General features: G+C 38.2%; 2 pseudogenes; both read right to left on the reverse strand.

Annotated features, from left to right (window-relative positions):
• Nucleotides 1-11,000: 11,000 nt before the first annotated feature.
• LOC127193563 (phosphatidylinositol transfer protein beta isoform-like) lies at nt 11,001-20,137 on the reverse strand (annotated as a pseudogene).
• A 15,843-nt stretch (nt 20,138-35,980) lies between these two features.
• Nucleotides 35,981-37,652, reverse strand: LOC127193564 (T-complex protein 1 subunit gamma-like; annotated as a pseudogene).
• Nucleotides 37,653-72,089: the final 34,437 nt, after the last annotated feature.

The raw sequence follows: 72,089 nt of genomic DNA on the forward strand, positions 1-72,089 counted from the left end.
CTTGGTGTGCATTTTGGGACCAAAGACCCCAGCTGAGCTTGGTGCGTAGTCCCGGCCCTTAGTCTCTGGCTGGACTCGGCACATGGTTTGGGCCCAGAATCCGTAGCTGAACTTGGTGGGCAATTTGGGCCCAGAGAACCTAGCTGAACTCGGCAGAAGGTCCTGACCCTGAGACCCTAGCTGGATTCGGCATGCGGTCCGAGTCCTGAGACTCTAGCTGAACTTGGCAAGCTCAGCATGTGATCTGGGCCCGTGACCCTGGTTGGACTCAGTGCTAACTGGATTATGTGCGATTAGGCCCTGAGACCTGTTTGAGTCCAGAGACGTGAACTGGACTCAGTGGGTATGTGGTTTGGGCCACATAACACTAACCTGGACTCTGTGAGTGGTCTGAGTCCTGAAATGCTACCAGGAACCACAGATCAGTGGAGCATCAAAGCTCTGGGACTAAGGAAATCTCAGGGAGACACGGAGTAGAGTGACCATCAGACACCCTCCACCCGACCTGCTTCAGTCCCTGGAGAGCTCTGGTGCTACAAGGGGACCAAAAAGGCTGTGGACACTTCAGCCTGATGCAACGAACATTCACAGACCCAGGAAAATTACAGGACCCATAGTACAGGGGAGCTGGGGATCACTGGCTGTGAGAGACCAAAACTACAAGGCTAGCCTCCTGCCATCCAGACCAGTGAAGCATCAGGGCTTCTGGCCTAGGGAATTTGTGAGAAAACTGGTGAATCTATCCTCATATTTCATCCTCCCAACTCTGGAAGCTACCTGCCAAAAACAGAGATGGCAAAATCACTAATGGACAGTGTAAAATCATATGCAAAAAACAAAAACAAAAACAAAAACATAAAACTCCAAAACAATATGGTGTCTCTAGATCCCATCTATTCCAAAGAAAACAACCCAGAGAACTCAAACACAATGGAAATATCAAATGAGGATGATAATGGAGGAAAGAAATAGAATTCGTAAACAAATGCAGGAAGACACAGCCAAACAGGTGGAAGACATAAAAGAAGCCTATAGAGAGGCACTGGAAAAAATACAGGAAAATAAAAACAAACATATGAAGGAAATCAATAAAACTGTTCAATCTCTGAAGGCCTATGAAGAGGCAATGGAAGAAACTCAGGAATATACAAACAATCAAATGAAAGAAATCAATAAAACAGTTCAAGATCTGATGCTGAAAATGGATTCAATGATAAACACACACACAGAAGAAAAATGGGAACGTGAGAGCTCAGAAAGGAAGGCGAGCGACACAGAGGTGAGCCTGTCTAACAGATTCAAGGCGATGGAGAAACGAAGCTCAGGTCTAGAAGATACAATTGTGTATCTTGAAGCAATCATTAAAGGAAATGCTAAATCTGAAAAAATCCTGATTCAAAACTTCGAAGAAATCAAGGACAACATAAAGAGAAGACATGTGAGGATAACAGGCATTGAAGAAAGAGAAGATGCCAGACTCCAAGGCCCAGAAACTATTCTCAACAAAATCATAGAAGAAAATTTCCCCAATCTAAAGAAAGAGATGCCTATAAACATACAAGAGGCCTACAGAAAACCAAATAGAATTGACCAGAAAAGAAAAACTGCCCGTCACATAATAATCAAAACACAAAATATACAGAACAAAGAAAAAATGTTAAAAGCTGCAAGGGAAGAGGGTCAAATAACATTTAATGGCAAACCTATCAGAATTACACCTGACTTCTCAGCAGAGACCATCAAAGCCAGAAGGGCCTGGACAGAGATCCTGCAAACCCTAAGAGACCACAGATGCCAGGCCATACTACTTTACCCAGTAAAACTATCAATAACCACTGATGGAGAAAACAAAATATTCCATGACAAAAACAAATTCAAACAGTACCTATACAAAAATCCAGCTTTACAGAAGGTATTAGAAGGAAAGCTCCACCCCAAAGGGACAACTTACAACCAAAACCACACAGGAAATAGATAACTACACCATCACAAAAACACAATCACACAAACACTCTACTAGAACTAATACAAAAATTAAGACTCTTAACAGTCACTGCTCATTACTATCTCTGAACATCAATGGTCTCAATTCTCCAATAAAAAGACACAGAATAACTGAATGGGTGCATAAACAAGACCCAACATTCTTCTGCATTCAAGAAACACATCTCACCCATAATGATAGGCATTATCTCAGGGTAAAAGGTTGGAAAAAAATATTCCAAGCAAATGGTCACAAGAAGCAAGCAGGCGTAGCCATTTTAATATCGAACAAAATAGACTTTCAACCAAAATTAATCAAAAGGGATGAGGAAGGACACTTCATACTCATCAAAGGTAAAGTCAACCAAGATGACATCACAATTCTGAACATCTATGCTCCCAATACAAGGGCACCCACATTTGTAAAACCAAGAGCTGGTACTTTTAGAAAATAACAAGATAGGCAGACCATTAGCCAAACTAACTAAGGCAGAGAGACAGTATCTAGATCAACAAAATCATCAATGAAAAGGGAGACAAAACAACAAACACTGAAGAAATACAAAAAATCATAAGATTTAACTTCGAGCGCATATATGCCACAAAATTTCAAAATCTAAGGGAAATGGACAATTTTCATGGTCAATTCCTCTTGCCAAAATTGAGTGAAGAACATCTAAAGAAGCTAAATAGTCCCAGTTCCCCTATAGAAAGAGAAGCAATCATTGATAGTCTCCCAACCAAAAAAAAAAAAAAAAAAAAAAAAAAAAAAAAAAAAAAAAAGCCCAGGGCCAGATAGATGGTTTCAGTGCAGAATTCTACCAGACCTGCAAGGATGTGCTAATAACAATACCCCTCAAGCTACTCGAAAAGATAGAAATGCATGGAACATTACCACATTCATTTATGAGGCCATAGTCACATTGATACCTGAAACTCACAGTGACCCAACAAAGAAAGAGTATTTCAGACCAATTTCTCTTATGAACATTGATGCAAAAATATTCTATAAAATACTTGCAAAACAAATACAAGGATACATCAAAGATATCATTCACCAGGACGAGGTAGGCTTCATTGCTGGCATGCAGGGATGGTTTAACATACCGAAATCCATCAATGTAATCTACCATATAAACAAACTAAAAATAAAAAAGCACATAATCATCTCCTTAGATGCAGAGAAAGCATTTGATAAAATCTAACATTCATTCATGTTTAAAGTTTTGGAGAGATCAGTGATACAAGGCACATACCTCAACATAATAAAGGATATATACAGCAAGCCAATAGGCAAAATCAAATTTAATGATGAGATACTCAAGGAAATTCCTCTAAAATTGGGACCAAGCAAGGCTGCCCACTCTTTCCATATCTCTTCAACATATTACTGAAAGTTCTAGCCAGATCTATAAGACAACAAAAGGAGATCAAGGGTATCCAAATGGGACAGGACGAAGTTAAATTATCCCTATTTGCAGATGGTATGACAGTGTACATAAAGGACCTCCTAAATTCCACTAGAGAACTCCTACAGCTGATAAAACCTTCAGCAAATTGGATGGATACAAAATTAACTAAAAAAATCAGCAGCCTTCCTATATACAAATGACAATCATGCAAAGGAAGAAATTAGGAAAAGTACACCCTTCTATATTCTATATTTCAAAACTCTGAAGAAAGACATTAAAGATGACCTGAGAAGATGGAATGATCTTCCTTGATCATAGATTGGGAGAATTAACATAGTAGAAATGGCCATCTTACAAAAAGCAATCTACAGATTCAATGCAATCCCTATCAAAATACCTACACAATTTTTTAAAGACATTGAAAGTTCAATTCTCAACTTCATATGAAAAAACAAAAAACCCAGACTAGCTAAAACAATCTTGTACAATAAAAGATCCTCTTGAGGAATGTCCATACCTGATCTTAAGCTGTACTATAAAGCAATAGTAATTAAAACAGCATGGTACTGGCACAGCAATAGCAGGTTGATTAGTGGAATAGAATCAATGACCCAGATATGAATCCACACACATATGGTCTCTTGATTTTTTACACAGAAGCTAAATCTATTCAATGAAAAAACAATAGATTCTCCAACAAATGGTGCTGCTCTAACTGGATGTCTATGTGTAAAAAAATTCAACTGGACCCATATTTGTCACCATGCACAAAACTCAAGTCCAAGTGGATCAAAGATCTCAACAATAAACCAGAGACACTAAATCAATTAGAAGAAAATGTGGGGAAGAGCCTGGAACACATTGGCACAGGAGACAACTTCCTGAACAAAACACCAACAGCACAGGCCTTAAGGTCAACAATTAATAAATGGGACCTCATGAGGCTGAGAAGCTTCTGTAAGGTAGGAGACACTGCCAACAGAACAAAGTTAATGCCTACAGACTGGGAAAAGATCTTCACCAATCCTACATTTGACAAAGGTCTAATATCCAAAATATATAAAGAACTCAAGAAATTAAACACCACCAAAGCAAATAACCCAATTGAGAAATGGGGCTTGGAATTAAACAGAGAATTCTCAACAGAGGAATATCAAATGGCTGAGACACATTTAAAGAAATGCTCAATGTCCTTAGTCATCAGGGAAATGCAAATCAAAACAACTCTGAGAATCCATCTTGCACCCATCAGAATGGCTAAGATCAAAAATTCAAGTGACACCACATGCTGGCGAGGATGTGGGGAGAGAGGAACACTCCTTCATTGCTGGTGGGAATGTAAACTAGTACAGCCACTTTGAAGATCTATTTGGCCCTATCTCAGAAAACTGGGAATAGGGCTTCCTTAAGACCCAGCTCTTCCACTCTTTGGAATATACCCAGAAGATGCTCCAGCACACAACAAGAACATTTGCTCAACCATGTTCACAGCAGCCTTATTCATAATAGCCAGAACATGGAAATAGCCTAAGTGTCTCTCAGTAGAAGAATGGATAAAGAAACTGTGGTACATTTACACTATGGAATACTACTCAGCTATTAAAAACAAGGAATTCCTGAAAGTTGTGGACAAATGGATTGAACTAGAAATGATCATAATGAGTGAGTTAACCCAGAAGCAGAAAGACTCAAATGGTATATACTCACTTATATCTGGACAGTAGCCCAAGGGGCATGTCCCATGAAAGTCTTCACTTACCAGGAAAGGGGGACAGAGGAGAGGACATTCTACTGGGACTCTAGGTGATAGAATCATGGGAGAATGGGGAAATAGAAGGATCCAGAGTGTCCTAGAAATCTACAAGAAGAAAATTATGATGGACAGATCTGGGCTCAGGGGTCCTGCTCAAATTATGACACTGGCCAAAGACAATACCTGCAGTAAACTTCGCACCCCTACTCAGATCTAGCCAATGGACAGGAAATTCTCCACAGTTGAGTGGAGAATGGACACTGACTTTTACATGAACTCTGGTGCCCCATATTTGACCACGTCCCCTGCATGGGGAGGCCTAGTGGCACTCAGAGGAAGGATAGCAGGCTACCAAAAGAGACTTGATACCTTATGAGCATATACAGGTGGAAAAGATCCCCCTCATTCACAGTCATAGGGGAGGGGAGTAAGAAGGAAAATGGGAGGGAGGGAGGAATGGGAGAATACAAGGATGGAATAACTATTGAGATGTAATATGAATACATTAATAAAATATATTAAAGAAAAAAAAAGAAAAAGATTTATGCCTCTGAGCAGGTGGCAGAACCTACACAAATGAAACAATGGTAATGATCACTGTGAATTCTCCTCAAAAGTTGATGTCTTACACACTGCTCTCTTTTGAATGTTTGTGTCCCTTATATTCATAAATTTAAATCTTGTTTTTGGGTTTTATTTTTGAAATTTTTATTTTTTAACATATACATTTTTATTATTACACATGGTTAAAATAAACTACATATTGCAGGAAGAACCAGGAGACAATCAGGAATTATATAACTGTTACGTTCATAGTTACTTGGCCATTTGTATTTGGCCAACTTGAAGTAAATGTCTTTACTATCTTGTTGGGTCTAAATTTCGGAATGGAGATTAATATCTATTATATCTCATCTCTATTAACTTAAAACATCTGTCTTGATCTAAAAACATCTTAACCCTTAATCCCTAACCTACTAAGCTTAATTGAAAGTCTAAACTATATGGTCTTCAAATCCATCAGAGATTTGAGAAGGGATAAAAACTAAATACCTGAGTGAACCCATAGTGAGGGTTAGCAGCTTCCAAAATGAAAAAAGTAACAAACAGGGTTCCTCTGTGTAATAGCTCTGCTGTCCTGGAACTTGCTGTGTACACCATGCTGGCCTTGAACTCACAGAGATCACCTGCCTCTGCCTCCCAAGTGCTGGGATTATGGTGGGACCCAAGAAGCACAAGTCTCTTTTGCCATGTAAAATCACAGAAAGATGATATAGTCTATAAACAAAATGGAGGGCCTTCCCCAGACACAAGCTCTCAACATCATGATCTCTGACATTTTGGGCCAGAAAATTATAAGAAGCACAATTCTACTGTTTGTAAGCCAAATGGTTTATGACATTTTGTACTACCAACTCACAAAATGAACTGAAACAACCCTGTCGCTGACAGAGCAGCTGAATGTAGCAGAAACATAAAAATTAAGCATTGAGAACTGGGGCTTGGAGTTATGGCTGGCACTACAACTGTTGCCTCCACATCCCTTTATGAATTTAGTGTACCTCAAAGATAATAATTATACTTCATCAAAGCTGCTCTTGGACTCAAGGGAAGGACCTGCTCTGAAATAGGTGTATATAGGGCTGGATGTATATTTTCCTGCCAAAAATAACTAAAGAGATGAGGTTTTTGTTTGTTTACTGTTTTTTCTTTATTTTTAAAAATTGTGACATAAAGAAGAAATATAGATTGAAATTTCTCCTCCTCCTGGAAGAAGGAAATAAAATATTTTGAATGGATGTCCTATTACTTAATTTAAATATTTTTATACTTATAAAATAAAATGAGCATATTTGGTTTAATTAGTAGTTGACAAATTGTAAAAAGTAGTCATAAGAAACAAAAGGAAAGATACTGCTGTTTTCAACAACTTATATGGCTATATACTTAACCAGATAATTTGTATATTGTATTATGAATGAATTGTCTTTAATGTCCTGGCCCCTCTATTGACTAAAACATAAGGGTCGTCAATGGTTAGATAATTGATTTTAGGAATCACTTTTTAAACCTCAGAATTTAGTAGATTGAACTTCAATCTGCAGAAAATATTTTAAAACTCATTTACCTTTTCTGTTCTTTATCTTGACTTTGAGTCTAAATTGTATTAAAAAGGTTGAGATTTGATAGTAAGATGATATTCTTTTCATGGAAGAACTTTTTGTCTTACTAGAAACCAGAAGCTATTCACAAGAACTTGGCTTGATGTTGACTGAGTATCCCCATATTTGTGACAAGTTACAATTTAAGAGAAGTTTTGTTCCCTTGTTTGCACTCCTGCAGATCCACGTGTCTGGGCTTAATGTTCAGAAAACATAGGCGTTACACAGATAGTAAAGGCTTTATAGATTTTACCAATTTTTCAATTTTCACTTGGAAAGCTTAGGGCAAATTGGTTGAGATGAGAAAATTGTCAAACAGTGAAAAGTTACTTAAAGAACAAGGGACACATCAAGAATTCTGCTTATTAGGATGCAGACTGGGCTAAAGAGAAACGATTGCAAAAGATAGTTCTCTGTGGGTGGGGAAACTCATGAATCAGTAACCCTGAAGAAGACATGGGCTGACAGGTAATTTAAGATCTCCATGAGTATGCTGAAGATGCAGAACACTTAAGTTAGACTCAGAAATGGCTGTTAATAGGCAACAAGAAGGCCACTTGTTTGAGCTGTATCTGAGAGAGTAACTCTCTCAGGGCTGACAGAGGACAACAGCTGGTGAGATCTACCAGTTTTGATACAAAGCTGTCTCAGGGGATAAGCAGAACAACACCCTAGCAAGGTACAAATGGCTTTCATCCTCTCTGGACATCATCTTCGCTTGGTTTCACTTTTTAAAGGGCACAGGCATAGTGTCTCCCATCACCATATTTCATGTCCAGCAAGAATCTCAGAACATTATCTTACTTAGTAATAGCATCTTGACAGATTTAAGGAAAGTCTTTGAAATGAAAATATCTTTAATTTACAGTGGGTTCCAAATGAAATGCCTGGCATTCTTATTAATTAGGCAATAACATATCATACAGAAAGGATGCATACATAAAATAGAGGCACGGATTGGAGTTAAACTGCCAGAAACCAGTCCTAGAAGCCACTAGAAGCAAGAAGAGGCAAAGGCAGACTCTTCCATAGAGCCTTCAAAGCAAGTCTCATCCTTTCAATATATTGTGCATGACTGCAAAAGGCAACTCTCTCTGTGTGGGAAAACACACAGATCAGTAATCTTAAAGGAGACTTGGGCTGAAAGGCTTCTCGTCTCCAGATTGGAATGTTGTCAGTAAGATCTTCAGTAATTTGCTATTGCAGATCTAGAAAATTGAATCCAAGTGTCAGAAATTCTGTGAAATTGCCCATGACAGTGGCAAGTTCCTGCTAGCCATAGCATCTGACTGTATGTAGAAAGGTTTCCTCAGATTCATTGACAACAGCTTATTTGTCAGTAGAGCAAGATCCAGAGTAGACAGTCTCTGCATGAGAGACATGAAATTGCTCAAGTGAGAACCTTAGTATACACTGTCTCATTTGTAGAAATTGTATGTATGTGGAGAACAGCACGTGGAGAAACATTCAAATAGAAATTGAGTGTCAACTCACCAGCATATAACTGGCTCCCAAAGGGATTTGGCATATAGTTATAAAAATGAAAGTTATTCCTGATTTCCCAAGTACTAAATAAGATGATAAATATAAACATAGGTGTGTTATTTTTGCCACCTAAAGTGATACAGCAGGAAGAGTTCATAGCACCAGAGGCTCCCAAGAGATGTTATTGTGAAAGTAAAGTGCAAAAATGCCAATTGGTTTTTTAAAAAATAATCAATTATGTCTAACAAATGAATGAAACACGCCACACATGATAGATATTTAATGATGTCAATCACAAGCTCGTTCTGCTGCCATATTGCTAAAGATAAGTTGACTCTTCAGATTTATATGTTTTATGTATGAAATGCTTTTGGGGCAGTATCTAAACAAGTCAAATTCAATCCAAATTCTGACCATTACTTTTCTTTCTTTATATAAAGAAGATTCAACTATATATATTTCAATTAAATATATATTTGAATCATATACATATATATATGATTCCTTTTTGTGATAAAATTTATTTTTGCTTCAATTTCACTTACTTTGTTTTACTGTAATTTACTCAAGAGACTGCCAAGTAAACTGGGTATTTTACATTCACCACACATCCCCTCAGTCTCCACAGTTGAGTCCACACAGGGCTTTCTTTTCCTCGTGTGCCTCAGCTCCTCATGCGACCACAGCTGTATATGAGTTAGTTCCACTGGGGAAGAGACTGGGCTCTCCAGTGCCCAGGGTTGGCAATAGCACATCTGGTGAAGACTTTTCCATTGATGTGACCAAACCCATCTCCCAGCAGTGCCCAGAGACTAGACACCAGCCTTTATCTTGGCTGAGAGGACACATGGAGCCCAGGGTTTGTTGCTGAGGATAACAGGACATTGCAATGCAGTAGGGATCTCTGCCATGGCTCATGGGGGACACAAGACATGGGAGGAGGGGCATGGAGGGAGACTGCCAGCAGAGGGGCTACTGATGTGCTCTGACTGCAGGAGTGGTACGTGTTTGGCAGATGGAGGTTAAAAGGACAATGTGCGACCTGAAGGGTTCAACAGTGTGATTCTAGTCAGGCTTCCAGGACTGACAAGAGGAAAACAGCATCAGACAGAAATCTGATGAAACATAAAAAAAAATATATATATATATTTCCTAGCTATTGGTCCTTCTTTAAAAAAAAAAAGAAAAAAGAAAAAGGGGAGAAAGGGGAGAAGGAGGGTAGAGAAGGAGGAAGCAGTGTTGGTAATGATGCTTATGGTCTTGCTGGGCTTCAGGATGGTGACAGTCCTGTGCCATAGTCAAATTGTTCCCAGCTCACTGTCAACACTTGCCCTGGCTTGGACTGCAACAGGAACAGAGCTCAATGTGACTGCTGTCCAACCCCTTAACCAGAGTCTGAGTATTGTCTAGTGTTCACTATAAATCACAAACCATCATCACTGTTTTTTGCTAGACTTGATGTAGGAAAATACTTGAAATTCAAAATACAAAAATCCAATAAAGAGTGGCAATTTTTAAAAAAGGATTTCCCCAACCCTTGGGCAATCAGTAAAGAGCTTTAATTTTACTCCTTGAGAGATATTGTGGATTTGGCTGGATGGCAGTGGCCACCCAGAAATAAATAGTTATAAATATATCCAGAGTTTACATTTCAGGTTCACTGGTGAATCTAGAATTTGAAGGAATCGTTCTGTGGGAGAGTCAGCTGCTGATGGGATGAAATAAGTGTGTGTGTGGCAACTTGAGACAGAAACATTTCAAGTTTCTGTCTTGAAAAGGCTACACACTGGTCCTCACCTGGTCTTCGTGAAGCACGCTAGTAGATGATTATTAAAATCTGTTCCAGGTATATATGTTGAAAATATTTTCCTTAGTATTTTTGCTGAGGATAGGTTCAGTACTTTGGAGAAATTGTACTGATCCCATCTATGTTTGCATGTACATATATACATAACCATACAGCTACAGACACACACACACTCACACACATACATACATACAAGTGTGTGTGTGTGTGTGTGTGTGTGTGTGTGTGTGTGTGTGTGTGTGTATACATGTATGCTAGTCATCACAGGCACACACTGGAAACGTCAACACTGAGAGACACTGGCCACATCTTCACTTGTCACTGGCTGCACTTGTTCCTCTCACTTGGCTTTGACTCCTTAGACAGTTTGATATGTCTCTGACCTACAGGGGACTCATTTAGACATCAGCAGCCAACGTGCCTTGGACAGAACCCTTCTTAATACATTGTTTCTAGCTCTTTCTGAGTCTCATCTTCCATTCTCATAATGTCTTTCATTGTCAGGTCAATCCACTTGTTGATCCAACAAAAGAGGTGGCAATGTAAGTTTGTAAATATCCATTTTTCTTGCTTCTGAATGCAGTTCCTGACTTTGCTCTGCAGCCCCCACCACTTGAACTTGATGGTCATCAGCTTGTAGGCACACATCTTAGGACAGCAGGGGTGTCTGCCAGTTCTTTCTTCCAGTTAGGTCACAGAGGGCATCTCTTGGTCTTGACTGACTGGAATAATGCAGGGTTTTCATCAGCTTCGTAGTATGCTGGTTCTGGTTCAACCTGACTTCAATGGGCAATGTCTATGTGGATGATTTCAACAGTTTTCCATGTGTTCGAATCCAAACTGTGAACCTTTTCTAAGGTTCCCAAGTCAGGTTTGTGCCATGTTTCAATCTTGATGAAGAATTCATATTTCATATATTCATTCATTACAATTGTTCTGCAGTAGGGGCAGGCATTCCAGGCTTTCTTGTGGAACACCGAGGAGTGTTGGGAGCAATCATCCTCACAAACGCAGAGACTTTACTCTTCAGGTCTTAAATTTTGGGTGTGTACTGTCCCTTCTCTCCATCCTTTTCATAAGGACTTCGATTCCTTCTCCACCACCAGTTTCATTCTTACTCGCTCTACAACAGAGTAAAGCTGCCCAACCTGATACTCCTGAACAGAACACTGAAACCACACTGAATTCCTTTTTCTTTCTTTCTTTTTTAAATTAACTTATTCATATTACATATCGATTGTTAGCCCTTCCCCTGTTTCCTCCTGTTCCTCCCTCCCTCCCACTTTCCCCCTTCTCCCCTCCCCTATGTCTGTGATTGAGGGAGACCTCCTCCCCCTATATATGCTCATAGGGTATCAAGTCTCTTCTTGGTAACTTGCTATCCTTCTTCTGAGTGCCACCAGGCCTCCCCATCCAGGGGACATGGTCAGAAAAGGGGCACCAGAGTTCATGTGAGAGTCAGATCTCACTCGCCACTCACCGGTGGAGAATATCCTGTTCGTCGGCTAGGTCTTGGTAGGGGTTCGAAGTTTACTGCCTATATTCTCCTTGGCTCATGCCTTAGTTTGAGGAGGACCCCAGGACCCATATCCGCCTGTCATAAAGTTCCTCTTGTAGGTTTCCCGGACCCTCTGAATCCTTCTATTTCCTCATTCTCCCATGCTACTCTCACCTAAAGTCTCAATAGGATGTCCTCTCCTCTGACCCACTTTCCTGGTAAGTAAAGTTTTTCATGGGACATATCCTTTGGACTAGTGTCTCAATATCAGTGAATATATACCATTTCTCTCTCTTGCTTCTGGGTGAACTCAGTCATTATGATAATTTCTAGATCAAGCCATTTGTCCACAAATTTTGGGAATTCCTTGTTTTTAATAGCTGAGTAGTATTCCATAGTGTAAATGTACCACAGTTTCTTAGTCCATTCTTCTACTGAGGGACACTTAGGCTGTTTCCATGTTCTGGCTATTATGTATAAAGCAGCTATGACTATGGTTGAGCATATGTCCCTGTTGTGTGGTATGGCATTTTCTGGGTATATTCCAAGGAGTAGGATAGCTGGGTCTTGAGAAAGCCCTATTCCCATTTTTCCAAGAAAGCACCAGATAGCTTTCCAAAGTGGTTGTACTAGTTTGCATTCCCACCAGCAATGAAGGAGTGTTCCTCTCTCTCCACATCCTTGCCAACATGTTGTGTCACTTGAGTTTTTTTATCTTAGCTATTCTGATGATGTAAGGCGGAATCTCAGTGTCATTTTGATTTGCAGTTCTCTGATGACTCACGAGGATGAGCATTTCTTTAAGTGTTTCTCAGCCATTTGATATTCCTCTGTTGAGAATTCTCTCTTAAGTTCCAAGCCCCATTTCACAATTGGGTTGTTTGGTTTTGTGGTATTTAATTTTTTGAGTTCTTTATGTAATTTGAATATTAGACCTTTGTCAGATGAAGGGTTGGTGAAGATATTTTCCCAGTCTGTAGGCTGTCGCTTTGTTCTCTTGACTGTGTCTCCTGCCTTACAGAAGCTTCTCAGCCTCATGAGGTCCCATTTATTAATTGCTGACATTAAGGCCTGGGCTGTTGGTGTTCTCTTCAGGAAGTTGTCTCCTGTGCCTATGTGTCCCAGACTCTTCCTCACTTTTTCCTTTAATTGAATTAATTTCTCTGGTTTTAAGTTGAGGTCTTTAGTCCACTTGGACTTGAGTTTTGTGCATGGTGACAAATAGAGGTCTAATTGCATCTTTCTACATGTAGACATCCAGTTAGACCAGCACCATTTGTTGAAGATGCTATCCTTTTTCCATTGAATAGATTTGGCTTCTTTGTCAAAAATCAAGTGAGCAAATGTGTGTGGATTCATCTCTGGGTCTTCAATTTAATTCTATTGATCCACCAGCCTATTGCTTTGCCAGTACCATGCTGTTTTAATTACTGTTGCTCTGTAGTACAGCTTGAGATCAGGTATGGAGATTCTTCCAGAGGATCTTTTATTGTATAGGATTGTTTTAGCTATTCTGGGCTTTTTATTTCTCCATATGAATTTGAGAATGGATCTTTCAATATCTTCAAAATATTTTGTATATATTTTGATAGGGATTGCATTGAATCTGTAAATTACTTTTGGTAAAGTGGCCATTTTTACTATGTGAATTCTCCTGATCCATGAACAAGGTAAATCCCTCCATCTTCTGATGTCATCTTCAATCATTTTCTTCAGAGGTTTAAAGTTTTTTTCAAATAAGTCCTTCACTTGCTTGGTTAGAGTTACTCCTAGACATTTTATATTGTTTGTGGCTATCGTGAAAGGAATAGTTTTTCTAATTTCTTCCTCTGCCTGTTTGTCATTTGTATATAGGGAAACTGCTGACTTTTTTGAGTTAATTTTGTATCCTGCCAATTTGCTGAAGGTGTTTATCAGCTGTAGGAGTTCTCTGGTGGAATTTTGGGGGTCACTTATATACACTGTCATATCATCTGCAAATAGGGATAATTTGACTTCTTCCTTTCCCATTTGGATCCCCTTGATCTCCTTTTGATGTCTTATTGCTCTGGCTAGAACTTCAAGAACTAAATTGAAGAGATATAGGGACAGTGGGCAGCCTTGTCTAGTCCCCAATTTTAGAGGGATTTCCTTGAGTATCTCTCCATTTAATTTAATGTTGGCTATTGGTTTGCTGTGTATAGCCTTTATTATGTTTAGATAAGTGCCTTGTATTCCTGTTCTCTCCAGAACTTTAAATAAGAATGGGTATTGGATTTTGTCAAATGCTTTTGCTGCATCTAAGGAGATGATCATGTGGTTTTTCTTTTTCAGTTTGTTTATATGGTAGATTACATTGATGGATTTCCATATATTAAACCATCCCTGCATGCCTGGAATGAAGCCTACCTGGTCATGGTCAATGATGTCTTTGATATGCTGTTGTATTCATTTTGCGAGTATTTTATTGAGTATTTTTGCATCAATGTTCATAAGAGAAATTGGTCTGAGATTCTCTTTTTTGGGGGGGTCTTTGTGGGGTCTAAGTATCAACACGACTGTGGCCTCATAGAAGGAATTTGGTAATGTTCCGTCCATTTCTATCTTTTGGAATAGCTTGAATAGTATTGGTATTAGCTCCTCTTTGAAGGACTGGTAGAATTCTGTGCTGAAGCCATCTGGCCCTGGGCTTTTTTTAGTTGGGAGACTATCAATGGTTGCTTCTATTTCTATAGGCAAAATAGGGCTATTTAATTGGTTTATCTGGTCTTGATTCAATTTGGGCAAATGGAATCGGTCGAGAAAATTGTCCATTTCTCTTAGATTTTCAAATTTTGTGGCATAAATGCCTTTAAAGTAGGTTCTTATGATTCTTTGTATTTCTTCGGTGTCTGTTGTTATGTCCCCCTTTTTATTTCTGATTTTGTTTATTTGGATAGTGTTTCTCTGTCTTTTAGTTAGATTGGCTAACGGTTTGTCTATCTTGTTAATTTTCTCAAAGAACCAGCTCTTGGTTTTGTTGATTCATTGGACTGGTCTCTTTGTTTCTAATTTATTGATTTCAGCCCTGAGTTTGATTATTTCTAGGCATCTACTTCTCTTGGGTGTTTCTGCTATTTTTTTCTAGAGCCTCCAGATGTGTTGTTAAGTTGTTTATGTGGGATGTTTCCATTTTCTTTTTAAAGGCACTTAGTGCTATGAATTTTCCTCTTAGCACTGCCTTCAATGTGTCCCACAAATTTGGGTATGTTGTTCCATCATTTTCATTGAATTTCAGGAAGACTTTTATTTCTTCCCTTATTTCTTCCATGAACCATGTGTCATTAAGTAGAAAGTTGTTTTGTTTCCACGTGTTAGTATGCTTTTTGTTATTTCGGTTGTTGTTGAAGTCCAGCTTCAAACTGTGGTGATCTGATAAGATACAAGGTATCATTTCAATCTTCTTGTATCTGTTGATATTTGCTTCGTGACCAACTATGTGATCAATTTTAGAGAACATCCCATGGGGTGCTGAGAAAAAGGTATAATTCTTTGCATGTGGGTGGAAAGTTCTGTAGACATCTGTTAGATCCATTTGATTCATGACATTGGTTAATGAAGTTATTTCCAGGCTTAGTTTTTTTATTCAAAGCCCTATCCTTGAATGAAAGTGGGGTGTTGAAGTCTCCCGCTATTAATATGTGGGTATTGATGAGTGATTCAAGCTTTGGTAATAACTCTTTTACAAACTTGGGAGCCCTTGTATTAGGAGCATAAATGTTCAAAATCATGATGTCTTCTTGATTGATTTTAACTTTGATGAGTACGACGTGTCCATCCTCATCCCAATTGATTAATTTTGATTGAAAGTCTATTTTATTAGATATTAGAATGGCTACCCCAGCTAGTTTCTTGTGACCATTTGCTTGGACTATTTTTCCCCAACATTTTACTCTGAGGCAATGACTGTCCTTGTGGTTGAGGTGTGTTTCTTGAATGCAGAATGTTAAGTCATGTTTATGCATCCACTCAGTTAGTCTGTGTCTTTTTATTGGAGAATTGAGACCATTAATGATGAGAGATATTAATGACCAGTGATTGCTAAGTCCCTTCACTTTTGGTATTTATAACAGTCTAGATTTTGTGAAGTTGTGATTTTGTGATGGTATAGTTATCTATTTCCTATGTAGTTTTGGTTGTAGTTTGACCCTTCTAGTAACTTCTGTAAAGCCGGATTTGTGGATAAGTACTGTTTGAATTTGTTTTTGTCATGGAATATCTTGTTTTCTCCATCAATGGTTATTGATAATTTTGCTGGATAAAGTAATATTGCCTGGTATCTGTGTTTCCTGAGGGTTTGCAGAACCTCTGTCCAGGCCCTCCTGGCTTTCATGGTCTCTGCTGAGAAGTCAGGAGTAATTCTGATAGGTTTGCCTTCATATGTTACTTGGCCTTTTTCTCTTGCAGCTTTTAATATTTTTCTTTGTTCTGTGTATTTTGTGTTGTTGTTATTATGTGGCAGGAAGATTTTCTTTTCAGGTCTATTCTATTTGGTGTTCTGTAGGCCTCTTGTATGCTCATATGCATCTCCTTCCTCAAATTGGTGAAATTTTCTTCTATTATTCTATTAAAGATATTTTCTGGGCTGTGGAGTCAGTTGCCTTCTCTTTCCTCAATCCCTGTTATTCTCAAGTTTCATCTTTTCAGGGTGTCTTTTATTTCTTGAATGTTCTGTCAGGAATTTTTTCAGATTTAGCATTTCCCTTGATGGTTGTTTCCAGTTCTGCGATTGTATATTCAAGTCCTGATAGTCTTTTTTCCATTTCTTGCAATCTGTTAGATAAGACCACCTCTGAGATGCTTGCTTTCTTCTCTGATGCCTCTCGATCTCATTTTTCTTCTGTGTGTCCCTTTATCATAGCTTCCAATTTTATCTTCAGGTCTTGATCTGTTTTAATGATTTCTTTCATCTGGTGATTTATATTTTTCTGAAATTCTTCAAGTGACTCTTTATATGACTTTTAAATCTTCAACCTTCTTGTTTGGCTCCTCCTGCATTTGTTTGCAGATTTTATTTGTTTCTTCCATTATCATCCTCTTTACTAAGGACTTGAGGTCATTTTCTTGACTCTCAATTGCTGTTAGGTTCTCCATGTTGTTTTCATTGGGATTGCTGGGATCTGGAGATGCCAAATTGTTTTCATTTTTGTTAGCGTTCTTTCACTGTCCTCTTGTCTTTTTGGTGACTCTGATATTGGACGGTAGTTTGTTGTGACCTTCGCTGGTTGAGGGTGGATAGTTGATGACTGATTATAGGTCGGGTGCTCTTGCCTGTGGGGATCAGGGAGTATTTCCCTGGAACAGGCAGGTGATCCGGTTTCCACTCCTGGAGATTTTTCTCTATACCTTAGGCTCCAGGCTGAGTCAGCCAAAGTAGGTTTATGTTTGGACTCTTTCATCTTACTGCTGTAATTCAGATCAGCAGTTTTGGGACCTAGAATAAGGTCAGCACACAAGCGCTTTGGTTGTGTAGGTTGATCCTAGCTGCCTTTCCTTCCTATAGCTATGTAGCCAGGACCCCAGGTGGATCAGATCTTTTGGGCTGTAGCTGTCTTTTAGCTCTGTCTCTATACCCTGTAGAAGTGTCCAGCCTCTCCCAGAACTATACGCCTGGAGGGCCCAAGATCACTCTAGGTCAGTAATTAGACACTGCAAGCATGACCCATGGTGGGTCTTGGCTCCCAATACCATGAGAGTTCCTGCCTTGCCTGGGCCAGTGGACCCAGCTAGGATCTCTCCTTTGGGGAGTGCAGGGTCAGTGCCCTGTGGCCGGGCAGCCAGAGACAATAAAGTTTCTGAGCTCTGGTGGTCGCCAGAGGTGCCTGCGCTTCCCACAGGTCCTGGAGACTCCAATAACGCTCTAGGTCAGCAATTAGACACTGCACACATGACCCACAACCCACGTCCAGTCTCCCAATAACATGAGAGTTCCTGTCTTGTCTGGCCCATGGGCCCAGGTAGGATCTCTCTTTTGGGGAGTGCAGGGTCAGTGCCCTGCAGCCCGGAAGCCAGAGACAATAGAGTTTCCGAGCTCTTGTGGTCGCGGGAGGTGCCTGCTCTTCCCGCAGGTCTGGGAGGCTCTGATAACACTCTAGGTTAGCAATTAGGCACTGGAGGCACGGCCCATGTCTCCTGATAGGCCTGTGGAAGCAGTCCAAGCTGGTTTCTAATTGCCCTATTTGCAGGCTCAATCCATTGTGTCCCACATTAGGTTTGGCCCAGGATGCCCCGCTAGCTGCAGGCCCACTTTAGCTGTCTTTGGTGGGTCCTGCCGTCTGTGTTTCCACTTGGCCTGGGTGGGTGACCTCCAAGTTTGGGGTGGTGTGGATTGAGGGATCCAAGGGCAGATTCACCCTATTCCCTGAAGCTCCTCTGGCTGGGGGCTCCGGAAAGTCCCCTCCCCAGACAGCGAGTTTGTGTTTTATATGCCACCTGCAGTTTGCAGGTGGATTCCGTTCCAGAGTTTGGGGAGTGCGTTTAGAGCCTCCGGGATGTTGCTTGTCCCGGGGGTAGGCCCACTGGTGGTCTGCGGAGTTTGGGGTCCCACTCACCTACGGTTCTCAAGGTCAAACTGTCTGTGGCTCCATTCATGTCTCTGGTTTCCTCAGAGTAGATCAGATACGGTGCATACTGGTTGACACCATCTTGGAATCCCCCCCCACACACTGAATTCCTTAATCAGCACTATCTTCTGGGAACCCCCTCACAGTTGCCGCCACCAGCCACCGCCACCAAGCCTCTCAACTATTTATGATTCATAAACACACACACACACACACACACACACACACACACACACACACACACATACACACACACATTTCATGACAACTCTGAGAAATCTCCCAATTCTATTCCTGTGCTCTCTATCATTCACCCACTTCAAGGACCTTTGCCATCCACGCAATCTGGTCACTGCTTCCTTAGTTCTAAGACCAACTCTTTTTGTCACTGCTATCTAGCTTCATGACACACGTTCAATATTTCAAGTTTCCTAATGTTGGTCAGACCTCTGGGAACTGTAACATTTCCTTTTTTATTTTGTCAAGAAACATTGAGCAAATAATTTTTTTAATACTTGAAGAAGAGGAAATGAGATTTAAAAAAAAACAGATAAAAAGGATCGAGAAAGGTACAAATGTTTTCACATTAAATATTGTTGTACAATTGCATGTTATCCAATAAATTAATATATCATTTAAAGGAAGTGAGATTTCTTGTGTAGCTAATTAGACAAATTACTCAAGTAAATAGTATCTGGAAAATGCAGGGGATGGGGAAACAAACTAAGATGAAAAACATTCTGGAAAAGTATCACAAAAAGAAAATGGAAATATTGGCACATTTCCATATGTCCTGAAATATGTTCTTTATATTTTTATTCAGGTCTATTACTTACTCAAGCCTCCTTCTCCATCATATGCTTTTTTTCTACATCCTGTGGGGATCACTCTGCCATTGTGTCACCAGATCACTTACTACACAGTTAAATCTGTATCAATACTTTGTAAATTGTGTGTCTGTGTGCTGGTCCTTAGTGAGTGAGATCAAGTAGATGCCTACAAAGTAGTCTCTAAATGTTGAATGCAGATTGACCACTACAATGAACTATTTATACTTTCCAAGATAGTTATACATTTCCAGATAGTTAAAATAAAACATTTGTGCCAATTTGTTTCCAGTGAGGGTACTGACAATTCAGTGATCCATAGTTTTAACTTCAATGAGGGTTAACATGGTCCCTTTGAGTAAAAATATGATTGAGGAGATGTCCTTTGTGTGACTATTTGATGTCATGGCCAAGACCACCCTTATCTACTGAATTGTCCTACTAACTGAGTGGATCCCTATAAATGAGTGGCTGATTTTCAGAAGGTGGGCTCAGTAAGAGAAAAGCAGAATGGAAACAGTGATGTCTGTGAGACCAGAAGAATAAATCTGAATGTGGCTCACAGAGAATGACACCTACCACTGGGTCCTATCTGGCAAACCCTTACCTTCTTGTTTTCTTAAGGACATGCTCATCTAGGCTTAGAACTGTCATCTGTGGACCAACAACTTCTTTTGTTTGGCTTCTAGGGTTTTCTCTCATATATATACTTTGTTTTCATGAAGTCTGTGACTAAATTGGATGAGACTGCACTAGAAAATGAGGCACAGTGAAGCTCTGAAATAGAGAAGTGATAGGAATTTAATGTGAGAGAATGGAAAGCTAAAATAATCTTTGGGGTGCATTAGAAGGTTCTGTGTGGTTGCAGAATAAATGGCTCATTAATATTTATACCATGGGTGTGACTAAATATTTTAATGGAAACTTTTTTCCTAAGTAACCTGCCACTCTCCTACTGACTTAATGATGGCCACCCATCCAGTAGCTCAAAGTATAGCATCTGACGCACAGATCTTGTCTGTCCTTGGGACAGCTCAGCTGTGTTCTTTCACCAGAAAAGATACTAATGAGTTATGAAAATATGTGTTCTCTGGAGGACAGGATGAAAATACAGCTGCTATGTAACAGTCATAATGATAATAGTAATTACTGTTATTGTTTATGGGAACAACAGAAATCTAAGAGACTAAGGCTGATTTTATCTTTAAAAAATAAAAACTAGTGAGACCTAAAATTACTGGAAGAAAAATTAAGCATGTTATTATTTGTTTGGTCTTTAGACACAAAGGTTCAGAAACTTCATGGAAAACTTCTTATCATGATGATTCAAATTACTTCCCTATGTTTTCCTTGAGCCAGAAACCATGGTGAAGCTTTTATGGATATTTTATTCTTTCAAAAAAGCAGACATTCTATTGCCCACTAAGAACTTTCAGGATCCACAGCTTTGCAGAAAGGATTAACTTAAAAGAAAACACTATTATCGAGCTTTGTAGAGACTTTCTGCTTTGCCTCGAGTCATGTGGTTTTTTTCACCCTGAAAGTAAACACAAAAGGCATAAAAGCAGATAGTTAGAAGGTCAAACACATTATTAGAAGTTGGATAGAGCATCTTTCTCCATTAGCTTGTGATATAGTTAGGTGATTAGTCAGTGAATGGGAGTCCAAGCAGAGATGAAAATCAGCAATGTGGGATGCAACAAGACATGTTATGGAGGAAGCTGCTCTGGTTCCAAATAAAATTTTCCTGATGAGGTAGAATAAGATAGAGAAGAAGGAAGAAGGAGGAGATAGAGAATGAGAAGGAAAAAGAAAAGAGAAGGAGAAAGGCAATATAAAGAGCTCTAAAAGAGAGAGAGAGAGAGAGAGAGAGAGAGAGAGAGAGAGAGAGAGAGAGAGAGAGAGAGAGAATGTGTAATTTAGTGTAATTTATGTAGGCAAATTAAACAAGGAAAACCTGATTGGAGAGAAGTGAGGAAAACGTTGAGAGGTCAGTTGACCTTAAAGGGTTCTTGAAAACATTCTAAGCATCTTTTTCTTAAGTTTTATTTTATTAATTTATTCATATTACATCTCAATGGTTATCCACTCCCTTGCATCCTCCCACTCCTCCCTCCCTCCCTCCTATTTTCCTCTAACTCCCCTCCCCTATGACTGTGCCTGAGGGGGACTTCCTCCCCCTGTATATGCTCATTGGGTATCAAGTCTCTTCTTGGTAGCCTGCTATCATTCCTATGAATGCCACTACGCTTCCCCATTCAGGGGACGTGGTAAAATATGAGGCACCAGAGTACCTGTGGAGAATGTCCTGTCCATTGGCTAGATCTGGGTAGGGGTTTTGTGTTTACGGTCTGTATTGTCCTTGGCTGGTGCCATAGTGTGAGCGGGACCCCTGGGCCCAAATCTGCCTATCATAATGTTCTTCTTATTGGTTTCTAGGATCCTCTGGATCATTCAACTTTGCCATTCTCCCATGCTTCTCTCATCTAGAGTCCCAATAGAATGTCCTCCCCTCTGTCCCAGTTTTCTGGTAAGTGAAGACGTTCATGGGACATGCCCCTTGGGCTAGTACACAGATATAAATGAGTATATACCATTGACCTCTTCCTGCTTCTGAGTTAATTCACTCATTATGATCATTTCTAGCTCAATCCATTTCTCAACAACTTTTGGGAATTCCTTGTTTTTAATAGATGAGTAGTATTCCATAGTGTAAATATACCACAGTTTCTTTATCCATTCTTCTACTGAGGAACACTTAAGCTGTTTCCATATTCTGGCTATTATGAATAAGGTTGCTATGAACATGGTTGAGCAAATGTTCTTGTTGTGTGCTGGAGCATCTTCTGGGTATATTCCAAAAAGTGGAATAACTGGGTCTTGAGGAAACCCTATTCCCAGTTTTCTGAGATAGGGCTAGATAGATTTCCAAAGTGGCTGTACTAGTTTGCATTCCCACCAGCAATGAAGGAGTGTTCCTCTCTCTCCACATCCTCGCCAGCATGTGGTGTCACTTGAATTTTTTATCTCAGCCATTCTGATGGATGTAAGATGGAATCTCAGAGTTGTTTTGATTTGCATTTCCCTGATTTCTTGAGTTCCTTATATATTTTGGATATTAGACCTTTGTCAGATGTAGGATTAGTGAAGATCTTTTCCCAGTCTGTAGGCTGTCGCTTTGTTCTTTTGACAGTGTTCCTGCCTTACAGAAGCTTCTCAGCCTCATGAAGTCCCATTTATTAATTGTTGACATTAAGGCCTGGACTGTTGGTGTTCTGTTCAGGAAGTAGTTTCATGTGCCAATATGTTCCAGGCTCTTCCCCACTTTTTCTTCTAAGTGACTTAGTGTCTCTGGTTTTATGTTGAGGTCTTTAATCCACTGGGATTTGAGTTTGGTGCAAGGTGACAAATATGGGTCCAGTTGCATTTCTTTTACACATAGACATCCAGTTAGACCAGCACCATGTGACCATATGTGTGTGGATTCATATCTGGGTCTTCGATTTGATTCCACTGATCAACCAGCCTGTTGCTGTACCAGTACCAAGCTGTTTTAATTGCTGTTGCTTTATAGTACAGTTTGAGATCAGGTATGGAGATTCCTCCGGAGCACCTTTTATTGTACAAGATTGTTTTAGCTATTCTGGTTTTTTTGTTTTTCATATGAAGTTCAGAATTGAACTTTCAATGTCTTTAAAAAATTCTGTAGGCATTTTGATAGGGATTGCATTGAATCTGTAGATTGCTTTTGGTAGGATGACCATTTTTACTATGTTAATTTTCCAATCCATGAGCAAGGAAGATCATTCCATCTTCTCAGGTCATCTTCAATCTCTTTCTTCAGAGTTTTGAAATTTTTTTCAAACAATTCCTTCACTTTCTTAGTTAGAGTGACTCCTAAATATTTTATACTGCTTGTGGCTAATGTGAAGGGTGTGGCTTTCCTAGTTTCTTCCTCTGCAAGCTTGTCATTTGTGTATAGGAAGGCTACAGACTTTTTTGAGTTAATTTTGTATCCAGCCAATAAGCTGAAGGTGTTTATCAGCTGTAGGAGTTCTCTGGTGGAATTTTGAGGGTCACTTATTTACACTATCATATTATCTGCAAATAGGGATAATTTGACTACCTCCTTTCCCATTTGGATACCCTTGATCTCCTTTTGTTGTCTTATTGCTCTGGCTAGTACTTCGAGTACTATATTGAAGAGATATGGAGAGAGTGGGCAGCCTTGCCTTGTTCCCGATTTTAGAGGAATTTCCTTGAGTATCTCACCATTTACTTTGATTTTGGCTATTGGCTTGCTGTATATAGCCTTTATTATGTTGAAGAAAGTTCCTTGTATCCCTGATCTCTATAAAACTTTAAATATGAATGGGTGTTGGATTTTATCAAATGCTTTCTTTGCATCTAAAGAGATGATCATGTGGTTTTTTTATTTTCAGTTTGTTTATATGGTGGATTACATTGATGGATTTCTGTATGTTAAGCCATCCCTGCATGCCTAGTATAAAACCTACTTGGTCATGGTAAATGATATCTTTGATGTGTTCTTGTATTCGTTTTGCAAGTATTTTATTTAGTGTTTTTGCATCAGTGTTCATAAGAGAAATTGGTCTGAAATTCTCTTTCTTTTTTGCGTCTTTGTGAGGTTTAGGTATCAATGAGACTATGGCCCCATACAATGAATTTGGTAATATTCCATCCATTTCTATCTTTTGGAGTAGCTTGAAGAGTATCGGTATTAGCTCGCCCTTGAAGGTCTGGTAGAATTCTGCACTGAAACCATCTGGCCCTGGGCTTTTTTTGGTTGGGAGACTATCAATGATTGCTTCTATTTCTGTAGGGGAAATGGGACTTTTTAGCTTGTTTATCTGTTCTTTCCTCAACTTTGGCAAATGAAATTGATCAAGAAAACTGTCCATTTCCCTTAGATTTTCAAATTTTGTGGCATATATGCCTTCAAAGTTGGATCTTATGATTTTTTGTATTTCTTCAGTGTCTGTTGTTATGTCTCCCTTTTCATTTCTAATTTGTTAATTTCAGCCCTACCTTTGATTATTTCCAGATGTCTACTCCTTTTGCGTGTTTCTGCTTCTTTTTTTCTAGGGCTTCCAGTTGTGTGGTTAAGATGCTTATGTTTAATGTTTCCAATTTCTTTTTAAAAGCACTTAGTGCTATGAATTTTCCTCTTAGCACTGCTTTCAATGTATCCCAGAAATTTGGGTATGTTGTTCCTTCATTTTCATTGAATTTCAGAAACTCCTTGATTTCTTTCTTTATTTCTTCCCTGACCCAGGTGTCATTTAGCAGTGAGTGTTTAGTTTCCACGTACGTGTAGGCTTTTTGTTATTTCTGTTGTTGTTGAATTGCAGCCTAAGAGCATGGTAATCTGATAGGATACAAGGTATTATTTCAGTCCTCTTGTATCTGTTGAGGCTTGCTTTGTGACCTACGATGTGATCAATTTTGGAGAAAGTTCCATTGGGTTCAGAGAAGAAGGTATATTCTTTCTTGTTTGGTTGAGACGTTCTATAGATATCTGTTAGATTCATTTGTTTTATGGCATTGGTTAATGATGTTATTTCTCGGTTTAGTTTCTGTTTCAATGACTTATCCTTCAGTGAGAGTGGCGTGTTGAAATCCCCCACTATTATTGTGTGGGGATCGATGTGTGGTTTAAGCTTTTTTTTAGCAGATCTTTTACAAATGTGGGTGCCCTTGTATTGGGAGCATAGATGTTCAGAATTGTGATATCATCTTGGTTGACTTTACCTTTGATGAGTATGAAATGTTCTTCCTGATCCCTTTTGATTAATTTTGGTTGAAAGTCTATTTTGTTCGATATTAAAATGGCTACACCTGCTTGCTTCTTATCGCCGTTTGCTTGGAATATTTTTTCCACCCTTTTACCCTGAAGTAATGCCTATCATTATGGGTAAGATGTGTTTCTTGAATGCAGAAGAATGTTGGATCTTGTTTATGCATCCATTCAGTTAGTCTGTGTCTTTTTATTGGCGAATTGAAACCATTGATGTTGCGAGATATTAATGGGCAGTGACTATTAAGCGTCTTAATTTTGATGTTCGTTCCAGTCGAGCGTTGGTGTAGTTGTGTTTTTGCCATGGTATAGTTTTTATTTCCTGTGTAGTTTTGGTTGTATGTTGTCCCTTTGGGGTGGAGCTTTCCTTCTAGTACCTTCTGTAAAGCTGTATTTGTGGATAGGTACTGTTTGAATTTGGTTTTGTCATGGAATATTTTGTTTTCTCCATCAATGGTTATTGATAGTTTTGCTGGATAAAATAGTCTGGCCTGGCATCTGTGGTCTCTTAGGGTTTGCAGGATCTCTGTTTAGGCCCTTCTGCTTTAATGGTCTCTGCTGAGAAGTTGGGTGTAATTCTGATAGGTTTGCCTTCAAATGTCGTTTGGCCCTTTTCCCTTGCAGCTTTTAATATTTTTTCTTTGTTCTGTATGTTTTGTGTTTTGATTATTATGTGTCGGGCAGTTTTTCTTTTCTGGTCAATTCTATTTGGTGTTCTGTAGACCTCGTGTATGTTTATAGGCATCTCTTTCTTTAGATTGGGTAAGTTTTCTTCTATGATTTTGTTGAGAATAGTTTCTGGGCCTTGGAATCTGATATCTGCTCTTTCTTCAATGCCTATTATCCTCAGATTTTCTTTTTTCATGGTGTCCTTAATTTCTTGGATGTTTTGTGTCAGGATTTTTCCAGATTTAGCATTTTCTTTAATGGTTGCTTCAAGATCTATGATTGTATCTCTTGTCCTGAGCTTCATTCCTCCATCTCTTGGATTCTGTTAGAAAAACTTGCCTCTGTGTTGCTCGCCTTCTTCTCTGAGGTCTCACGTTTGCTTCTTTCTTCTGTGTGTTCATCATTGAATCCATTTTCATCTTCAGATCTTGAACTGAATTTTTGATTTCTTTCATCTGATTGTATATTTCTGAGTTTCTTCCATTGCCTCTTCATAGACCCTCAGAGCTTGAACCGTCTTATTGATTTCTTTCATCTGGTTGTTTGTATTTTCTTGAAAATTTTCCAGTTTCATTCTTTGGGCTTCTTTTATGTCTCTCACCTGTTTGGCTGCATCTTCCTGTATTTGATTACTAATTTAATTGTTTCCTCCTTTATCATCCTCATTACTAAAAATTTGAGGTAATTTTCTTGTATTTCCCTTGCGTTTGAGTTCTGTGGGTTGTTTTCTTTGGGATAGCTTGGATCTGGCGATGCCATATTGTTTTGGTTTTGTGTGTGTGTGTGTGTGTGTGTGTGTGTGTGTGTGTGTGTGTGTGTGTGTATGCTTTTACGCTGTTCTTTAGATATTTTGCTGTCTCTGTTTTTGTTGGTTAGCTCCCAGAGTTGGGTGGAGGGAGTCTGATGATAGATTCACCTGTTTTCTCATGACTTCCCTAGGCCAGAGGCTCTGATGCTTCATTGGTGTGGATGGCAGGAGGCTAGCCCTGTCATTTTAGACTCTCACAGCCAGTGATCCTCAACTCCCCTGTATGTGGGTCATGCAATATTTCTGGGTCTCTGAATGTGTGTTGGGTCAGGTCAAAGTGTCCACAGCCTTCTGGGTCCCCTGCCAAGACCAGCCAGGAACACTGGGCCCAAACCATGTCCCAAGCTTCGCTAGATTCTCAGGGCCCGAAATGTCTGCTGAGCTCAGTTAGGGACTCTGGGCCCAACCTGTGCACTGAGCTCAGGTAGGGACTCTGGGCCCAAAATGCACCCAGCGTCCAGCCAGAGTTTCTGGGCTGGTACTGCGTGCCAAGCTCAGCTATGTTCTTTGGGCTCAAAGCACGTGTATTGGTCAGTTATAGTCTCAGGGCCCACACCGCTCACCAAGCTCAGCCAGGAATTCTGGACCCAAACTGCACACAGGGTCCAACCAGAGTCTCAGGGCGAGGACTAGGCAAAAAGCTCAGCTAGAGTCTCTGGTCCCAAACTGCCCGCCAAGCACAGTTAGAGACTCTGGCCCCAAATCACATGCTGAGCTCAGCCAGAATCTCAGGGGTAGAATTGTGCATCAAGCTCAGCCAGGGACTCTGGACCCAAACTGCACGCTGAATTCAGCCAGAGACTCTGGGCCTAAACTGCGTGGAGAGGCCAGCCAGAGTCTTAGTGCCACAATTGCATGCAATGTTCAGCTAGAGTCTCTGGGCCCAACCTGCTCGGCAAGTCCTGCTAGGGACTCTGGGCCAAAAGTGCACGCTGAGCTCAGCCTGTGTCACAGCAGCGGAACTGCGCACTCAGCTGAGCTTGGGTCTAAGGGGCTGAAATGCATGCTGAGCTCAGCTAGTGTCTCAGCAGTGGAACTGCGCTCTGAGCTGAGCTTGGATCACAGAGGCTGAACTGCGCTCAAGTCCAGTTTTGGTCTCAGGTCACGAGCTGTGAGCCAAGTTGAGCTTGGGTCACGGAGCCCAATCCTCTCCGCATGGCCCAAATCCTGCCCATAGTCCCCTCTCCTGCAGGAACTCCCACTGGCCACCACGCCAATCACCTCTGCCAGAGGGCTCCGAGCTGCAAACCTCAGCCACCACTGTCGCCGCCGCTGCCGCTCCATTCTAAGCATCTTAAACCTTGTTTGATTGTAATGGAAAATAGCAGAAGAATTTTGCATGTGAAAATTTTCATCAAATTTGCCTATTGGAAAGATCATTCAGATTTAGTAATTGGAGCCACTGATGATCAGAAGTTGATGCTATGATGGTTTTATGTTTTTACTCAGCTAGATTAGAATAATGTGCTCAAACATGAGTCCAAAAATTGAAAAAAATTAAGGTATTACACTTGAAATAATATGATTTACAAGATCAAGTTGCTTTGTTTGTTTGTTAGCTCTTTGTCAATTTGATACAAGGTAGGGTCATTTGGGAAGAAGAAACCTCAGCTGTGAAAATGCTTCTATCCTTCAGGCTGGGAGAAATTCTCTTGATTAATAGGTGATGTAGAAGGACTCAGTCAGAAAAGCAGGTTGAGCAAGCCATGGTGAGCAAGACAGTAAACAGTGATCCTCTAAGGCCTGTTTCAATTTCTATCTCCAGGCTGTTGGCCTGCTTGAGTTCCTGTCTTGGCTTCCTTCATGTTGGGCCTGTAAGCTGTAAAATGAAATTAAGTCTTTCCTCTCCTGCTCTCCCCCCAGAAATAAATGGTACAGTTCAGGTAAATTATCTTCCACAGTGTTAATTGGTCTCATTCAATACATTAAAGCTTTAGGCGCAAAGATCAATGTATCTCAAGAAGGAATTTTCAAGATTGCAAAAGAAAAAATATTTCCTTCTTAGTTTAATGCCTTGCTGAAATTGAAGCCAATACCACAATATTACCTAAATTTTAAACTGTTGGGTAGTCCTACAGCTTTCAAATTGGCCATCTTTTATGGACATGTCAACTATTTTCTTTTAAAAATTCCCCTCTCCCATTATTCCCTTTAGATACCAAAATCTGTAGAAGCATAAGTCTCTTATTTAAAATAGTTTTCTATTTGCATATATACCACACAATTCTTCTACATATTTTAATTGTCCCTAGATAATTGCTCATACGTGCCATGTAAATGGCTGCCATATTGTTTAAAGAACAAGAAAAATCTAGACAAATTCAACTTCTCTAAACACACTTTACTTGAAATTAGTTAAATACATAGTTTCAGAATCAAATCTATAGATAGAGAATATTGACTTTCTACTTATAATTTACTTTTAAATAGAACATGTAAAAATATGAGTATGGAGTATATATACGTATACATGTGACATAGTAAATAAAACGGCATAATTGTAGGTTCTGAGTGGAAAGTAAATGCATGTATATCACAAAACAGTTTTGATGATTTTCATAATTGAAAGTAATAGAGAAAATTATATGAAATAAAGAGGAATTAATAAAGCAATTAAGACAATAAAGTAATATTGCATTGATCAGATAAGACCCAATGATGTACAGACTCTGTTAGTCAGAAGTTTTGGGGAATCTCGGTTGTCTTGAAGAATAACAGTGTCAGTAGGTAACCCAAGATTAAAGAAGAGCAAAAATGTTTTCAAGAATCCAACTTTTGCAGTTAGAATTGTAGTAGGAACATTGATTAAAGCAATGTAGGATGATGGTATTTAAAATAAAACTTGTCTGAATAGGATGGAGTGGAGGTGCCTTACAGATCATCAAGTTAGAAGCATCATATTGGCAGTTAGGTAGAGAACTCAGGAAGATATTACATCAGAAATGGTTCAGAGTAAAGCCCTGCAACACTAGTACTTTTAGTGCATAAACAGAACAAAGGAATTACTCAAGAAGACTTCAGGGAAAGTTAGAGAATGGAGAGAATAGCAATGAGGAGGTTGGGAGGAGGACATTTTAGAAAAGAGCCACTTATAAAGAATGTCACATGCAGTTGAACGCTCAGGCATGGTAGAAATGAACAAAGACATAATGCACTTTGGTAGATTGTGATAAGATCTCCACACATGGTTAGGTAATGAGGCTCTGGTGTAAGGAGTGGACTAGTCCACAGTATGATGGCAGCACTAGAGGGAGGCTGAATTGCAGAGAGTGGGTCACTGAAAATTAGTTCCCAGGGACTATATTTTGCTCTGGCCTCTTTTCCTTGTTGTCTGATTTGTGTTCACTAAGAAAAAATATGCTTCTTTAATGCATGTTCATCCCAACATGATGATCTATTTGAGCTCATGGGAACAAGTACCCATGTAAGGAACACTCTAAAACAATGATTCAAAATAAAACTTTTTAAAATGAATGTAGCTGAAGTGATATAAAATTAACTGAGTAGATGCCAGATGCTAAGCGGCTAAGTGTAGATGCCAGAGACTAAGAAAATATGAGGAAACTGGAAAAACTAATCTAACTGCTTTGAAGAATAACACCATGAGAAAAGAGATAGGCTGAGATTGGGAGGAAATTATAGACAGAGAAATAGATTTATTCTTTAATGAATGACAAATAGCCATTTTGATTATATCTATGCAAATTATAAGGAGGAAAAGTTTCAGAGGGGGATAGTGTAAGATCTCTTGGAGACTGTGAGATGCAGAGCAGAGACATGGGAAAGAGGCCTTCCTGTGGCCACAAGAGAGGTGGAAAGCACTTGCAGAGACATGTTTGTTATGTGTGTTCTACATACACAACACACAGTGGCTATTGTAAGAAATAGGAGGCATGGTGACAGTGACTCCAGCTTTGATGGCAAGAACATAAGGTAGATGGTCATACAGCATCTGCAGTCAGGAGAGGAAGGGAGATTGGTGATTGGTTTTCTATTTTCCTTTTTTCCAGGCCAGGACTGTGTATGGTCTTCCTACCTCAGATAACCCTTTCTGGAAATGTTTTTGTAGACACATTCAGATCTGTGTGATGCCCCTAGGTGATTCCAAATATCATGTACTTGGCAATCAAGACCAATCATCACAAATATCTTTATTGTCTGCAACCTAGTGTAGGAGGCAAGGACATTTCTTAAGAAGAGAAAGGAAGTTCAAAAGTCAGAGTTTATGCTGAAGATAAGAAGGTTAAGATAATCAGTGAGAAGGGAGAATGAGATGATTATAAGAACAGAGTGATTTTTGAGCCATGATACAAGCTAATGAGATTGGAGACCGCAAGTCCCATCATCATTTTGCTCTTGAATGTCTTTATTCTACTTATGCGGGTGAGTGCAATGACAGCAGATATTTGGGGTCATCTATCTTGAGTTTTTCACAGCAGGATACATGGTATAGGAGTTGAGGGCCTTGAAAAAGGAGGGGAGGTCTGGAATTCTAAGGCTGAAAGGGACCGGTTTGATGACAGAAGGAAGCTATTAAGTAGCGAGAAAATGGAAGCAGATGGTAAAGTGAGATGCTGAATAATTGTAAAAAGAGAAAATTGGAGCTAAAGAGAGTGCCTATGGAGAGTTCACTATGTAGTGCTTCATGCTTTTATTAGTGAAATGGCATTATGTAGGGTTTCCAAGGTTCCTATAGTTCTAGACATTTACATTTCTGAGTAGAAATGGGGCTGGAAGAATTCTGTTAGTTGTCAAGAGTGTACAAAGGCCACAGAGTACAATACAGTTCAAAGCCAGGAATGATATCTTGAACTGACAGTGCTTCTGGGACATCACCTACACAGGAGTGAAATGAATGACAGAACCCCATGAAGGCTAGCTTAAACCTTCAAGTGTTGAGTGGTACCAAGTCTGCCTGAGCAAGACAGGAAAAATACAGAAATCACACAGTTTTGGCATTTTACTAATGGCTGATCTTTTCAACTATCAAAGATTGGGTCACTTTATACATTTTTTCTAGTTGGTGGAATTTAAAATATTTTTCATTTAGAATTCTACTTATATGAAACTTTAAAATTATAACTATAACATATTACACACACACACACACACACAGAGAGAGAGAGAGAGAGAGAGAGAGAGAGAGAGAGAGAGAGAGAGAGAGAGAGAGAGAGAGAGAGAGAGCTTACAATTTTAATAATTTTATGTGCCTTAAAATACACTGCTATGGCTAGCTTTGTAAAATTGAACATAGACTCTCCTAAGTGTCTTGCATAGAGATAACATTGGTCTGTTAATATGACCATAGTGAATTGCTTTGATTGTTAATTGGTGTAGGAAAGCACAGCCCATTTGAGGCGACACCATTCCTTAGGCAGAAGGTCCTGAACAGTTAAAAGAGAAGAAAGGTAGTTGAGAACATCCAAACAGGCAAGCAATGGTGCATTTATTATGGATTTGACATGACTATCTGCTTGAGTTACTGCCTATGCTTCCTACAAATGAAGGGCCGTAATTTTTAATTGTAGCCCAAATAAGCCCTTTTCCCTCCTCTTGTTTTATGTCAGCTTATTTTATCAGTGCCACTTGAAAAGCATAGGAAACTTTGCTGAATTACATTTGACCTAGAAGTTCTCTACAGGATAATCTATTAATGTGTATCAAATAGCCCTAACTATAACTACTCCAATTAATTATCACTACATGACTTCATTCTCATTCTCATTATCTTCAAGAGCTTAATTATCTTTTTATTTCAGATTGACCAGAGAAAACTTATGTGGAAAATTAGTCTCTCTTTGTGATTTTATTTTACTTTTGCCTTTTAAGCTTTCCTATGTTCCTTCTCTTAATGTCCTTCTGTAAAGTCAAGCTTACCTGCAGACTAAACATGCAACACTTGACAGCACACTTTAATGTGTTGCTTGGATACAGATGTTAGGAACTATAGGAGCACAATTTATACCTCATTCGGTTGCTAAGGAGACTGGGGAAGCTTTAGGATTTTCCTTTAAGGATCATAATCAAAAACTGAAAAAATGTATTGAGGGTTTTAGAAGAAAAACATGTTAAGATGTGAACTAATTGTATTTCTGCAGTGAGATGTGAATATTTATAAGCATCTGTAGATGCCTGCTTGTGGGATAAATATTGCTCTATGAATCACTTCCAGTAAGTTGATTACCTTACAGGGCATGTGGGGGTGGTCAGCATTTTGAAATGTAAACACAAGCTACACTTGTAAATTATTTCATAAGGCAAGCTATAAGTACATTTTTTGGTTTTTAAAGGAATAACACTTGAATGCATTTAATTGTACAAATCTTCCTTTCATAATTGGAGCCTGGGACTTGCAGAAGGAAAAAAAAACCTTTGTTCATGTGAACTCTACTGGAAAATCATCTCTAGAAAAACACAATAAGTTAATTCATAGGATCTATTTTGTTTCTCCAGCTACAAAAAAACATTATACCTGTCTGAAATTTCCTTAATTCTAAACCATGACAGGCAAGCTTAACATTATGAAGGCTGACAGAGTGAGTGGTAAGTTGAGGTTAGCCAGAACAACTGGCTCCCCAGCCTAGCTAAGTGAACTTAGTAACAGGAATATATCATAGCGTGATTAGACATAACGACTTGTGAAGGTGTGAATGTTCTCTTCAGAGATTGTCTTTAACAAAGCTCAGTGTTCTTGTTATAGCTCATCATCTTCTAAAATCTGCTGCAGCCTAGCTGTAGTACCCTGTCTCTTGCCTCTGTGCACAGAGCCCAAACAGTGCTATAAAGGGAAATGGAACATATGGTAATAGATTCTCTGAAGCTTTGATGCCGGGCTGCAATCAGCAACCACAGTGAGAGAAGCAATGGCAACCATGAACTCTCCCCCAAGGGCCTCATTAACTTGGCCAATTGAGCAACTGTAGAGGAAAACAGTACCACCTACTTGAGAAAGGAAATCAGCCTAAACCCTAGGATTTCCTTAGTTGAAAGAAGCTTGAACTGGAAGAAAAAATTAAGTTTAGAAAAAAAAAAAAGCCAGAATAAATAGAACTGAACAAAGGCACCCTTTTCCAAAAGCGTCTTTTAAAAAATTTTTTTTTATTTATTTTTATTTTCTTTGTGGATGTTTTCTCTGCATGTATGTCTGTGCACCGTCTGCATGCAGTATTCTTGGAGGTCCTTAGAAGGTGTCAGATTTTCTGAAGCTGGAGTTGTGGACATTTATTAGACACAATGTGGGTCCTGGTATCCAAATCCTTGTCCAATGCAAAAGCAACAAGTTCCCTGAAGAACCATTTCTCAAGGGCACACAAAACATCTTACCTTCAGAAATAACACTTTACAGTTTTTGAATGTGCACTTAGGTGGAGGATGTCAGGAGAGCACTGACATATGGGACATGAAGACTCTGTTTACCCCTCAGTAACAGTTGGGTGGTGAGAGGTCATTCTTTTCTCAATTTCTCCAAAGTGACAATGAGAATTGCACTGTTGAGTTTCAGGAGTTTGTCTGACTTTCTGGTTCTGAAGGATTCCATACAATCCTCCAACTTCCTTCATGAAAAGACAATGGTTTGCAGATATTTCTAATGTATTTTTAAAAGATTATAATATAATCATTTCCTTTTTTCTTTTTCTCACTCTTAATTCTCCCATATACTCCTCTTTGATCTTTTTAAAATTCATGGTATCTTTTTAAAAATAAACTGTTGTTACAAATGCACACACACACACACACACACACACACACACACACACACACACACACGTAGTATATGTTTTCAGTTCTGGCCATGTGTTATTGGATAACAAATTGGTTTGCCCTTCCCTAAGGAAAGACTATTTCTCTGTCAGCCTTCTTAGTTCCCTGTTGTGATTTGTGTTGTAGGGTAGAAGCACTTTGGGCTCCACCCCCACCTAACATCAACATTAGCATGTCTATTGCTTTTGTTCAGCCCAAATTTAGGTCATCATATTGGTGAGATTTTAAGTGTGTAGCTTCTGACAGTACCAAGAGACACAGTCTTATAGTAAATATCTTGTTCTTCTGTCTGTTACAATTCTTCTGCATCTACGAACCAGACTGCCTCCATCTTGGGCTTAGAAGCCATTTTATAGTAAAGACAAACTAGACTTATTTATTTATGATTTAATCTGATTGGGCTATGCCTTACCTGTAACCTTAACTACAAATGGTTCCATACTGCCATGTTTTTTTTTTTCCAAAAAGTTGTTTATAACCATCTTTCAACCTACCTTTGTTTCAAAGGGTTGTTATGACTACTTGTTGTTATGATTACCTTGAAATCATGTCTTTGTTCCAGGAGGCCATTATGACTAACTTGTTATGTTTATGTTCTGCTCCCATAAACCACCTAGTTTGCTTGCCAAATGCTCCATTCAGAAACTTCCTATCACTAAGCTATAAAAACCTTGTTATCCCCATGGCCAGTGCTGACCATCTGAAGCCTGCCTTAGCAGGGAGCAGAATGTGTACACAAATTAAAAAGCATGATTTAATTAATTTGGCCACAATGATTTAGGCTAGTGGTCTTTCTCCTTGAATCTTTAGGATTAACACCTTGTTCCTCTGTCACATAATCTTTCTACCTCTTATGATGTACTTTGTTTTACAACTTTTTTGATAATAATATCAGTTATCATTATTATTGGCCAGTTGCTGTTTATTCAGAACATACTATACTCTTTAAGTCTTTCATTGCAATTAGTTATCCAAAGTATTTGATTAGTTCTGACAATTTTGTCATGTTCCATTGTTCAGAGTGTCTGTCTTAAAGCTACTAATTTGTTGTTTTCATTAAAATGTTTTTAGGTATTCAACATTATTCTTTTTGCTAAATAAATAGGGTGTTTTGTAGTTCTGTGCCAATTAAAAGGTTGTCTTTTCTATTTTCATGAAAAAATTTAAATTTTTATAGATATATACTAAGTCTGTAGATTGCTTTGAGAATTTTCATAAAATTAAATCTTCTAATTCATGAACATGAGGTATCTATTTGTATTTTAATACTTTTATTTACAAATTTTTATTTGTTTTTTTCCCCAAATGGCTTAGATTTAATCATTGGAAGCAAACTAAATGGAGAGCTTACAATAGAGTAGGGATACTTGTCAGTGCTTTTTGCAAACCAAGATGGGACAGACTGGAGGCTGACCCTTAACCTGCCTCTTTGCAAACAAAGATGTCCACAGTGTTCCTGGAACTCTGGCTCAGGAAAGGGGAGACTACTGGTTCTGTGTACTGAACCACTAACTCCTGGCCAGCATCTGGAGCAGTGCTTTGCCAGTTCTGGTCATCATCCTTCTTCTTGAGGCCAGAGACAATGGAAAACTGCAGTGTCCACTGCTGTTTTGTATGTTTGTAGTCACAGCCAATGACTCCCATATACCCAGCTCTTTCATGTACACAAAGGTACCAGTCTACCCATTTACACTCCAGGTCTTACAGTTCTCCTGTGTGCACTTGGCCCAAAGGGAGGCAAGTAGACCAATGGTGCTGGCCCCACAGTTCTGGATCAAGGTAGAAGGAGTGACCTTTAAAGCCCAAGCCACAGCTCTATATGGCTATTATTCCACACTAGTCATGGCCTCAGATTTTTCTTTCAAGGCATGGGCCAGAGCCATCTCTGAGGCTCCACCAACAGGCAGCAGCTGAGGGTCCAGAGAGCATTGCAGCACACTTGCTTGGCATCCTGAAGGTTGTTTTCTACTTCCGAGAATATCTCTTTGCTGGCTCCTCTGAAAAGAATGGTGCAGGCCTTCAGTCTTTGTAGTCAGTCATGTATGTGATGTACTCATCTCCAATCCTCTTGATTTCCAAAAGTCCTGCCCCTGTACCAACATCTTCATCTTCTCTCAGTTCCTCAGTTCAGCTGACTATCCTTGCCCCACAGGTTCTAGCAATAGAATTATTGTCTGTCTATGGTACTCTATGAATGGCTGTGACATTGGCCTGAATGAGGTAGTGCTGAGCTAAATCTGAGATGCCTTTTTCTGTGATGGCCACATCAGGCTTCATCTGGATAATATCCTCACACAGCTGCTTAATGCATTCTTCTTCCATCTGCAGGATTCAGGAGAAGTTCTCCTCTCAGGTAATCTCAATGTCAGTCTGGCCTTCTCCTTTCTTGTACTCCAGAGGTTTCTTGATATAGTGGTTCATTTGAGGATGAGTCAGATCCTTGTTAATTATGATTACACATAACACACGTGAGACTTCAATGATGCCTCAGGTACTTTTCTACCCTTGCATACTTCTTGATATCAATTTCCTTTTGGCCATTCTCTTCAAACTGCATGACCCTGACAGCATCCAGGGCAATGTTACATGCTAAGGATGACCAAAGACCGATGACTTGTAGTAATAGAGCTATTGATGATGTTCAACATCTTCTCATGGTTATTGACATCAACAGGTGTTCTGATTTTCTTCAGCATATTGATTATATCATCCGGGGCCATGCAGTAAGCACTGATCACCACTGTTGGGTGCATATGCTGCTCTAAGAAGTACTCAGCCACAGAAAGCATTTCTCCCATAGGATGTGGTCTCAATCCAACCTTCTCATCCTGGGTCCTGCTTATTTCAAACATGAATTTCACTCCTGAATGCTGGTCTTGAATCTCTCGAAGAATGGCATTGCTATCATTGGTCATCACGCTGCCTCCCATTGGGTCCAAAAACATCTTCATCATATATTTACATCATAAACAGGTATGGTTAGTGTCTGCAATTGTCTTAGAAGAATTCATATTTTCAGAATGAACTTTTCTTCCAGACTCATGCTTTTATTCTGACTGAACATGAGCACACGATGGTGGCCCATCATGGTGGCATGACACAGAGCCGACTACCCAGAGCCGGGGAACCAGCATAGCCTTTTTGAAAGAAGCTATTTATGAGTTTTAAAATTGCTTTCAGAGCATGGCATTTTCAGTTTTCTGTGTATTTTAATTCATTATTGTAACTTGGATGACTTTCTTCATTTTCTTTGTCAATAGTGCATTATTAGTATGAAGATATGCCATTGAACTTTGTATTGATAATGTATCTTGCAGCTTTACTGAGTCAAGTTATTAGTCTTAACTTGTTTGCAGTGACTTTTAAGGTGTTTATGTATAAGATAATTTATGGTCAGTTAGTTTTGACCAAAATGTCAAGTACATAACAGGGAAAAGAAAGTCTTTTCAACAAATGGTGTAGAAAAATAGAATATCAATATTCCAAAGAATAAAATTGAACCATTATCTCATACCATAGATAAAATTCAACTAAATATAAGTTAAAGATTTACACATGACCCCTGAAACCTCAGCACTACTAAAAGAAGAAAAGTATATATCATTGGTTTGTACAATGATTTAAAATAAATGAAATCGCCTACAACAAATAAAAGATGCACACAAAGGACTTTATCAAGCCAAAACCAGCAGCAAAAGCAACAAAAAGTAGAAAAATGAAAAACCAGAAAGCAGGAAAAAACAAACAAAAATTTCCCAAATATAAAAGAAATAATTGACCAAGTGAAAAGTGATCCATAGAACATGAGGAAATGTGTATATAATATGGTGGTTTGAATATGAAATGTCCCTCCTTCAGCTCCTGTATCATAATACTTGGTCTTCAACTTGCGGAAATGTTTGAGGAGGCTATAAAGCTTTAGGAGATAGAACCTTGCTTGAGGAAGCCCATAACTGGGGGTGGGCCTTGAGGCTTTGTTGTTTAGACCCATGTCCTGTTATTTTTATATTCCTTGTTCCTATTGTTGTATCTTCACTACCACATTAGATTGTATTCTCCTCAGGAATTGTAACCCAAATAAATCTTTTCTTTCTTATGTCAGTTTTTGGGGATATTTTATCATAGCAACAGAAAAGCAACTAAGACACAAGCTATAAATTTTTGTAAGTAGTTGATAATCCAAATATGAAAAGAAAACAACTCAAATGATAAAACAAGTAAAAATCAAGTAACTTAATTTAAAAGTGAGAAGAGAACCTGAATAGACATTTCTCAAATGAAGACATATAAACAGTAAACTTGCAAATGATACATGAAAAAATGCTAAGCTTCCTTAGTCTATGGGGGAATGAAGATTAAAGCCATAATGAGATATCATGTCACACCTATTAGAACAGCTTTCATCAGAAAGGCAGAAGCTAAAAAATATTTACTGACAAGTATTCAGAGGGAAAGAAACACTTGTCTCCTGTTGGTGACATTGTGATTCAGCAAAACCGTTATGAACATAGTAAAGAGGTTCATAAAAAATTACATAGCAGTACCTTATACTCTAATAACTACACTTCTAACACATCTAAAAGTTGTAGTCAAAATGTTGAGTGTATGTCTGTGACATCTATACTCATTGCAATATCTTTATAATAGTCAGTCAGCATACGTGTCCTTCATTACAAGAATATATAAACAAAATGCAACATATTTCAACAATCTTTTGAACCTATTCAGAGAAGGAAATCCTTATATATGTTTGAACTGGAGAGCACTGTATTAATTAAAGTAAGCCATGTAGAGAAATACAAATATCTTAGTCCTTATGTATATTAGGATTTTAAGAACATTAGAGTTTCTGGAGCTAGATAGATATACTCGTGTTTGACAGAAGTTTGGAGTAGAAGGAAGGTACAGTAGATATCAGTTCTAATTATTGTATTACAGATGTTGAAGTAGGGAGATGGGAGTTCCAGGCAACCTTGATTACTCAGTGATATTTTTCTCAAAAAGATGATGATAGGAAGAAAAATGTGAAAAGGATGAAGGAGGAGGTAGCAGAAGAGGAAAAGGAAAAGAAGGAGAGGAGAAGATGAAAGAAGAAGCAGGAAGAAGAAGGAAGAAGGAGGAGGAAGAAAAAGAAGGAAAAAGAACAAAGGAGAAGGAGGAAGAGGAGGAAGGAGGAGGAGGAAGGAGGAAGAGGAGGAGGAGGAAGAAGAAGAAGGAAAAAGAAGAACAAAGGAGAAGGAGGAAGAGGAGGAAGGAGGAGGAAGGAGGAAGAGGAGGAGGAGGAAGAAGAAGAAGGAAAAAGAAAAACAAAGGAGGAGGAAGAGGAGGAAGAAGGAGGAGAAGGAAGGAGGAAAAGGAGGAGGAGGATGAGGAGGAGGAGGAAGAAAAAGAAGAAGAAGAAGAAGAAGTCACAGCTGCAGCATCATCATGGGCATCAGCATCAGCATCACCATCACCACCACCACTTGAGAGTAGAAAGTTGCAAGAGTATAAAGTTTTAGATTGTGTATGTAACTCAAGGCAGCTGTGCCTTGCCATTGAAGCTAGCCACCAAATTCTAACACACTCTGTGTTAGCATTGTGACCTTTGTCTTCCCGTTGGCCATATCTGATTGAAAGTGTCCTTGGCTGGTTGAACAATCTCCACCCATGGTATGCTTTCATTTAGTATAAAAATGCACAGATCCTGGAAATCCTATGCCCTGAGGACAGACTCAGTATTTTTTTAACCTGCACTGTTTCATCATTTATGTCTCCTGTGAACGATGATTCAAGCTTCAAAACCTTCCAGAAGCTCACTAGAACAGTGTTTGGATTTCTATCAGTTTTCTACCCCTAGGCACTTAAGTCAGATTAACATAAATTTGTGGCATTTGCTTTCAAATGAGGCCAGATGGACTCCTTTGTCTGGCTTTCCCTACTCCAATTGCGTCTGAGTCTCCTTTTTACTTCATGACTTACATGCTGGGTTCAGTCATTCAGATGAGCCAGCATCTCTTCTACTTCATACAAATCTCATCCTCTTATCAGATTCAGCAAACCACTAAAGACCCAGGGCAAGTCCAGAGGTCCCTGATGAATCATCCTATTTTAAAGGTTCCTATGAACAAATTCCCATCTGGAAGTCAAATGGGTATCAAACATCACCTCACTAACACAGTCTAGTTCCTTCCCTCTTTGGTCTTGAAGTTTCTGATAACCATAAGAACCTCACTCGGTGATGACCAAGAGAGTCACTAGTGGCCAATATGAACCAGTCCATCAGAGACTGATTTCCCTCATTTTGTCTATGTGGCCTTTGTTTCGATGAGGGATAGGTAAGTGTTTAACTATTTCTCTGCTTTTACAGCACTAAGACTGATCCTCTTGTTTCACAGTCTCTTGAGCTAGGCTCTTTATTTCTTGTATGAACATCTGTATCAATCCCAGCAGTTGGGACACAGCCCATTCTCTGAGTATCATGATTTGTTTTACTGGGCCACTATTAAGGCACCTGCTAGCAAGTTGAGTTGTGAATTGTTCCTTATTCTATAGCAAAGTGTAGACCTTAGGAGCATGTTCTTTCACTTCTACCATGTTCTATTTCTTCTCACCATCTTTGTCTTTTCATGTGAAGTTTTCAGCTCTTAGCAAGAGCTCTTCCTTGCTTCCAACTCCCATCTTACCCTCTTCATTCTCATTTTTTCCCTTCATGATGAAAGGCAGCATCCACATGTCCTTTTTTTCTGCTGCAATTCCTAACATGGAAAGGCAATTTCTTTCTAGGTAAGACAGCTGCGTTTCTGTTTCATGTCTCATTTCCTACAGCAAATGCCACAGGGCAGCTTCAGAGCCTGTGTATAATCCCATTCATGTAAGCTATAGTCAGTGTATTCTCTAGCCCATCATCTGTTGGGAGGACATGCAGATCTCAATAGTTGGATCCTATTCTCAAAGGAGGCATGCCACCCAACACCATATAGAAGATGGCCATCCCTAAATTCTCCTATGCATGTTCTATTCTCAGATAGCTTGATCTTGGTTGAATTTCTTGTCACTAATTGTAGGGAGAATGCAACTCCACTGTAGAAAGGAGGCACACTGTCTTACATCAGATGATGAAAGGTAGCCCTATTGAGATTTCCCAAGCAAATGATTGACACTCAGACATATGAGTCTCAGTTACATGTTTCATCTCTTATAGAAGAGGCAACTAAATATAGGCTCTTTTGGTCCATGCCTAGGTGCCAATGGTGTTGTCTGACATTTTCTGGGAGTTGGGGACAAATTTCTATTTATCACCAATAAGTCACTGGCAACAGCCAAAGAAACCATTCAACTCAAGTCTAACTTAGCGAATTAATAAATTTCTCAGGATTGCAAAAGGATAGGTGAAGGGTTACTTAGAGGAACACGGGTGACTCTAAGGTAGCTTACCACTGAAAAGCTTATCACAGAGTAAGGGACTACTCAAGAAACTTGCATCCAAGACTATCCTTGCATAACATGCATGCAACTCAGCTGATGGGAGAGTTCCTTCTTTCTTTCTTTTTTTATAGCTTACTGGAAGAACTCTGTGAACCTTGTAAGTTTCAGGAACCTCCTGAGCTTTTTGTAAGGTTCATGTACTTTCTGAGTCTTATGAACATTTTTTCTAACCCCAGGTGAAAATGTGGATGTTTCCATTTGGAAAATATAGCCCCATAACAGAAAGTCAAGAATAATTTGTTTTCCAAGCATTTACACGGAAGAGTAACTATAGTTAATGTATTGTATATACTCAAACGGATAATAGTGTAGCTTTAAAATATTTCACTATAAATATGGTAAATAAGCAAGGTGATGATGTATTAACTAGTTTAATCCAATAATTTTATATTATATATGTACACACATTAAACATGCCATTGTGTACTATTGAATCACTTGGTGTTTAAAACACATGAATTGAAATCCAGTCTTTGGTACATTACCATTCTTATTTTATAAATGAGAAAATGGGCCACTAAAGCTCTAATCCACAGAATACCCCAGGCTAGATTCTTAGGCATCTTCCTGACTTTGGAAAGTATTGTCTTTACATCATATCATATCATGATTATCTGTCTTTTAATGGCTACAGAAACTTCAAGATCTTAGAGAACTGTATTGCAAATCACCAAGAGATATTCCTTCCAAGGCTATAGAACAATACCAAAATTATGACAAATATTGAACATAATATTAACAGCTAATTTGTTAGTACAAAAAAGGTGGAACTATGTATCATATCCTTAGTTCAACGATTGGCAGTGTAACATTGTAAGAGAATCATGAACTAATTTGTTCTCCTAACCATAGCAAAAACCCACTGAACATTTTATAAACAAATTTCCTGAACACTTTAGGAAGCAGTTTAAAATATTAAATTTTAAGATGGAAAAGTTGAGATCTGCAAAATAGTTTTTTATTTTTTTGGAATCCTTCTGGCATCTACTAATAACCCAGATATGTGTAGTTCAGATGTATATCTACATTATACTGTCTCTCTAGTACGGAATGAGAGGTTGAGCACAGAGAACAGGACTTAATGATGGAAATTGATTCTGGACCTCAACCAAGATAAAAAGACTTTGTAAGGCAGTACATTTGGATGTATCATAAACCAGATGATTGAGATTGAATAAGTCAAAAACCAGAAAACCATATGGAGAGAAACCTGGGCAATAACAAGTCTTTCTCCACCCTGGATTTAATGCTTGAATTCAGCTTCACAACAAAGTGCTGTACATACATTTTACAATCTTCCTTCTCTTCCCCATGAGGGTGTGATCCTGGCTGCTGATTATAGGAAGAACCATACTTTCTATAGAGTACTGATGAGCACAGACACTCTTCTAGATTTCCACTACTCCTTGAGCTCTAGTCATACTCAACATAATACACCTTGTTCCAAACTGCTTTCCTATCACACATAAGGGCTGTTGTGTTCTATAAACTGCTAAATTATGGAACAACTATCCACTTACTGAATAAACAGATGAATTATGGAATTGCATCAGGAGCAAACATTTTAATGCTGATACTTCTTCTCTGGGATATTTTTCCAAACCAACCACTTAGCACTGTATTTAAGCTTTTGGTAACAAGACAACAGTAGTACCTGCCAAAGTGAGATACAGAGAAAGGCTGTTCTTTTTTTGTTCAGGCATCTCACATATATGTCTCTACCAAAACCATCTACAGCTTAACACCCAATGATATCTTTGTTTTCTGTCCATCACACCTATTTCCATATTCTGCACATCTAGGTTACTGGTAATTTATTTCAGCTGATCTCATCAAAACCTCCTGTCACCCCTGACACTTCTAGTTGCTGCCACATCTCACAACCAATCTGTCAAACAAACCATGGCTCTCCACCATCAAAGACTAACTAGAAACAGCTCAATAACCTCATCATCTCTTACCTGGATCCTTCCAGTAGTCTTTTAAGCTGGACCTCTGCCTCCCTGGTATTCTATAGCCTGTTTACAGTAGTTTGCAGAAAGGTCTTGTTAAAATACAAGTCAGATTATGGCATCCTCTGAGCAGAACTTCTGAGAGAATTCTATATCATATGGAATAAGGGCAACACCTTCACAATTTCGGCTCTCCTTTGACCTCTGGGAATTTGTTTCTTGCTGCTTCTCTTCCTGATTGCTCTGCCTCCATCATGGGAGCATCCTTAGAGTTCTCTAAACATGTATATTTCCACAGAGCCTTTGGACCTGCTCTTGCCCATATTCACAAGTGTTTCCTTGTCTTTAGATAGTCACATTCATGTCTCTTTTTCAATCAGGATTATACATGGCCACTTTTATGCCAAATATGACTTCTCCACTTCCTACCCATTCTCTGCTTTGTTTCCCATGAATTGTTTTATAGGTTGATTTGCTTCCTCATAAAGGATAAGTTGTCAACTAAACCCTACAATGCCTATAAACGTGATACTATTTGAAAATAGTTTTTTTAAACATCTAATGAAGTTGTAGAGGTTATTATGATGGGCTCTATTCTAATATGATTTGCATTTTGAAATAAGAGAAAATTATTAGGTGGAGACAAAACATACAGAAATAACAATATATGTCAGCAGAAGTCAAGACTGGAATAATCTAGCTGCTAATCTGGGGCCCCTGGGGATCCCTAAACTATGGGAGACATCTATGGTGGGAAGGTGGATTCCCATCAAGGGTTCTAGAGGAACCAGGATCCTGTTGACACTTTGTTTGGACTTCTAACCTACACATGAAGACAGAAAAGCTGATTTTAACTGACTGAGTTTGTAATGCTATGTTATAGAGATATACAAGACTGATAACAGTTTGTATCTTGATACCTGGTACAGCAGAGTTTTTTCTTATTAACTGGATCTCTTGTTCGTCTCCTCAGCATTTTTTGAAATGAGAGCTGAAGATGTTATGCAAGAGTTCTGGCTCTTCATGCCACGTATTCTATGAGCTCTGACTTCTGTCTTTGGATTCATTGGTCGTAAGTCCTGAAAATTAGTCTCTAGAACATCAAAACAGAACAACAGCAAAAGTGCACATGCTTCTGCTCTTTTATAATGATAATTGAAGAGTATTAGGATCAGGTCCAGCCCTAGGGATTATGTGGAGTGTAGTGCTAACGAACAGGAAATGGTCTCTTGAGTTCTATGTAATTCTGATGACAAATCAAGATCACATGGTGAAAACATGAAGAAATCACCTGAACACCATGTGAAGGAAATATTGATGGACTGGTTGGACATAGGAGGAATATACTCAGTTTGGAGAAAGTAAGACTGTTATGAAGATATTTTTTTGTCAAAATTTACTCACTTTTATTTCTTTCTCATACTGTCAGTTTAAATAGCTTTTAATTATCTCACAGCACTCAAAATGTCTCAATAACACTGTGCCCCAAAGATAAAAATGTATTATCTTTGAAACACAATATTCTATGTATTATTGAATTCTGAAGCTAACCATGTTAGAAAAAGCAATGCACACTGTACAAAATGTTCTGTAGAATGCTTTAGAGCATTTAAAGGAAGGAAATGTCCATCATTCGGGAAATGTTTTCTATCTTGTTTCTGGACTATAAATGTAAATGCAAGATGTTAGGATATAAAAATGTAGGGAAATAAAGCACTGAGAAGATGAGGGCTCCTCCGGCAACATACTGTGATGGCGGGAGAATGAACACACTTTCAAGACTCAGCAGGTATAAATGGTCACTGACCAGCAACTCTAAAACTTCCAGCAGGTAATACCTCCAGGTATTATTACTGATATAAATTACATACATGTAAAAATAGCACAGTGGTCAGCAAATGATTGCTATTATTGCTTTGTCTCCAGAAGCAATTGTTACCTGTAAGAGAGATTTGTTTTGGCAAAGTGTGGAGAACATCCAGTGAAAGAAAGACTAATATGTGAGTGTGCCTGTTGACAGCAGCTCTTACCATGGGAAAGGATTCATTCAGAGCCTTCCTGATTAACAGATGTATCACTTCTCATCATTAACCTTTTCATCTTACACAATTATAAATATATAATCTAATGATTTTTTTCACCAAAATAGCATCTTTGATGATGGAATTTTCAAAGTGCTTCTTAGTCATTCAATAATTAGGCAGATTCATCCATTTTCTCAGAGCCTATCACTGAGAATGTTGAAGAGGTGTGAGGGGAGGGGGGGGGGGAATAAAAAAATTCTTCTACTGAAACAATAATTTTCTAGAGGAGAGAGAAAGAAAGCCTCAAAAATTTGATGGAGCTTATAGAGGATGGAAAATGACTATCTTGGAGTTAAACTTATTACTATTGCTTTACTTTTCCTGTTTCTTTGAAAGTTGCCTTTAAAAAGCCTCAAAGGGATGCTTGCATGGTCAAGGCTCAGGTGTGGCAACTGGACCATGTTGGAAAGTGAATTATATTCTTTTCTTTTAAGCATCACAAATTTTTTTTGGTGGGTAGGTTAGGCACTAAATGACTTTTACTACTGGCAGCTTGAGTTACTATTTATAAAATCAGAAAGAAAAATACTCTAATGAAAACACATATGCATTTTTATGCATAATAAATATTTTTAAAATTTCCCCTGAAGTTGTATGCATTTATTTTTTCATAAACTTTTAAAATTTTCCTCACTTTTCGTCTTCATTGTAGCCCCCTCCCTCATTGCCTCCCAGTTTCACCATTTCTCCCTTATCTACCTTTCCCCCTACTCTGGTCCTCAGAAAGGGGGGCCTACTTCTGACATGGACTCTGGTTCCCACACATTGATCATGTCCCGTCCTCCTGGCAGGGGGCCTTGCCAGGCCACAGAGGAGGAGGATACAGGCAGTCCAGATGAGACTTGATAGGCTGAGGTCAGATGTTAGGGGAGGAGGACATCATGAATTCTTATTCCAAGGAACTACTTTTATTTTACATACCATACTATGGTGAAGTTACCTAGCTGAGCATTCGGTTTTGTTTGTTTGTTTTGGGGTTGTTGTTTTTAAGAAGCCAGGGCTGGCTATTGGAGAACTCAGTTTAACTCTTTCCGCTTAAAGGAAAATATCAACTTGTAAGTGAAACATGAACTTGAGATTCAGCCTACAATCTGAACAGAAAGATTGTCTGTTAACAAATGCCAAAGAATTTCTGTGAAATCATAACAGGGTTTATATGGTAGCATGGCTGTCTAGACTGTGTGCTAGGTGGTCTGGGTATGAGGTTCTAACCAGGCTCTCTCTCTTTGCCATTATAGAAGATTATGAGAAAAGAAATGTGCTACATTAGCATGCATAGTAGTTAGGAAAGTAAATTCTTTGAAACTGTGAAAAAGTCTGGCGTGTGTGTGTGTGTGTGTGTGTGTGTGTGTGTGTGTGTGTGTGTCAGTGCATATGTGAATGTATGTGTTCTTCAGAATATTCATTTCCCTCTGCAGGGAAGCTATATCCCAGTGTAGTATGCCATAAATACAAATGCTACTTTATTTTTTTATGTTTCTTTTTTAACATATACATTTATATTATTACACATGAATAAAATAAACTACATACAGCAGGAGGAACCATGAGACAATCAGGAACTATATAAATGTTACATTCATAGTGATTTGGCTACCTATATTTGGCAAACTTGAAGTAAACATCTTTCCTATCTTGTTGGGTCTAAATTTCGGAATGGAAATTAATATCTATCATATCTCATCTCTATTAACTTAAAACAATTATCTTGATCTAAAAATATCTTAAACCCTAACATACTAAGCTTAATTGACAAACTAAGCCATCTGGTCTTCAAACCCATCTCAAGAAGGGATAAGACTTAAATACTTGAGTGAACCCAGAGTTCAGCTTAGCAGCTTCCAAAATGAAAAAAAAAAAAATGCCTGAGACAGTTTACTGCCTGAACAGTCACCTAACACTCTCTATATCATTGGAGTATCATCTTCAGCCTTATAGTCCAATATATCTGATAGACATATTTGTGAGGCAGGAACTATTGAGGACTTGCTTACCCTGTCTTGGCAGAGTTTGGCCATAGACTATTCCTGAATCTAAACTTGCCGATTTTTAGGCAGAATTCTGTCTGTGGCAGAAACAGGAACATTTTGTCCACTGGCTAGTTTGCCACATTTGAAGCCAACTCCATAATGAGATTCTTTGATGCTCGTCTTCTTCTTTGAGGCAGGCTGGGTGTTGCCAGGAGTTAATTTGTCTCATTGTCAGAGAATCTTTAGAACATTCTGTAGGTCTCTGAGGTTTTTGAAGACTTTATTTAACTATTTTACCTCAATATATCTATATAATCATATCTATATATTAAACCTAGAATATATAGTCTTGTGATAAAATTAGACTAGCTTTTGACATGAGCATGACTTACATCGATATATAAAATTCAATACCATTGAATTAAAAATAACTTTATTTGTGAGTAACAATTAGGGCCTTGAGATGAGGAGTTGATTCAATAGTCTTCCTTTTGTTCTATCCTCCCTCTATATTTCTATATCCCCCTTTCTTTCTTTTCAGCTCTTATCTCCTTATCTACAAGAGAAAGATAAAGGAAAAGAGATACGTCCCAGAGTCAAACCTAGCTTCCTCTCTGTGAAAGACCAATAATACTTATAGCCAACTCCCAATGAAAATAAGCATCTGTACACCAAGAGAGTAAACAAAAACCTATTCAACTCTCCTTGCTACTTTAAATGTCTTTCCTTTGTGGTACACACCATCGCCACCTTACTGCATTTCATATGATTTTAGAGTATCTGTTGTATGTATAAGCCTTTGGAACATGAATTCTATGTAAGAGGTGAAATGGTGACTGAGCCATCCTTAGTCCATGATTATTGAATGAAAGTGGAGTACCTCTGAAGGAAATTATAGGAAGGTAGGATGAAACGCTGATGGTATAAAATAATTAGTCATGTCTATATAGTCTTGGGGTACTTGAGCCTATTTTCAAAAAATTTCAGAAAATTTGATTCCTTTTTTTTTTTTTTTTTTTTTTTATGTTTTTTTGAGACAGGGTTTCTTTCTGTAGCCTTGGCTGTCCTGGACTCACTTTGTAGACAAGGCTGGCCTCGAACTCACAGTGATCCACCTACCTCTGCCTCCCAAGTGCAGGGATTAAAGGCGTGCACCGCCACCGCCCGGCAAAAATTTGATTCTTAAGATAGTAGGTTACCAAGAAGAGACTTGATACCCTATGAGCATATACAGGGGGAGGAAATCCCCCTCAGGAACAGTCATAGGGGAGGGGAATAAGGGGAAAATGGGAGGGAGGGAAGAGTGGAAGGATACAAAGAATGGGATAACCATTGAGATGTAACAAGAATAAATTAATAAAAAATTTAAAAAAAAAAAGAAAAAGAATTCAGTTTCTCATGCTATGTCAGTGCAAAGCAAGGATAATTCATGATGTGGTCTTGAACTTAACACTCCCTCCCCTTCCCCAAAAGACTACATCTAATTCTCTGTACTGCTTTTCCCCTTTATGCAAGGAAGACTTGTGATGAATGACAGGTGTGGAGACTTTCTTTCCCTTGACTATAGCCATCAGCAGCTGCCTGATAGATTGGAAAGTGAATTTTTCTCCTGTGGCCTACAATGTCTACCATTTTTCTCGTTCCTAAGCCTTAATGGAACATTCCTTTTCCATTGTCCTTCTACATGCATTCATGACTGAGACAGCAGATAACTCACACTCCTTCTGGAAGAAGTAATAGCATAAAGTTAGATGCCAAGGGATAGGGAAGTGAAGATATGTTCATATAGATATTGATTTTTTGATTGGTGTTTCTAATAATAGTTTGAGACCTACAGAAATTTAAATGTATTTTAAAAGTATGTTTTTCTGCTTTTTTCTGCTTTCAACAATAATTGTTTACTACTAGTTCTCACTATTCTAAGATTGATGGTGGCTGCCAGTTTGTCCCTGAATGCTAAAGTCATAGCAATAAGTCCTGTATATATAGTTACTTAATATTATCAACAGTGAAATTGAATATTAGTATTAGATCCATTTTTCAGTTAAGAAAACTGAAATTAAATGTAAAGAAGTTGCTTAACATGAAAATTACCATCGCAGTATATGCTTTTAACAGAATAAAGAATAGTGGTATATGATTATCTCAACTGATGCAGAAAAAGCATTTGAAAAATTCAATACTATCCTATGGTTAAAATAAAATTCAATAATCTGGAAATAGGAAGAAACTTCTTCAGAATAATAAATGCTATTTATGAAAACCCAATTATATCATTCTCAATATGAAAGAAAGTACTGAAAGCTTTTTGTCTTTTAAGATGAATGAAGCAATGGTCACAGCTAGAGCAGCTAGACAATTAAAATATGTCAAAAAACTGAAACAACAGTCCTGCCAAATCAGAAGAGAATAAATAAAGCAACCTTTGCTCTTAGATTATATAATTGTCAGTGTTAAAAATCCTAAATCACACACAGAAACATGCACATTTGTGTGTGTGCCTGTACACACACACTCACTCACAAACATACACCATGTTATAACCAGTGAAGTAGTAAGTCATCAAAATCGCAGGATATAAGATTAATTGCCTTACCAGTTTAACCAGCAATGACCAATTAATTATAAAGTAAGAGAACTTGTCCATGTATAATTTCAAAAAAAAATGTTTAAGGATTAGGTCTTACTGAAGAGACAAAGACACACTGACAATTATAAAATAGTTCTGAAATGTAATTATATTGGGCATAAATACTGTAAACTATATTTTTGTATTAGATTTAATATAGTTAGAACATCCATGTGACCTAAAGTGGTACACAGGTTCAGATTAGTACATATCCAAATCACAATGATGTTGGGTTAGAACTAGAAAAAACAACCTAATTCTTATGGAATCCTGAGCCTCTAAGTAACCTGAAGGATCCTTCGGAAGGAACATCATGCTTTCTGTCCTCTGCATGTCTGCAGGAACTCCTAACTGAGCAGCAAGAGAATAAAAAAGAAAAACGAACATGGACACACAGAAAAGCTGGGGTAGGGTGGACTGGGCTCTGATATAGACACTCACATGTGAAAGAATGAAGTTGAATCTTTATTCCACACTACATACAAGAAGTAATGTTGGATCTAAGATCGAAACATAAGAAGTAAATGACAAAATTCTTAGAGGAAACAGCATTGTGGTTGGCAGTAGTTTCTTGATGTTTTGGTGTCCTATTGCTGTGAAGGGGCACCATGATTGCTTAAGGTTACTATTGCTGTTTTAGACTCCATGACTAAAAGCAAGTTGGGGAGGAGAGGGTTTATTCAGCATACACTTCCATATTACCCTTCATCACTGAAGTCAGGACAAACTACTCAAGCAGGCCAGCAACCTATAGGCAGGAGCTGGTGCAGAGGAATACTGCTTACTGGTTTGCTAATCATGGTGTGCTTACCCTTCTTTCTTCTATAAGCCAGGACCACCATCCCAAGGAAGGCACCACTCCCAATGGGCACGTTTGGGCTCTTTCTCATCAATCACTAGTTACAAAACCCCATAGAGTTGAATCTTATGAAAGCATTTTCTCAATTAAGGTTCCCTTTCTTCAGGTTAATCTAGCTTGTGTCAAGTTGATGTAAAAACTCTCCAAGACATTTGGATATAGTTTGAAAAGCAAAATGGGACCTCTACATTTCTCTGAGAACAAAGGTCTACGTACACATCCCTACTTGGTGTTAACTCCCACTTCTTAATGTTCCCACTTTCTTCCTTCCCATGAGCAGCTCTGCCTTCAATGTCCCAGGAATCCTCTCCCAGAACAATCTTTTCAATAGATCTGCTTAGCTCATCCTTTATCACCTTCAAAGCTTTATCTCATATGGTGCCTAAGGAGGCTTACTTAAATACCCTAACTGAAATAAAACAAGACTGTCTCTGCATTTAGCATAGTAGCAGTCCATATTTAAAGATAGTTACAGAACTATAGTACTAAAATGATAACAAACAGCACAAAAATATAGACATAAAAATAAAACATGAGTACATGTAGCTGCAGCCATCTTACATTGGGCAAAGATGCCAAGAACAAACACTGGAGAAAAGATAACAACTTTAACAAGTAGTATTGAGAAAACAGGATGTCCACCTGTGGAAGAATGGAATTAGGTCCATATCTGTCACCTTACACAAAAATTAACTCCAATGTGAAACTCAAAACATTAAAACTTCTAGAAAAGTCTTATAGTACTCTATAAGAGATAGGTGTAGGAAAGGGCTTTCTGAACAGGACTTATTTTTTTTTTTTTAGGAATTAAAGCCAATAATTGACAAGTGGGACAGCATAAAACTAAAAGCTTCTATGCAGCTAGCAAAGTCCAAAGAAAGGAAGGAGGTCTTTGGCAGCTATACATATTATAGAGCATTAATATTCAGAATATATAAAGAACTCAAATCAAAACAAAACAAAGAGTCAAAAAACAGATGATCCTGTTTTAAAGTGGGCTATGTGTTAAGTAGCTAATTGGGCTACTTTCTAAAGGGTGTCAAAGAATGGGAAAGGAACAGAGTGTTCTCAAATTAAGAAATAAAAGTGAAAAAGAAATAGACTCTATTATCCTTATCAATTAGGGAAATGCAAATTAAAACAACTTTAAGATTTCATCTTTCCCCAATCAGAATGATTAGGAGTCATTTTAAGGGTCATGGAATAGTTTGAATTTCAAATCAACTTTTGTGATTTATTTATTTATTAATTTATTTCTTTGCTGGAATAAAGGCAAAGAGAGACACTAGATTGGGCCACCTATAAGAAGAGTCCTCTACTTCATAGATGGATAGCTTATTTTGAACTGTTCACTTAGATATAGAGGTGAGTACTAGAGACAAGTTTAAATGCATTAATTTGCTTATATGTAACGAGAGTATACAAGCAGCTTGAGATTAAGATCCCATCATCACACAGTTATGGCTGTAATATTTCTAGGACTAGAAGATATCATTATGGAGTAAGAACATGGGATACTTTTACATAGAACTAAAAGTCCAGCTCAACTGTACCAGAGAGTCTGTGTTTACCAAGTAAACATTTGTTTCAGTAAATGTTTGTTGACCTTCTGTAAAGTGGCTACATCCACTTTTATAGTTTGCTTCATGTTAGCTTTCTCTTCCTCTGTGCTGATCAGTTTCCTTTGCTGTGGCAAATACCTAAGAGAAGAACTTAAGCCAAGAAAGAGTTGTTCTGCTTCAGTTCAGTCCACGGTCTCTTGGCTCACTGGTTTTGGGGTTTATGCATCAGGAAGAGCCCCACCATGGAGACCTTCTCACCTCACAAAGGACAGCAGGCATCAGGGGAAGAGACCAGGAGCTGAGGATACCCCCCCAAGACAACTCTACAACCTCCCCTCTCAAGTGAGCTATCTCCTCCAACGAAGCCCTGTTTTTCAGTTTCCACTACTTTCCAAATGCATTAATTATGAAGCCACTACTGAAGTTTGCAACTTTATGATCCAATCACTTCAGCTGGAGACAAAGCGTTCAACATGCAAACATTGTGGAAGACCTTGCCAAAAAAACAAACAAACAAACAAAAACAACTAACAAAACAAAACAAAACACCACCTGCAACATAAAACCTCAACACCATACATGGCTCCTCCTTATTTTTCACTTTTATACTGTTCCAATTCATTTGTACAAATGGCCTTTTTTGGAGTCTATACCACAAAGAAGGACAATCCATATCTAGCCCTGTAGACCTTTCCTATATACAACAATGGAACAATAACAATATAAACAATCATATGCAAATAAGTCTGAAAATTTAGATAAAAGAAAAATACAACTTACCCAAACTGAGACAAAGTAAAGACCAAAATAGGCTTATATTTACTGAAGAAACTAAATCTTTAATAAAACTCTTCCCACTAAGAAAATTTCAGTTCAACAACCTTAGTGGCTAATTTTTCCAATTTATCATTTTTCCATGTAGAAACTTTCATAGCAAAAATCTCCCAAAGCAAAAAAACTAAAATGCATTCCACTTCATCTTGTGAAATCAGCAGAATCTTGATACTGAAAAATGATATTATATGAAAAACACCATTTCTTTATCTCTCATCAATATAGATTCAGAATTCAAAAATAGAGTATTATTAGTGTCAGGCGAAGGAAAGCTCCCACTGAGCTGTTGATCCAGGGTGTCCAAAAGACAGTAAACAATATAAATTATTGCCAGTGCCTTTGGTTCCCTTCTAGAACTTGAAAGTAAGACCCTACTGCTGAAGACACTACACCTTTGTACACAGGAATTAGCAGTGAAGTTGGAACTGATGAGGACAGCTCTCCTGAGGACCAGCTCTCATAGTATCTGAAGGCGCTACGTAATCTACCAAGAGAAAAAAGCAAACAATGCTTATGACCCACAGCAATGACACACTCTAAACGTTATCCCCATGGGTATAATACTGACAGGGTTTTTCCATTAGGAATAACCAAAAGATATCTAGTTAGACTCAAGGCCTACCCAATAGGAGGGATTTCATAACTGGTACTTAAGCCTAGCCAAGGACACATGGCTGGAGATGTCACAGACCCTAGTGGAGTATCTTCCTAAACCAATGTACTCCTTAACTGCATTTCAAAGACTTGTTCTTATACCCCCCATTAACTGTAGCTCTCACCCTTCATCCGACAAGCTTATTTCTGTCATGGATGGAGACTATTACATAAACCTACAAATGGCTAAACTGCGAAGAATTAGTGCCCATAGCACATTCAACCCTAGTTTGCACATTTATAGTATAATTTCCCCAATCCTAAAATTGTGGAAGAAGGGATGTTGGGAGACACAGAGGAAGTTGGAGGGAGTGGAGAGATGCAAATAATGGAAGTACAGTACTTACATTTGAAAATCTCAAAAAAATTTAAAAAGTTTAAGTAAAAATGGGAATAAAGAATACAGCAAAACAAAGTAACATGATACCTCTTGAGTATCATTTATTTCAGAAATCCTGTGATAGCTTAAGACTCAAAAATCAAGTCATAACTATTATTTCATAATACAAAGTACAAAAGACATATTAGCACTTTAGTAAATGGAAAAAGGCATTTCACAGGAGTCCTGATTTTACAACATGCACGTGCACACACACAGCCATAGACATGCACGTGCACGCACATGTCCATGAACACACACAGACACACAGACACAGACACATGCACATACATATGCACAGAAACACACACACACACACACACACACACACACACACACACACACCTCTGAGGGATTTAGGAATAGAAGAGAACTAGCCTTTAGAAGACATATTTCATATTGTAATAGATGGCATGTACAGAAGCCTACAGCTGACATATATTTAAGAGTCCTATTAAACTTCTTTGCCTTCAATATGGGTGTGCAAATGTACACTCTTACTCTGTCTATTCAAAATAGTCCCAAAGGTCTGAGTCAATAGAAGAACAAAGTATAAAAATAAACAAGAAATCAGAGAATGAAGGAAATGGAGCGGCTTTTATTTAAAAATCACATGATTTCTGTGCACAAGAGCTCTAAAAAGTTTAGGAATCACAGAATTATAAATTAACAAACTTTATGGGTTAATGTCAATACAGAAAAAGTACCTTACTACTATGTATAACCAAAAATTTAAAAAAGAAAAATAGTCAACAAAGAATTTTCAATAAAACAACACCAACACTACAATCCATGTTCTTGTTTATTACACTTTATAAAGATCTCTATAATAAAGGGAACAAGTTGTTTTTGGAACATAAAAAATAAAGACATAGAGGTGCCACGTCTGTGAGTAAGGATGATATAAATATTTCATTTATACTGTGTCTCATTATTATAGCCCAAGCTGACCTTAATTTTCTGATCTTCCTTCCTCAGTGTCTTGAACACTGAAATTATAAGAATGAACCACCATACATGGGCTAAAGGCTTCTGTAAGATGTAATTTTATCCAAAATGGCCAATAAGCTTAATACAACCTCAATCACAATTCTAGCTTGTATGTTTTGGGGAATAAAGCTGTAGGTTCATAGTACCAAATGTCAAATTAAACCCCAGTAAGACAATGTGGTGTTGTGTGTGAAAAGACAGGTGGATATACAGACACACACACCCACACACACACACACACACACACACACACACACACACACACACACACAGGATACCACTGCAGGTAAGGGGATAAATAGGAAAAATTGTCATTAAATTGTGATTCAGCACTCTATGTTTAAATTGAAAATATTGTCTGTGTCTCATATTATAGGACATATTAATTTGAGATCAACAGATGGAGAATAGTTTTATTGAGAAAATGAAAGATATAGTCTCAAGGAGGGATTAGAAATATGTCTTATGATTTTAGGAACAGGATGTGAACACTAGTATAAAAACAAAGTCCAGATAGACTAGACAGGAAAATAAGTATTTTCAAGTAACAGCAGCAACAAAAACAACAACAAAAGCCAGTCATTAGGAAAACAGATTGGCATGTGTACACTGTGAGGAGATACTTGTAATTTACATATGGACAAAAGACTGGTAACTTCAATATGTAAGGAGCACACATAGTATAACAAGAATTAATGAAAAAAGAGGACGTGGATTTGAAAGAGAGCAAGGGGTGGTATATGCAAGGGATTGCAGGGAGAAAGGGAAAGGAGAAATCATATGTTTATTGTAATCTCAAAAGTAAAAGAAATACTTTTTAAATAACAAAGGACACAAAGTTGGGTGGGTAGGGAAGGCAGCAGAGCATAGCTGAAATAATCACATGGGATAAACATTTAGACATTTCATAAATATACCCAAATAATCAATAAGCACATAAAAAGATAGACAATATTATCAGTCATCAATAGAATATAAATTAGTGGCATTATAACACTAAATTGGCAGCCATCAGACTAACTTACTGCATCAGAGCTTATTGTGATACACTGCTGATGGGAGGAGCATAAACTGATATAAGCCTTTAGAAAATCAAAGTATCTGAAAAACTTATATTTCCTGACATTCAGAATTTTTATTCATAGAAACTGCTTACAATAAAAATGAGTAAAACACTAAAACAACAGCCTGGATAAAGATCAGCATAACTATTTCAGAGAAACCAAACAAAAATCACATAATTTGAATTTCATTTACATGGAGTAAAAACAGGTAGAATTTGTGTATCTGTGACAGGAGTTAGAATAGTGTTGACATTTGGTAATAATCCCAATTAATTTTTATTTATGTGTCCGTGTGTGTGTGTGTCTGTGTCCTGTGTGTGTCTGTGTGTCTGTGCTACATGTATGTGGAGGTGTCTGCAGAGGCCAGAGTCAGGACTGCTGGTTCTGGGGTTCCAGGCTACACTAGGGTGATGAGCACTAACCTTATATCCTCTGGAGGAACAGCAACTGCTCTTGACCACTGACCCATCTCTCCATCTCCTGAGGCTGAGCAAGCAAAAGAAAACAAAACGATTTCAATGAAAGCAAATAGTATCAATTAAAAAATATCACATAACCAGTTAGGATTAAAGAAGGTGACCACAGTATGCCAATTCTCAGTTCTCACACCCCATGAGGTCACCAGGTCTCAGACGTGTGCTGAAATGGCAGGTTGCATGAACATAAATGGTCCATGCAAGATTTAAGTTCAGTCTGAGCAGCTGACATAAGAAGCCGTAGCACTCTGCACACATGAAAGGCTCAGCTGATACCGGAGGGGCATTCATACTTCAAAGACAAGAGGGCACAGAGCAGCCCGGGCAGTCCATCTGAACTCTGAAGTCCGGTAGCCTCTAGCAATCAGAAGAGAGCATCTGGCACTCCACTTTTCTTTTTCTCTGCCAGCAGACCTCTGGAGGGTGTCTTTGACATAGACTGACACAAGAGGCTAGCGTTTTGTCCGTTGTGCACAGAAAAGCATTTCCAATCAGAGTAGGCCATCTTTCTGTTAACAGGTTTTCAGAGCGTGGCCCACCAACTACCACTAGGTAAAATTCTTTAAAGATGTTAGAAAACTACTTGAAATCCCTTCTGTAGGAACAGTTGGTTCAAGAACTGAATAAGGATTTTTTTAAAACCTAAAAGAGAGAAAAAAAATCACACCCTGAAACAACGCTACCTAAAATAGAGGAAATTACCAATCAAAAAGACCCGTTCAAGGAATTGTTCCTGCTTTTCCTAAACTTACACAGAGTGACTACTAGTCCAGATGTTGAGCTGAATCAAGAACATCCTAACTTTGGGGTTGTACGCTATCATGATGGGGGAAGCTTTAGAATACTGTTCTACAAGGAGGGACTTTAGTGTTTGTGGTCACATACAGACTTGCTAAAATCTCACAGATTGCTTTCAATACCAAAACAAAAAAGTGATTTTTATTTATTTATGTATTTTTAGAGTTGACATATTGAAAAAGCAACAGAGAGCTTTAATTGCCAATTCCTCTCTTGGCATACATCCATGCTTCAGTTACAACATGCTTCTGATGGTTTGGTCTCATTTGATATTCAGACTTTTCCAGGAAGCAGGCAGTGTATGAGGTTGAAATCCACTCAAGGTCATCCAGTACATGAAAGAATTGGGACTGAAATCCAGATGTTTCTGACAGCACACTTCAGTAGCTGTGTTTGTTGGGGCTGGAATTTCCCAAGGAAAATTTGCTATTGTTGAGCTTGCAAATCTTGAACAAGCCAGTGACCTTTTGCTCTTCTGCCTCACCATGGGTAGGATGCTGTGCATTTATAGTAGTCTTTCCACATGGCTGCATGAGCCATGCCAATCAAGGACTGGGGAATCACTCGGAGCTCTTGTTCGATGTGATCAAAATCGGAAGCCAGGAGAAAAGCAAGGAAAGATGGTTCACAGTTTGCTTGAGGCTGAGGAAGTATCAGAAAACCTTATTAAATTATATTTCCCATCTGAAATGCTTGAGTAGTGATGGTGACTTTTTAAAAAAAGTTTACAACATAGGAGCATATTTTAAGAAGGAAATGAATTAAAGCAAATCTTTCTTAAATTATTCAGCAATAAAAATGATTAATAATAGATATAATTAATAAACTTACTGTTTTCTATACTCATTACTTTTCTCCATTGTCTTATGAAGATATTATTTATGTTCGGGGATGTTCCTCTTTTTTCCTGTTGCCAATACAAACAGTTACATAGAAGCCAAAGTAATAAAACCCAGGATAGTCTCATCACTGCCCCTGTTTCTATATCACGTTCATGACTTTCTACAAGTACATATGTATGTTTACACATTGCAGCAGCCACAAATCCAAGAGTCAGATAACATACCGTGTGTGGTTTTGCATAATTTCCCCTAAAATTACCACTTGCAAATTACAGGCAGAGAGTGTTTGCTATAGTCTGAATGTTGTGTCCTCCCCAAGCCCACTTCTCTAATTCTGTGTTATTGGGAAGTGGGGATTTGCAGAATTAAGACACAAGATCGGAGCTTTTATGAATAGTATTAGCATCCTGATAAAAGAGACCTTGAAGAGTTTCTCCTTCCCATTGGTTTTATAGATACATCCAAGAAAGCACCATCCATGAATCAGAAATGGGTCTCCACCTGGTACTAGTTTGCCAGAACCATAACTTTGGAATCCTTTGCCTTTAACCTGAAAGAAGCAAAACATTATTTCTAAGCCACGCGAGCCTGTGGTGTTTCATTATAGGATTTCAAAGAGACCAAGATAGAGGTATGTTCCCTACAATTTGGATCTGAGATTGAATCTGTGCCTGTCAGATTACCCAGATTTTACCACGTCTTTGTTTATCTAGGGCACACAATGATGAGATCTACATAGGAACACGATGACTTTGGATATGTACACGAAGCCAAGGAAGCTCTGCCACTCTGGGAAAAGAACTTCTGCAAGATGGACCCCAGCTTTCCCATCATGATTCTCAGTGTTAATACCATTCATATTTTACAGCAGACATTTGTTAGAGAACAAATTTGAAGAAATGAACGGTGCTGTACTTGCTGAAATGATTAATTCTACTATTGTCTGATTCAAGGCCCAATTTGGTCATAAAGCAAAGGATATTGAGCTTTATCAATGGGCACGCTGTCCTGAATTGTAATCCCACAGAGAAGAGAAGATGATTAATCAGACAAGGGAAAATTCACTTCTTATAGCTGTGGATACAGCAAACATTATCATATTTGAGCATGCTGGGAAGAGTTGTCTTGATTAAATGATAGTCAATAAAAATTCTCTTTTAAAGGATTGCCACTGTGGGTTCCGGTCTTACTTCCAGAAACTACAGAGACAATCTGGGAAGTCTTAGAAAAATATATTGTACAAGAAAGTGCTACAAAGCACCAAAAGGTAAGTTCTTCCCCATGAAAAATGCCGACTTTTCTTTGAAAATTACATTTAATGTCCTGTGGCTTTTCCCACTCAATGCTGTCCATTATTTAACACCTTTCCTCATATCTGCAGTAGATTAGCACAGTAAACCTAAGTAAGTGAAAAATTATAGTGACAAACTCCGCATCAAGAGGCAGAAGAGATAGAGAGACTCATAAAAAAAAACAAGACTCAAAGGAATTAAAACTCAGCCCATCTGCAATTAAATTGAATATTTAAGATATGAGGCTACCCAGCCTGGACACACCAGCTGAGCTAATTTATAAGTATTTAATTAACTCCATAGGGTGAGGTCCATGGTTGATATTTTGTGAATCTAATATTTATATTGCTAATTATAAAACTTATTTAAAATGTTAAAGGTGGCATAAGCGAATGTTGTAAAGCCCATTCTTTCTTACATCCCAAGTAAGCCATAGCAGGTTGCAAAATTGACACAATATTCAGTGAAAACTACTCAGTAACTTTATTGAGGGCTGTGGGTACTGAGGGAGAAGAGGGAAATGAGTCCCCACCTGGTACTGGTGATGGTGATGGTGGTGGTGTCCTGTGAAGTGTAATCTAAAATGTGTGCTGCTCTTGGTTTTCAGTCTTGGTCGAAAGTAGCACAGGACTCATAATATGAAATGCTCTGCTCTTTGAAAGCAGACCATTACATATGATTCTTCAATTATATTTACTTAATGCATTTTAAAAACTCAGCTCATTTTTCCACTAAGTATACTGATAAATTTTTGAGCTTTAAAATTGCATTGTGGGAGCCATGCACAGTGGCACACTCCTGTAATCCCAGCACTCAGGGTGTACGTGTCTGAAAATCACTGAAGGAAGACCCCAGACTCAGACAGTTTGTAAAAGCAAAGAGCAATTATTCTGGAGAAACAGCCTGCATGCAGGGGTCAATCATCCAAACAAAATGAGCTCACAGGCTCCTTTAAAGGTTTCTAGGGGAATCTTATCTTTGGCTACTTGACTCTAACAGGGATTGGCCTGTGCTAGGGGAGGCTGGCCTGTGTCTGTGAAGGTCATGTGACTCTAGCCACAGGCCTTTTAGCAATGTCCGATCCTCTCAAGGGAGGCAGAGACAGGTGGATCTATATGAGTTCGAGGCCAGCCTCATCTACAAAGTGAGCCCAGGAGACCCAAAGTCTACACAGAGAAACCCTGTATCAGAAAAACCCAAAACCCAAAAAAGATTGCAGTGTGTGTGTGTGTGTGTGTGTGTGTGTGTGTGTGTGAGAGAGAGAGAGAGAGAGAGAGAGAGAGAGAGAGAGAGAGAGACAGAGAGAGAGAGAGAGAGAGAGACAGAGAGAGAGAGACAGAGAGAGAGACAGAGATACAGACACAGAGAGACACAGAGAGACAGAGACAGAATGTTTGAGTATTCATGTGTACAGGCATGTGTTTGTTTGGAAACATACAAGTGCATTAACACTGATATGGCAGTCAGAGCAGTTTGCTGACGTATCTTTTCTTCCTCCACTATATGCACCCTAAGAATTGAGCTCAGGCCACTAGGCTTTGCAGAGAGCATGTTTACTCACTGAACCATCTCAGTACTCCAGTCATTGTTCTTATTGTTTCTTTTAAAATTTAAGAACTATGCCATGCCATTATCGACACGTTTATGTAAGAACTCACTCACTCCATTCATGAGTTCACCCAAAAGTCGGCCTACATGCTCTGTCTAACTTAGGAGATTGTTGGGACACCCATGCTCTCTAACAGCAGCAAAGAGGGTGGTTGAGTTTAAAAAGTAAAACCCTCTTCATATAGAATCTAACACAATTTTCTACCCAATGATGAATGGCTAAGGACATTTGGTATACATGCAGAACAGAGCACTATTCAGCCATACAAAAGAATGAAGATCTGTCCATTGTACCAACATGGAAGAAACAGTTAATTAAAATGTGGGAAATAGGCCAGGTAAAGAGGGATAATTACTACATGATTTTATTAATAAAATCTAAAAGTACTGACCTCATAGAAGCATGAGGTAGAATGAGGACTATGAGAGGTTAAGATAGCAAAGAAGGGAAGGAATGGTCAACGAGTTCAAAGTTACTACACCGAGGTCGGAAGTTTGGTGTGCTGTTGCTTCCCAGGGTGATAACAGGCAATAGCAAGAGGATGCTTGTTTTAAAAAGTCATAACAAGCGATTCTGAATGTTTTCCCCATAAATAAATATTAAAAATCTGAAGGCAGGTATGTTTAACCTGACTTAAACATTATGCAGTGTATACAGGATAACAGAACACCACACACACATTAATACATATGAATTTTCTTTGTTTATATACCGCATAAATGCTTTTTTTAAAGAAGCACATTGAAGTCTACTTTATTACTAGGAATACAGAAGGAACTGCTTGCTGGTTGCTGATATTTATAGAGCACTTAATAGCCAGAGCATGGTGTCTGTACAATTTGCTCTAAGCTTTACTTTACCTGTCTTTGAAGAACAAAGTGGAAGTGTTCATCTTGTAAGTTGCCTTGCATTAAAACTGTGATGGATAACAAAACCTTGGAGAAATTGTCAGTAGAGTGTATGTCTCTTTAAGAGAATAAGACATTACTATTCAGAAGTGTACACTGAAGATCTATTACTAACACTCAATTCTTTGAATACAGTGTAAGGGAGACTCTCCTGGTAGTTTAAAACTACTTCTTTAACCAAAAGTAAATGTCCTAGCCTATGATTTAATAAAATGTCAGGGAACTTTCTCAATGCCATGATTTTTTTTTCTGTAAAATTAGAATAATATAATTCTGTTCCCCGAGAAAGTAAATTATGCAGAGTGAGTTTGGGATACCACTTCATTAATTCTTGTTAGTGAAGAATCCTGAAACAATCACTTCAAATTTTGTTTATCCAGGTGCAAAAATGTAGGCTCCAAGTAGTTATAATAGATGGTATAAGTTGAGCTCAGTAGCTAGGATAGTAGGCCGATGTCTGTTGCCTTGAAATGGATTCTTATAGTGAAAGTGCAAGGGTAAACTCCTATCAATAGCACTTATATGACATACTCCTTTAAAATTATAGGTGTCTCATCATACTAATGGTTTGGAATGAGTAATATGCATAGTTATAATATTAAACTAAATACAAATTGTTTTCTAGCTAAAATCAAAATTAAGCTTGTCATCTAAAGAATTAGAATCTATTTGCAAATAAACTCTCAAAAAACAAAATTGCCCATTTAAAAAAAAATGGATCTGAACAGAGAGTTCTAAAATATAAAAAGAAAAAAGAAATAGCTTTAAGATGGTTCATTGTCCTTAGCAATTAGAGAAATTCAAATGAAAGCAATTTGAGATTTTATCTTAACACCAGTCAGAATGGCAAAAATTAATAATACAACCAACAACACATGCTGAAGGGAGTGTGGGAGAAAGGAACCTTCATCCACTGTTGGTTGGACACCAAACTGGTGAAGTCACTATGGAAGTCAGTATGATAATATAAATGTATATGTAAAAATATTTAATAAAATTTTTTAAAATCTAATTTATTAAAAAAAAAGATAGAACAGACCTTTGTATTTCAGGCCAAATATTCTTTCCAGTAAAGTATGTACCAAGTGTCCATATTAAAATGCTTTTCATAACTTGTGTTGATTTTTACATATTTTATTTTTATTTAAACATTTTTGTTGTGGTTAATTTATCAGTATGGCCCAATAATGTTTATTTTTAGGCCTATAATTATTATGATGACAGTACTTTCTAACCTGCTAGCAATCAATCAGGACACAGACACCTGTTATATTTTAAAATAGCCTTAGTTAACCTGGGACAGAGCAGATATTAATCCCCTAGACTACATATCATACTGAGACAGTTATGAGATACCTGCCCCAATCCCATGCTATCTGCTTCTAATAATTTCTATCAAGCTGCCTCCCATCCATAGCCCCAAATACTTGCTAATTATCATCATCTGTGCCAAGTCTCCATCCACACTGGCCACGTGCTTCTCCTCCACCTAACCCATGGCACAGCCTTTTTCTTTCTCCCATCTCCTCTCCTCCTCCCAAGATTCTCTCTGTCTCTTCATGCCCTGGAACATTAGCCACACCTATCCCATTTGCCCTGGCCAGGTGTGATGGCCTTTATTGGTCAAACAGGTTAGGCTCTTAGGGAAGATACAGGTGGGACACAGAGACAGCAAACAGTAATTAGCATCAAAATACATCAGACTAACCTTCAGCAATTCCCCTTTTCTGTTTAAATAAAAGGGCCATTTTTACATAAGAACAATTATGAAAAATTATAAAAACCAATAGGTAAGACTTGTATGCATAATGTCTATTTAAAAGGTAGTTGAAAACCTTGAAGAAATATTGTCTATTTTATTTTGGTAGTCTAAAGTTTTGAACCTATATCAATATCTATTAAAGCTCATATCTATCAACCTAAAAATGTCTATCCGGACCTAAATCTCACCAACATGGTTGGCTAAATATAGCTGGAGAATAATGACACTAATAGATATTATAATGCAGATGAGGAAAAGCTCACGTGGACTGTGGGGAGCCATGCTAAATTCTGCTATGTTAGAAATCCTGTGCTTAGGCTGTATGCTGTGAACTTCGAGTTGCTGACCCTTGTGCTCTAGGCTATCTTTGTATTATCCAGCCAGAGAAATAGGGAAGTTCTTACAGGAAGTTCTTACTCAGAGGATTAAGGCGGGAAGCTATTCAGGTGATTGTATTCTTGCCTGGGGGATAGGGAGAGTGGGGTTAGAATAGATCCTGTTGACCTTGCTATATAAAGTTTTACTCATCTGCGTTAAAGAGAGCCTTGATCAGAAATTTCCAGACTTGACTCATTATTTCTCGCATCTCTGTACCCCACTTTCAATCCCCACTACCTCTTTCAGGTGAACCCTGGTTTGATTTGTCTCCTGGGCCAGGACATATCAATGGACTCAATCCTACACAAAGAAGCTACAGACAACTAAGGAATGCTGAGGGCAGTAGAAATAGTCTTCTCTAGGCAAAAGAAACAAACAAACAAAAACAAAACAAAACAAAACAAAAAAAACACTGACTGCTTTTCCAATACCAAATGGATAGTCCTGAAAACGTATACCTACAAGTATATTACATGGACTGAACAGTTTGCATTTACACACTTAGAAATATTTATATGTTGTATACCAATATAATACACATATATGTACAATTAAATAAAGAGGGGGCATGAATTTGAAATCAAGCCAGGAGAGATACATAGGAGCATTGCAGTAGGGAAAAAAGGAAAGGGTGAAATTATAACTTCAAAAATTATAACCCAGGGCACCTTATTTTCTGAGACATTGGGGCTATCACTAGTTATTTAACTCCTCCAGTATGTGTGTACAAAATAAAAGAGACAAGAAGAGGTGGCTGTGAATAGATGCAAGGAACAGAAATGATCTTAAACTTGATTGATGATGGCTCTTCTTCAGGCATCCTCATGACCATTTCAGTTAATATTAGTTGTCACCTAGCGAGGACTTGGAGTCACCTAGGAGACAAGTCAGTCTCCAGGTATATCTGTTAGTGTCTGGGAGTGGCTGTGAGGGATTATCCTGATTGGATTAGTTAAGATGGTAATACCCACACGAAAACTGAGTAGTAACGTTCTCAGGTCAGTAAGAAGACGAAATCTCACTGAGTAGAAGCATTCATTGCTCCCTACTTCCTTGCTGTGCATGCACTGTGACCAGATGCTTCAAGCTCTTGCTGCCATTAGTTCTGTATCCTTGAACTGTGCACAGCAATATGTCCTTCTTCCCTTTGAGTGGATCTTGTCTGGGTACTTTATGTCACCAACAGGAAAAGACATTAAAACAATGAAATAGAAAGAGACATTTTCCCAACCAAACCATCTGAAATTTTATAAGATCATTTTTTTCTTAGTTAGGGGCAATCAAAATTTGAAAGTCACTCATATTGGCTTTGCTACCCTTTGAAACAGAAGAATCATTTAAAGAAGCTACTATATTGATTTTAGAAAATTCAGATCACCTAAAATCTGTACTAGATTTTGACTGGCCAAATTTAATGTTTGTGCTTTTTCAGTCCTTCTCAGTGAGGTGCTTAATAAAATTTCATACACAGCTTTTATGTGGAAGGAGAGAAAATGTAAGAGAGAAATACTTATTAATATATAGTCTCTCTGTGAAGTCTTTAAATCTACTGTCAAAAGAAACTGTTCATTTGAATGTGCTAAATGTTTATTATAGTGAAACAGCACTCAACATCTATTAACTTGTTTTGTTTGGAAAGCTCTTGCTAGGGACCAGTTTAGTTGACATAAAACAATTATGCAATCATGCTTCTAACATAGAAACATAATGTTAATTACATTTAATTCTGTTTCTATATTTTTGCATTAATTTGAATGCTGGAGTCTGTGAAGAGGTATCCACCAGAGAGGAGAGATACTTGTCTAGAATTACGCTCCTTCCTTTAACAGACTTCATAGTATTATTTTAAAGTTGGTTTTCATCCTTTGCCCTCCATAAAACTTCAATGCTAACTACAGTTTCTTAAATTCATTGGATCCTGGAAATAAAGGGATAATGCACTAAAACACAATTCCATGAAGGTTGTGTGAGAGGAAGTGAGGACATAGCCATACTGAATTTTACCATGTATCTAAAGATGAGAAATTGAATGTAAAAGGAAATACAATTTTTAATAGGAAAGAGAAAAGTTGAACTACTTTTTGTATGTGCACATGTGTGTGCTTTATAAAATATCATGGATGGTGTAAATGTGCTAAAATCTGAATTTGCTGTAGTGGTAAGGAACTCAATATGACACAAGTTTAGTATACTGAAAGGCCTGGAATGCAGCCACACCCATTCCTGCTTGCTGTTTCTCTTTGTCATGGCCTGCCCAGTTTCTGTGGCCCCCTCAAAGAACAGAGACCCAGCCTCTGCATAGTGCTTTCCATACCATAGAAGAGGCTTGTTGTAGGGTTTATGATGAAGTAAATTATGCTTTTGTTTAATATGTTTACCCATCATAGAAATGCCTTGACAATCTGCATTATTAGAGAGTTCAGGAGATGCACATTGTGTGCCAGTTAACAAAGAAAGGGCAGGTTCTGGGGGAAATGAGGCTTATTTGAACACATAAACTCTATATACTCAGGCTTTATGCTGGGCATTTAATTTCAATAGTAAAAGTATCTTAAAATATATCAAAACTGGAAAGAAGAATGAAATTTGATAAAGAGTACCATTTTTCAGTATTGAGGATTGAATAGCAAACCCATGCTGTAAATCTATGGGCAAATGTCTAACTGGCAGCTTTATGCTATTTCCAAAATCTTACATATCCCTTCTCTTAATATCAATGGTAGAGATCATAACAAATGTAAATTATTGGAAAATTTCTAGTATTTTCTAATTATTAAAAATAATTAAAAGGTGGATACTATTATTAGTGGCTATTCAAGAGCTAAATTTGCATAAGGAAGGAATGGGAGATTTGGTCCAAGAGAAGGAGAAATATTTAAAATACGGCTATGGTGAACCTAAACCAAATGCTAAGTGAATTTGTATGGGTTTATATTTAATAACTGTGACCTTTGTATTTCTCTCTTAATTTAACCATATGTTTAAACTTGGCACAGGCTCACTCCTCAGTTGGCTACTATATTTTAATTCCCATGTGAGACTATAAAACAATCAACTATATTGTGTTACATTTACTAGCGCCTATAACATATTATGGATGCACTATTACACAACGACGATTATGGGCTGGTAGTCTGTCTCTGAATGAAGTGTGACTGATAATTTCTACTTTAATTATTATGTCAGTGAAGGTGAATTTTCTTATACTATTTTTCAAGTATTTAATTTTTTTGAGGGAGATGTTTTAATTTTCTACTACGCATTTTTTCAGGGTCATTATTTTCTCCATATCTCACAATTACCCAGAATGACATTAGACCCAGAAAAACGGGCATGATTAAGAAACAAACGTATGAAAAAAAAGTTATTGTGAAGAACTCTATAAAATTAGTTAAATTTACAAGATTGTATTTGAAACTACATATCTCTAATGAAACTTAAATTGTTCAGTTATTTCTAACACCACGATATTATGACTAGTCATTTTCATTTTGAAAAAGAGATTTAAAGAAAAAACAAAAATATTTCAGTCATAATCATGGGCCATGTTCTGCTTTAGATCCCCCTCTCTCCCACCCGCACCAAGTTCTGAACACATATTTTCCTATTGCTGTTTAGAAGGATTTTTTTTTTCTGATAAATGAAATGCTTTGTGTGTTTTTTCTTTTGTAAGCCCTGGCATATACAGAATTGTAAAGATTTGTGATGAGAAATAGATTAATGTCATAAAGTATATGTCGCTAATAACTTACCATTTCCTTGCTGATTTTCCCAGGCAAGTCTCTTAGATTGAATCTTTAGGAAACTGATCCTTGAATGTACTTCCTACGCAGAAGAAGAGCACGACTAAAGTAGGTTTCAGATTTCACTGTTCTAAATTTTATTTTGAAACCCAAACTGTGTCCAAACCACAACTGACGTTCTGACTTCGTAATGCACAGTGGTGTGCAATTTGGTAAGCACTGGGGCTCCATCGGGCTTTATGGGGCTGGGTCTCACTATTTATGACAAATCTAGCACAACTTGTCAGTGTGTATGTTCATTCTAAGCTCTGAGAGTAAAATATGTCGATATAAACCTACATGTCTCATCCTTTTTTTTTTAAGTTTTCATTTGTTTATTTTTGAGACAAAGTCTTTCTGTGTAGGCCAGTGTGGCTTCTGAGTGCTGCGATCACAGGCTGTGCAACCACACCTAACTCTGTGCAAGCATCTCATTTCCATCTTCAAAGGTCACTGTTTGCTGAAACTGAAGGTCGAACAACCTTTGAGCCAGATCCACATCACTAGTGACTTCAATTTTCTTTGAAAGTTATATGATGGAGGATTCATTTTCCCAGTCACTGCAGACGGTCTATGCAGGACAGACATCATGACTGTTCTGCCACACTTTTTTTTATCTGAACTAGGAAGCATGAATATCTCATCTTCACCATCCAGATGGCTACTTTTCCCTCAGGGTCATCTGTCACCTTGAAGGAAAAACTATCCCAGATTTTCTTCACAAAATGTTCCTCTCATTCTTGAAGCAGTTACCTGAAGACCTGATTAGAGGAGCCTCTCTTGGGAACATTTTAAAAGAGAAGACATTGTCAGGGCAACTAGTGCATCTGGCATTATGACTACAGCTCCTGAGAGGCCGAACAATGCTGCCAAGCTTGAAACTGGAACCTGCCTCTTTCTGACCTTCCCCTACCAGCTTCTGTCCAAAAATTATTTTTAATATGCTACTTTCCACCTTCTTATAGCTTGCCATATGTCCCAGGTAACACAAAAATTTACATGTGCTCAAAATATCTGAATGAAAGAAGAATGACCCGGGCCTTACTAACATGGGCAGAAACATCTGTATAACTGAATAAGTCAAGCGGTGGCACTTGAGTGTTTTGTCAGTGTGTGGCTTTGGGTAGTTTCCAAATGACAGAATGTGAAATGAAGAGGAACAGACTAATCTGCTGCATCAAATGGAAGTCTGGAAGTGCTAAGCTCGGTATCTCACTCCAAAATAATAAATTTTAAATAATATTGAGTTAACTAAATAATCTCCTAATTTCAAATTTTTGTTGTTGTATTGATTGGTCAATAAATAAAAACTCATGAGTTATTTCATAGTTTTTACATCCCACACTGCCATAGTTCTTTCTAACTTATTTTTACAGTGGTGTAAAAATTTAAAACATCAAAGTTTAAGAACTTGTTTGAGAATGTCATACATGCATGTAACGCATCTTGATCAAATCCATCTCCCATTCTCCCTGCTCCACTTCCTCCTCTGTGCACTCTACCACCACTTTCACTCACCTATTTTAAACTCACTGAATTCACATAGTTCTGTCTGTGTGTACATGGGCATAGAAGCATCAGCTGGAGCATGGGTTGCCTCTCAGGAGCTCCAACCCTCCAGCAGTAACCAATATACAATAGCCCCTCAAGTAGGCTTGGGACTTCATGAGATACTCCCCGATCCAGGCTGCTTTTTGGCTGTCTTGATTTTGTGTCAGTCTTGTGCATGTAATCACAGCTGCTGTGAATTATTTTTGTGATGGTTCTGATGTGTCTGACAAATACTGTTTCATTTCAGATGCCCATTCTGACTCTTCCACAGTGATGCTGAAACTTTAGGTAGAAGTGGTGTGATACAAATATTCCTGTTAAAGCTGAACACTCAGAAATCTCTTAATCTATGCATGACAAGAAGTTTTGGATCTTTGTACTAGTTACCAGCTATTATAAACTAAAGTAGCTTCTCTGATGAGAATTGAGAGATACCCTGATGTATGAACACAAAAGATAAAAATTTAGTGTTCAGTTTATTAAGTTTATTACCATGTCCATTGAAAAGAATGACAGTATTAGGTTGGCTCCTAGAGTTCATGCCCTAGCCAACCAGGATGTTTTTTCCCCGTTAATGGTACCAGGCGTGAGCTCTGTATTTCACAGTGGGCTGTAAAGCAAGTCAGAATGTGTTTAGTTACTCCCATATCACTAGTGCCACTATTGTACCAGTGGGCATATAATGTCTGGCCAGCCATTATGGTAGCTTGCAGTCTCTTTAACTGGATAAAATTGTTAATTACTTTGCTACCCTGGGAATATATATAGCAAATCTCAACACTATAAAATCTCACCAGTTCAGATAAAGTTTAGTTCCAGCTTGATTTCTCCAAGTTCTATGACTCAAATAAGTCATATCTTTAAACAATAGGGTTTTACCATAAGTAAAGATAATCAAAAGCAATAGTAATAGTTTATCAGTTTCAGGGGAAGATTTATATAGGACTCTACTGACCTACAACTTGAGAAGAGGTAATATATCTTCTTTCGGGCATTTGATTTTATAATCTATATTGTTTGGAAGAAACAATTCCCTCCTATATGACAGCTCTGTTTAAATTCTTTTTATATATGCATATGCATATGTAGCTATAGATGTTTCCTTAGTTAGGGTCTTATTGCTGTGAAAATGCACCATGGCTATGACAACACTTATAAAAGAAGACACATAATTGCGACTGGCTTACAGTTTCAGAGCTTCAGCCCATTATCATCATGGAGGGAGGCATGGCAATGTGCATGCTGGAGGAGCCGACTGTTCTACATCTTGATTGGCAGGCAGTGGATAAAGACTGAGACACACTGTCCAGACTTGAGCTTATAAGATCTCAAAGCCCACCTCCTAGTGACACACTTCCTCTGATAAGGCCACAGCTCCTCCACCAAGACCACACTTCCTAGTAGTGCCATTCCCTGTGGGCCAGGGATTCACATACGTGAGTGTATAAGGGCCATTTCTATTCAAATCACCATAGATGTATATGTTTTAGAAAGTGTCTACAGTACCTAGGCTTCCATGAAAGATTCTCAAAGGTCTTTTATGTTAGTTGCCCTTCCCCATCCTCCATCTTCTACTTTACCTGATGAAGCCCCACCTCATTTAGCCCTCACCATTCCATTATTTCTCTAACTTGCTTCATACTACCAGCATTCTGTTTCTATCCCACTGTAATTGTCCCCCAA

This window comes from Acomys russatus, chromosome 9, assembly GCF_903995435.1.
Source record: "Acomys russatus chromosome 9, mAcoRus1.1, whole genome shotgun sequence".
Classification (NCBI taxonomy): Eukaryota; Metazoa; Chordata; class Mammalia; order Rodentia; family Muridae; genus Acomys; species Acomys russatus.